The sequence below is a fragment of the Mustelus asterias genome, chromosome 12, assembly GCF_964213995.1.
Source record: "Mustelus asterias chromosome 12, sMusAst1.hap1.1, whole genome shotgun sequence".
Lineage (NCBI taxonomy): Eukaryota > Metazoa > Chordata > Chondrichthyes > Carcharhiniformes > Triakidae > Mustelus > Mustelus asterias.
Genome location: NC_135812.1, coordinates 96,222,179 through 96,294,267, shown reverse-complemented (window position 1 = coordinate 96,294,267; position 72,089 = coordinate 96,222,179).

Sequence of the window (72,089 nt, the reverse complement as noted above, 5' to 3'; positions counted from 1 at the left end):
CACATGAGAAAATGAAAATATACACAGTCCCCAAAATTTACACAGTCCCTTTATCTACCGTTTTTATGTATACTTTTTAATTTATATTGCGCTGGATCCATTTTGCCAGAGTTTTTGAACATTGGTAGTATAATTGGCGCATTCTTGATTGGGCGGCACGGTGGCACAGTGGTTCGCACTGCTGTCTCACAGCACCAGGGACCTGGGTTTGATTCCCGTCTTGGGTCACTGCCTGTGTGGAGTTTGTACGTTTTCTCTGTGTCTGTGTGGGTTTCCTCCAGGTGCTCTGGTTTCCTCCCACCGTCTGAAAGACATGCTGATGAGGTGCATTGACCCAAACAGGCGCCGGAGTGTGGTGACTAGAGGAATTTCACAGTAACTTCAGTGCAGTGTTAATGTAAGCCTTACTTGTGACTAATAAATAAACTTTATTTTACTGAATATAGGTAATTCATTTTACGTTGCATCTCAACAAGCATATTAGTGAAAAGGTGTTTATTAAAAGACTTCGATGATCGACAGTTTAATGAAATGGAAAAGGCAGCAAGTTCAAGCTCAGTCATAGCAATCTGCTTGATATGCAATTGTCTGACTCTGTTCCGAAAAGTTAACCGAATCCTGCGCTGCTTCAGATTTTCAGTCCACCTGTGGAAAAAAGATTGCAATCTCGAGACTGTTCCTTTGAGGTGAACTGGAGTGAACACGTGAAAAAAAATCTGAAGTGAAGAGAATCCAATAGTACAGAGTTTAAAGAGGAAATATAACCTGATGAATACCTGATCATTTTAACGGGAGGTTTCAGACCATTTATTGATGTCTCTTTGTTTTCCCTCATTGCTCTGTATCATTATTTCAATGCTCTCCCTTTGGTGAGTATTTGGAAAATATAAAACACAACTCGAGGGGAGTAAGACACCAGCAACTGCAGAGTTAGGGTTGCCAGCCACCCCCACCACCCGCCCCCCCCGTACCGCCCCCCCCCCCCCCCCCCCACCCGCTCCCCCCCCAACCCCCAAGGATTAACTTGCAGTCACCAGGAATTAAAGTGTAAAGTTTATTTATTAGTGTCACAAGTGGGTGTACAGTAACACTGCAATGAAGTTACTGTGAAAATCCCCTAGTCGCCACACTCCGGCACCTGTTCGGGTACACTAAGGGAGAATTTAGCATGGCCAATGCACTCTAACCAGCACATCTTTCAGACTGTGGGAGGGAACAGGAGCACCCGAAGGAAACGCATGCAGACACAGTGAGAATGTGCAGACTCCACACAGACAGTAATCTAAGCTGGGAATTGAACCCGGGTCCCCTCCGGAACAGTGTGTGTGCAATCTTAGAGATAATTCCATGCGACATTAAAAAAAAGTTCTGTTGTTAGGAATCAATCACTCATAAGCGATTGTGCCAACAGATTGTGGGTTCACCTATTTAGACTCGGCAGATGAGCACATATATACAAAACTTGAGGACATCAGCAGCAAAGTGAAACTATGACTGGATTACCTGACAAACTTCACTTTTAGTGCTGTCATGCTGCTATTCCTTAAAGGCACATTACAATATTCCCCTTTCTTTTTAAAGACAATCTAGCCCCTTCCAAAGAAGTATAACTATTTAGAACACATGTTCATGTTTAGGTAGCATTACATAAGTATATAGACCTGATGGATTTTCTAAAGTGTAAATGTAATCTTTGTACTGGTAGTCTTGTTTGGAGGTGCCTTCAATTGCCTTTAATTGCTCACATTTGTGAGAATGATCACAATTGACATCAAAAGTAGAAAAGTGCTTAGGAAAGTTGACGAAGGGTTGACAAACCAACTCTGGCAGAAAGCAATGAGGAATTATAGGCTCCGTGAGCTCTTGGTTAATTTATTAGGGGTGCAAGGCTTGAATGTATTCCTTTTTGCTGAGAATGGGTCTGTGTATGTTGCTTCTAGCCTGCATAAAAAAATGAGCCATATTATGAGCTTGATTGATCTGTGGGGTTGTCCTTTGTGGATGTTGTTCCTGGTTGCATTTGGGGTCTCGCCGGAGACGCAAGAATCTGGAAATGACCTGATTTGGCCTTTAGAGTCATAGAGTCATAGAGGTTTACAGCATGGAAACAGGCCCTTCAGCCCAACTTGTTCCTGCCGCCCTTCTTTTTTAAACCTGTAAGCTAATCCCAATTTCCCGCATTTGGCCCATATCCCTCTATACCCATCTTATCCATGTAACTATCTAAATGCTTTTTAAAAGACAACATTGTACCCACCTCGACTACTACTTCTGGCAGCTTGTTCCACTCACCACCCTCTGTGAGAAAAAATTGCCCCTCTGGTCACTTTTGTATCTCTCCCCTCTCACCTTAACCCTATGCCCTCTAGTTTTAGACTTCCCTACTTTTGGGAAAAGATATTGACTATCTAGCTGATCTATGCCCCTCATTATTTTATAATCCTCGATAAGATCACTCCTCAGCCTCCTACGCTCCAGAGAAAAAAGTCCCAGTCTATCTAGCCTCTCTTTATAACCCAAACCATCAAGTCCCGATAGCATCCTAGTAATTCTTTTCTGACCACGCGGCTGGAAAATCCTACCCAATGTTTCCCACCTGATGTTGGAATAGTTGGATTGCATTACAGACAGAGATTTTGGAGCAAATGTAATTGATTTCCCTTTTTGTAGTTTTGAAAAAATTTGTTCATGGAATGTGGGCATTGCTGACAGGGCTGGCATTTATTGCCTATCCTTAATTGCCATGCACTACGTGGCTTGCTAGGCCATTTCAGAGGGCATTTAAGAGAGTCAACTGCATTCCTGTGGATCTGGAGTCACATGTAGGCCAGTACAGGTAAGGATGGCAGATTTCCTTCCCTAAAGGACATTAGTGAACAAGTTGGGTTTTTAACAACAATTTAGGTTGATTTTGATGATCATCATTAGACTTTCAATCCCAGATTTTTTATTGAGTTCAAATTTCAACATCGAGTGAGATTTGACCATGCGTCCCTGGAGCATTACCCTGGATCTCAGAATTATTCACAATACCACTATGCCACAGCCTCCCCAGAGTATACATCCTCCCTGACCTTTCTGTGTAGCACCTATCTCCATGGTAATTGTCTTGCTAGGATTGTAAAATTAAAATGTAGATGTTTCTGACAATGACTGTTTCAGTGCTTCAAAGAAGAGTTGGTGGCCTTTGTGCCACATAAAAGGCACAGTTTTTCTTAATTCCTTTGGCGATGATGTTTCTTGAGTGAATTTGGGATTGTTTGGAGAAAAGAAATTAAAGAGACCTAGACATTTGCGAAGATTGTCTTTATCTTGATGAGTTGGCATGACTTTCATATCCTCTATTTTACTTGAATCAGGAGATATGCAAGTAAATAGAACCAAATAAATTCATCTGCGGCAAGTCGATGTCACATTTTAGACTGTTGAACAATCCTTCATTACGTGCTGCTTACATCAATAAGTGTAGATTATAGTCATGTTCTTGCTTTGTTCTTCTCACAGCAGTAGTGCCATTAGCAATACCGATGCAACTTGACACAATGAGCAGGGCTATACCAAAATATCTTATTTTGTATCTCACACGTGTCCCAGCTCTGCTGGCTCTCTCCGAGGTCCTTTCCATCCCTAGGGCATCAAGAGGAGGAAGAGATGTCCAAGGATGCAGCATCATATCATATTACCTCATAGTCTGCCAACTCAGGTACAGACCCCTCTGCTGTGTAATGTTGTGCAGCATGCAGCACGCAACAACTACTCCTGAAACTGTTGGTGGGGCATATTGCAGCCCTCCCCCTGAGTGATTGAGGCATCAAAATCTCATTTTTGAAGTGCCAATAGTCTGCTCAACGATGTTCCTGGTGAAGACAGGGCTGCAATTATACTTTTGCTCTACCTCCAACTGTGGCTGCCTTAGCCATGCTCTTAGGTGGTAGCCCCTGTTCCCTAAAAGCCATCCTGGATTTGTGTAGGTGGATGAAATAGATTGAGGAATAGCAAGTTCCTTAAGATGAATGAGTTATGGCAGCTGTCAGGGAGGACAATGGAGTTAAGTTCCTGGCACTCCTGGGGAACTAAATGAAAATTTCAATATAACTTAACATGGTGCCTCACCTCTCCAAGGACGTACCCCGGCTATCCAAAGCATATTTTCTTTTATTCATTTGTGAGACATGGGCATCGCTGGCTATGGCCAGTATTTATTGTAAGAAGTTTAACAACACCAGGTTAAAGTCCAACAGGTTTATTTGGTAGCAAAAGCCACACAAGCTTTCGGAGCTCTTAGCCCCTTCTTCAGGTGAATTCATGTTTTCATCGAATTCACCTGAAGAAGGGGCTTAGAGCTCCGAAAGCTTGTGTGGCTTTTGCTACCAAATAAACCTGTTGGACTTTAACCTGGTGTTGTTAAACTTCTTACTGTGTTTACTCCAGTCCAACGCCGGCATCTCCACATCAGTATTTATTGCCCATCCCTCGTTGCCCTTGTTCAGAGGACAGTTGAGAGTCAACCACATTGCTGAGGCTCTGGATTCACATGTAAAGTAAGGACCAGGTAAGGACCAGGTAAGGACAGCAGATTTCCCTCCCTAAAGGACATTAGTGAACCAGATGGGTTTTTCCGGCAATCAATAATGTGTTCATGGTCATCATTGGACTTTTAATTCCAGATATTTTTAATCAAATTCAAATTCCATCACCTGCCATGGCGGGGTTCGAACATGGATCCCCAGAACATTAGCTGAGTTTCTGGATTAATAGTCTAGCGATAATACCACTAGGCCATCGCACAGAAAACAGACTTCCTCTGGATTTCTCTGTGTGCTCCGAGGTTCACGCAGTAAGGGTTCAAAAACCAGACGTCGATGGTGGCCACTGGTGATTGAAATGAGCAGCTCATAGAATCCCTACAGTGCAGAAGGAGGCCATTTGGCCCATCGAATCTGCACCTACCACTATCCCACCCAGGCCCTACCCCTGTAAGCCCACGTACCTTTCTAATCCCCTGATGCTAATGGTCAATTTAGCATGGCCAATCCACCTAACCTGCACATCTTTGGACTGTGGGGGGAGACCCAAGCATCCAGGGGAAATCCGCACAGACACAGAGAGAATGTGCAAACTCCACACAAACAGTCGTCCGAGGCCAGAATTGAACCTGGGTCCCTGGCACTGTGAGGCAACAGTGCTAACCACTGTGCCACCATGCCGCCCACCAGCTTTCCTGTGATTCACTCATGCTTAAACCTCGGCCCAACTCCATCCCACCCCAGTGAAGATGGGCAATGCTGGGTTTGGGGGAGGGACATTTCAGTCTCTTCCGAGATTTTCACTATAATGGACAGCCTCTCCATCATGGCAACAATCTAGGTCTCAGTTCCTCTCTCCACAGATGCTGCCAGAACTTCTGAGGTTTTCCAGCACTTCCTGTCTTTAGCTCAGTTTTCCTATTATGATTGGCAAGACTACATTGCTCGACTCTGGAGCTCATCAGATAACTTCTCTCTCTGTGATGCTCATTTGATGAGGGCTACACTAAACTTTGGACTGTGGGAGGAAACCCGAGCACCCAGGGGAAACCCACACAGACATGGGGAGAACGTGCAAATTCCACACAGATAGTTGCCCGAGGCCGGAATTGAACCTGGGTCCCTGGTTCATGAAAATTGGTGGTGTGATTGCACTAGAGAGAGTGTAGAGGAGATTCACCAGGATGCTGCCTGGATTGGAGCTTTTCAGCTATGAAGAGAGGCTGGTTGGACTGGGGTTGTTTTCTTGAGGGCAGACAAGGCTGAGGGGGGATCTAATTGAGGTGCATAAAATTATGAGGGGCATAAATAGGGTACATAATAAGAAACTTTTCCCCTTGGTAGAGGGGTCAATAACCAGGGAGCATAGATTTAAAGTAAGGAGCGGGAGATTTAGAGGGAATTTGAGGAAAAGCATTTTTGCCTAGAGGGTGGTGGGAATCTGGAACTCACTGTCTGAAAGGGTGGTGGAGGCATTTAGATGAGCACTTGAAATACCATATGCAATACAATGCAACAGATCAAGCCCTGGAAAATGGGATTAGAATAGATAGGCGCTTGATGACCAATGCAGACATGATGGGCCGAATAGCCTCTTTCTGTGCTGTAAAACCCGATGACAACATTTATCATCTCTTGAGCGTAATTAAGCTGTGCATCTTCTTAATCCACTAGCTCATACAACACAATTAATATGTTCATTCATTTCTCATCCTGTTTATTGGGCCAAGACATTCTGACAACTGATGGCCTTACTTGCTTGTTGGTTCTGTGTTCATGTCCCTTAGCCCTGCAATAATGACCTATATTACCCAAATGTATTTACATCATCCATTCTTCTCATGATTTTAAAGACCTGAATTTATCTCCTTTCATTCTTTAATAGAATTATTTGGTTTGTCACTTTTAATTCATCATTTACAATTCCAAGCATTTGTGCCTTCTCTATGTTGGATGTCCAGATTACCAAAAAGAAAGACTTACATTCATATAGCAACCCCCACAACCTTCAGAATGTCCCAGAGTAATTTACAGCGAATGAAGTACTTCTGAAGTAAAATGCTGCACATACTCAGCAGGTCTGGCAGCATCTGTGGAGAGACAAACATATCAGGTTGATGACCTTTCATCAGAACTAGGAAAAGTTCAAGATGTAACAGGGTTAAAGCAAGTAAAGAGACAGGAAAAAATGGGAAGAGGTGAAAGAAAAAGAAGGGAAAATATATAATCGGAAGACAGGAAAAACTAAATGCCAAACAAGATGATGAGGCAAGGCAAAAGGAGATGAGTATTTGACAAGTAAAGCAACAGGAGGAGGTTTAAATGGGAAAATGCAGAATCATTACCAACTGCCATCCAAAAAAATCACAAAAAATACAGGGAGTGGCTATGATCTGACATTGTTGAACTCAGTGTTGAGTCCAGAGAATTGTAAAGTGCTTAATCAAAAGATGAGGTACGTTTTTCAATCTTAAATTGAGTCTGATTAGAGCAGTATGGGAGACTGAGGATAGAGATAGCAGAGTGGGAGTAGGATAGAAAATTCAAATAACAGGGGACTGGCAGCTTAGGGCCATGCCTACAAGTTGAATTGAAGTCTTTCGCAAAGTCAGACACTGTCTGCCTGATGTAGAAGAGACCTCAACATGACCCAGTAAACCTGTAGACCGAATTGGATGAAATACACGTAAATTACTGCAGGGGTTAAGAGGGGTGTTGCATCTCCTGCTCTTGAATGAGAAGGTGCTGTGAGAAGGGAGAGAGCATCGGTGTTGAAAGGGGAGGGGAGGGAAAACTGGTGGTGGCAAGACGATGGATGTGGTGGAGCTGGTGGAGAATGATTCATTGAATCCAGTGGAATTCCAACAGCATCCACTCATTGCCAAGCCAACGACGTCTGTGCTGGCTGAACATTGAAAGAGGTGAGGAGAAATGCAAAGCTCAGCTGGCTGAGAAGAGGGCTCAGAGACAACAGTGGTCAGTAAATGGTGCAGCTTCTCAGCCAATTATCTTCTTCAGTAAGTAGTCTCACAACACCAGGTTAAAGTCCAACAGGTTTATTTGGTAGCACAAGCTTTTGGAGCGCTACTCCTTAATCAGGTGAGTCCTGGCAGTGCTCCGAAAGCTCGTGCTACCAAATAAACCTGTTGGACTTTAACCTGGCATTGTGAGACTATTTACTATGCCTACCCCAGTCCAACACTGGCAACTGCACATCATAACTATCTTCCTCTGCAGTAAATGTGGCAGAAATTGCCGTAACAGAGTGGGGCTCCTGAGTCACGCCAGGTGATGCTGAACACAGAGGGCAATCACCACAGCGTCTTATGGGACAAAAGGCTGCCACAAGATGTTCCATCACCATTACCTTTGCCTTGCTCCATCATCTACTTTGTCACTTAATCTGCCTTATTTTCCACCCTATCTCAGGCCTTCCCTTTTCCCCCATCCCAGTCCCGCACTTGCTTTAAACGTGTTACAGCCCGAACCTTCTCCAGTTCTGAAGAAAAGTCCTCGGCCTGAAATGTTAACTCTGTTTTTCCCGTACAGATGCTGCCAAACTTACTGAATATTTCCATTATGCTCTTTTTTTAATTTCAGATCTCCAGCATTAATTTGTTTTTGAAGTGTAGTCACTGTGGTGGCGTAAGAAACGTGGCAATTGATTTGCACACAGCAAGCCCCCACAAGCAGCAATGCAATCCATCAATGATCAGATAATCTCTTCCTTTATGATGTTGATTGAGGAATGGTCAAGTCAGGGATAACTCCACTGTTCTTCTTCAATAAAGTGTCATGGGACCTTTTATATCCTCCTCAGAGGGCGGACCGGGTCCCTTTCAAAAGATAGCACTGCAACGTACTGTAGACCACCCTGGAGCACTTGCTTCAGGTTTTTGTGTTCAGATCCCAGAGTGGGACTTGAACCTATAACGTTCAGACTTGGAGTCAAAATGCAACAAACTAAGCCAGAATTGACACCCTGATAGTAAAGATATATTCATTACCAAAATCACATGCTTCAGCTTACAATCAATAGCCCTCAATCGTTTCACATTTACCAGATACATTCAGTGATTCATCAATAAACACCCAACCAAGTGGCTGTGATTGGATATCCATTAATCATGCAGCTCTTGTTTACTTGGCTCTTAAAAATGCAAGAATGAATTTGAAAAATCCAATTTAACACCATTTTACAATCCATAAATCATCTTGCACTGCCGTTTGGAAATCAGGAGAAATGTCTTTACCCAGGGATTGGTTAGGATGTATTCCCGCGAGGAAATAGTTGAAGCAAGTAGCATGATGCATGTGAAAGGAAGCTGGATAAACACATAAGGCATGAAAGGAATAGAAGGATGTGTTGATAGGATGAGATGAAGAGGGCTGGTTGAAGGTTTAAGTGCTGGCATTGACCAGTTGGGCTGAATGGCCTGTTACTGTGTTGCAGACCTTTTATAACAATGCTAAATTGTCATCATCAGCGGAATATTTGTTGGAAACCATAACTCGCTGATGTTGATTTTGCCTGTTCTACACATCCAATAACATTATAATATAAAGCACATTCTGAAAATCATTTATTAACTATTTTTGTGAGTCAGGTTTGCCAGGCACATGCACAGCCTGACAGTCACAAACCACATCTTACCAAACCAGACATGCGGAGTAAATTTGAATGGTTAAGTTACAGCCCAACCGAGCAGATCACGTTTCATAGACAGGAAAGATTTCAGTTTTAATTCTTACCTACTTTCCCCTTAATGACTCCAAGCTTTCAGACTGCAGATATGTAGCTGGCTCTATCTGACTGCTCTATCCCTTCAACTTTTCTCTTTATTAATAACATATTGGCCTTATATAGACAACCTGAACATGGAAAAAACGCGTAAGGTTATTGGGAACAATTACTCCTGTCCTGTCAGAGGCACAGCTTGCGTGCACAAACCCATGTCATTTTTAGCAGGTGAATTCCTAACACATCTGCAGAACATTTTCCTTCATGGCAAAACCACATGGCTAAGGGGGATTTGATCTTAACGAACATTCCCCCTCCCCCTCCCCTATGCTGGATGTGAACGATTGACTCTGTTTTTGTAGTTGCAAGATAGGGGATCACTTTCCATCAGTAGAATGAGAATCCCAGGACCACAGAGAGGAAATGGCTGACTATTTATAAACACGAGGAATGCAGGTTTAATTGTCTGCTCCTGTGATATGCACGTGCTATTCAGCATGAAGTTTCCTACACTTACCAGGGGTATAGCCAATGGATTGAAGATTTACATTAAATTCGAATTGCTTGTTTTAAACAGCAGTATTTCCTTCTGTATCATTGCCATAAAAGCTCACAGAGTTCTGAAAGTATTTAAATTAAAATCTAATTATGCGTTCTAAAAGGCTGCATTTTTTTAGCACACTTTGCCATGGAATCTTATATACTTGCTGGGAATATAAACTCAACCTCGGAGTGTGTATCAAAATCTAATTAGTTCACATATTCGCATACCAATATTCCTGATGGAAAACAGTGACAGTCTCAATGTTAACTCTTGAGGTGTTTGCTTTGGCTCAATGGTAGCATTTTCGTCTTTGGGTCAGAAGGTTGATAGTTCAAGTCCCAGTTCAGCCAGTTTACTGTATGACATCTTCAGCACAGTTCCAAGGGAATGCTGCACTGTTCGTGGCACTGTCTTTCAGATGTGAAGTTAAGTTGGTGCCCTGTCTATCCTTGAAGGTAAATGTCAAACATCCTATGCTGTCATTTGAAGATGAGCAGGAGACTTCTCCTGGTTAATGTTTATCTCCCAACCACCTCAAAAACATAAGATTTGGCTGTTCATTTGCTGTGTGCAAATTGGCTGCTGTTTTCTTTTACATCACAATAGCAACTGCAATTAAAAATGACATAGTTGGGTATCAAGCACCAAAGACTATGCTGAGGTCACAAAAGGGCTCTATAGAAATGCAAATTCTTTCTTTTGAGTGTACACTTTCCAAACCAAGATTCATCACTGCGTGAAGAGAATTGAGAGGATGTGATAACAAAATTCGCAGATGACACTAAGATGGGTGGCAGAGCAAAGTGTGCAGAGGACGCTGAAAGTCTGCAAAGGGATAAAGATAGTCTAAATGAGTGGGTGACGGTCTGGCAGATGGAGTACAATGTTGGTAAATGTGAGGTCATCCATTTTGGTAGGAATAACAGCAAAATTGACTATTATTTAAATGATAAAAAATTGCAGCATGCTGCTGTGCAGAGCGATCTGGATATCCTTGTACAGGAATCTCAAGGAGTTGGTTTGCAGGTACAGCAGGTAATTAAGAAGGCAAATGGAATTTTTTCCTTCATTGCTAGAGGGATGGAGTTTAAAAACAGCAGGATCATGTTGCAGCTGTATCAGGTGCTGGTGAGGCCACATCTGGAGTACTGTGTACAGTTTTGGTCTCCTTACTTGAGAAAGGATATACTGGCACTGGAGGGGTTGCAGAGGAGATTCAGTAGGTTGATTCGGGAGTTGAGAGGGTTGGCTCATGAGGACAGACTGAGTAGACTGGGGTTATACTGATTGGAATTCAGAAGAATGAGGGGAAATCTTGTAGAAATATATAAGATTATGAAGAGAATAAATAAGATAGAAGCAGGGAAGTTGTTTTCACTGGCGGGTGAAACTAGAACTAGGGGGCATAGCCTCAAAATAAGGGGAAGCAGATTTAGGACTGAGTTGAGGAGGAACTTCTTCACACAAAGGGTTGTGAATCTGTGGAACTCCCTGCCCAGTGAACATAGAACATAGAACATAGAACATTACAGCGCAGAACAGGCCCTTCGGCCCACGATGTTGCACCGACCAGTTAAAAAAAAAAAACTGTGACCCTCCAACCTAAACCAATTTCTTTTCGTCCATGAACCTATCTACGGATCTCTTAAACGCCCCCAAACTAGGCGCATTTACTACTGATGCTGGCAGGGCATTCCAATCCCTCACCACCCTCTGGGTAAAGAACCTACCCCTGACATCGGTTCTATAACTACCCCCCCTCAATTTAAAGCCATGCCCCCTCGTGCTGGATTTCTCCATCAGAGGAAAAAGGCTATCACTATCCACCCTATCTAAACCTCTAATCATCTTATATGTTTCAATAAGATCCCCTCTTAGCCGCCGCCTTTCCAGCGAAAACAATCCCAAATCCCTCAGCCTCTCCTCATAGGATCTCCCCTCCATACCAGGCAACATCCTGGTAAACCTCCTCTGCACCCTCTCCAAAGCCTCCACATCCTTCCTGTAATGTGGGGACCAGAACTGCACACAGTACTCCAAGTGCGGCCGCACCAGAGTTGTGTACAGTTGCAACATAACGCTACGACTCCTAAATTCAATCCCCCTACCAATAAACGCCAAGACACCATATGCCTTCTTAACAACCTTATCTACTTGATTCCCAACTTTCAGGGATCTATGCACACATACACCTAGATCCCTCTGCTCCTCCACACTATTCAAAGTCCTCCCGTTAGCCCTATACTCAACACATCTGTTATTCCTACCAAAGTGAATTACCTCACACTTCTCCGCATTAAACTCCATCCGCCACCTCTCGGCCCAACTTTGCAACCTGTCTAAGTCTTCCTGCAAACTACGACACCCTTCCTCACTGTCTACCACACCACCGACTTTGGTGTCATCAGCAAATTTGCTAATCCACCCAACTATACCCTCATCCAGATCATTAATAAATATTACAAACAGCAGTGGCCCCAAAACAGATCCCTGAGGTACACCACTTGTAACCGCACTCCATGATGAATATTTACTATCAACCACCACCCTCTGTTTCCTATCCGCTAGCCAATTCCTGATCCAATTTCCTAGATCACCCCCAATCCCATACATCTGCATTTTCTGCAGAAGCCTACCATGGTGAACCTTATCAAACGCCTTACTAAAATCCATATATACCACGTCCACTGCCTTGCCCCCATCCACCTCCTTGGTCACTTTCTCAAAAAACTCAATAAGGTTAGTAAGGCACGACCTACCTGCCACAAAACCATGCTGACTATCACCTATCAATTCATTACTCTCCAAATAACTATAAATCCTATCCCTTATAATTTTTTCCAACATCTTGCCGACAACAGAAGTGAGACTCACCGGTCTATAATTCCCGGGGAAGTCTCTGTTCCCCTTCTTAAACAATGGGACAACATTCGCTAACCTCCAATCTTCTGGTACTATACCAGAGGCCAACGACGACCTGAAGATCAGAGCCAGAGGCTCTGCAATCACTTCTCTTGCCTCCCAGAGAATCCTTGGATAAATCCCATCCGGACCAGGGGATTTATCTATTTTCAGACCCTCCAGAATATCCTGCACATCCTCCTTATCAACTGTAATACTGTCTATTCTACTCCCTTGCAACCCAGTGTCCTCCTCAGCTATATTCATGTCCCCTTGCGTGAACACCGAAGAGAAATATTGGTTCAATGCTTCACCAATCTCCTCCGGTTCCACACATAACTTCCCTCTGCCATCTATAACTGGCCCTAAACTTGCCCTAACCAACCTTCTGTTCTTGACATACCTATAGAACGCCTTAGGATTCTCTTTAACCCTATCCGCCAAAGTCTTCTCATGTCCCCTTTTAGCCCTTCTAAGCTCGCTCTTCAACTCCCTCTTAGCCAATCTAAAGCTTTCTAGTGCACTACCCGAGTGCTCACGTCTCATCCGAACATAAGCCTCCTTTTTCTTTTTAACCAACAAAGAAACTTTTTTGGTGCACCACGGTTCCCTAGCCCTACCAATTCCTCCTTGCCTGACAGGGACATACCTATCACAGACTCGCAGTAGCTGCTCCTTGAAAAAACTCCACATGTCGGACGTTCCCAGTCCCTGTAATCTCCTAGTCCAACCTATGTTTCCTAATTCTCTCCTAATAGCCTCATAATTACCCTTCCCCCAGCTAAAACCACTGGCCCGAGGTTCATGCCTATCCCTTTCCATCACTAAGGTGAACGTAACCGAATTGTGGTCACTATCACCAAAATGCACACCAACTTCCAAGTCTAGCACCTGGTCTGGCTCATTTCCCAGCACCAGATCCAATATAGCCTCACCTCTAGTTGGCCTGTCTACATACTGAGTCAAAAAACCTTCCTGCACACTTTGAACAAAAACTGACCCCTCTAACGAGCTAGAGCTATAACAATTCCAGTCAATATTAGTCAAGTTAAAATCCCCCATAACAATTGCCCTATTACTTTCACTCCTAAGCAGGATTGACTCCGCAATCCTTTCCTCAACCTCTCTAGAACTTTTAGGAGGTCTATAAAAGACTCCCAACTGGGTGACCTCTCCTCTCCTATTTCTAATCTCCGCCCATACTACCTCAACAGATAAGTCCTCATCAAACCTCCTCTCTGACACTGTGATACAATCTCTGACCAATAATGCTACCCCTCCCCCTCTTCTACCTCCTTCCCTACTTCGACTAAAACATTTGAACCCCGGGACCTGCAGCATCCATTCCTGCCCCTGCTCTATCCATGTCTCTGAAATAGCCACAACATCGAAGTCCCAGGTACTGATCCACGCTGCAAGTTCACCCACTTTATTGCGAATACTCCTGGCATTGAAGTATACACATTTCAAACCCTGCTCCACCCCACCTCTGCAATGCCGTGCATTGCAGTCCCCATCCATGCATCCCTCACTTTCAGCCCCACTACTCAGGATCCCTCCCCCCCCCCGAATCAGTTTAAACCTCCCTGCATGGCCTTAGCAAATTTACCCCCCAGGATATTGGTCCCCTTCTGATTAAGGTGTAGACCATCCTTCTCATAGAGGTCACACCTTCCCCAGTACGAGCCCCAATTGCTTAAGTACCTGAACCCCTCCCTCCTGCACCATCCCCTCAGCCATGAATTCAAACCTTCCCTCTCCCTATTCCTCTCTAAACTATCCCGTGGTACAGGCAAGAGTCCAGAGATAACCACTCTGTCAGTCTTGGCCTTTAGTTTCCACCCCAACTCCATAAATCCCTGCCTAATATCCCCTTCCCCTATCCTCCCTATGTCGTGTGTCCCCACATGTACAATAACTTGTGGTTTATCTCCCTCCCCCCTAAGAGTCCTGAATACCCTGTCAGACACATCCCGGACCCCAGCCCCTGGTAGGCAACACACCAACCCTGAGTCCCTACCTTTAGTTCCGACCCTCCTATCTGTCCCCTTAATTGTGGAGTCCCCAATCACAAGGCCCAGTCTTTTACAGCCCCTAACCACCTGAGCTTTCTCACTCGGCTCACCCCCAGAGATCTGCTCTCTATGCTCAGTTGATTCCTCCTCAACTGTAGCCTCCAGCACCGAAAACCTATTATGGAGGGGAACCGCCCCAGGGGTGAAGCAGTTGAAGATTTTAAGGCAAGGATAGGTAAATTTTTGAACAGTAAAGGAATTAAGGGTTATATTGAGCGGGCGGGTAAGTGGAGCTGAGTCCACGAAAAGATCAACCATGATCTTATTGAATGACGGAGCAGTCTCGCGGGGCCAGATGGCTACTCCTGCTCCTAGTTCTTATGTTCCTATGTTCTTATAACATTTGGCCTTGGAAACTCAAAAACAGCTTCTTCCCTGCTACCATCAGACTTTTGGATGGTCCTATCTTGCGTTAAGTTGATCTTTCTCTACACTCTGGCTATGACTGCAACACTACATTCTGCATGCTCTCATTTCCTTCTCTATGAACGGTATGCTTTGTCTGTATAGTGCGCAAGAAACAATACTTTTCACTGCATACTAATACACGTGACAATGATAAGTCAAGTCAAAATCAAATCTTTCAGCTTCTTTGGACTGAGCTGCCAGCGTTTTGGAGTGCCTCCATAGGCAATCTCTCCCATGAGAAAATTATGTTTCAGACCTCTGGGAACAGCCCTCAGATAATTTCCAGGAGGGAATGTGGATTTAGGGTGGTGGGGAGTGGGATCGGGGGAGTGGGGGGGCGGGGAGTGGCTAGGAGGTGGGGAGGACAGGGGGCAGGGTGAGGTGATCATGAGAACAGATTGGAATTTCTTTTTGCAATGTTTACTTTATTATTGTCACATGTATTAGCATACAGTGCAAAGTATTGTTTCTTGCGGGCAATACAGACAAAGCGTACCCTACAAAGGGAAGGAGAGGAGAGAGTGCAGAATGTAGTGTTACAGTTGTAGGTCAGGTGTAGAGAAAGATCAATTTAATGTGAGGTAGGTCCATTCAAAAGTCTGATGGCAGCAGGGAAGAAGCTGTTCTTGAACTTTTGAGGCCATGGGGGGCTACTGACACATTTTGTCGAGGGGTCCTTCAATTTATCTCACGGGTCTCAAGGCATCCCAAAAAATGTTCCAAATTCCACTAATTTCTTTCTTTCGAAAATTGGAGTAGCTTTCCTGCACCAAGTCAAAACACAGATCTTTCAGTCAGTTCTAAGAATTCTACAAATTAAATCATCTACTGTGGTGCTGCATATTCTCAAATACCAGTTGGAAAAAAACCCAAGGAAAATTTAGTAAATCATTTTGCCTGTATTGCACACACATATCCTGGAAACTGAGTCTAAACTGATCCGATGAAAAGTTTGAAAGGAAGATTTCTTCTTTAAGCCTTATTATTTATTCATTGTCAGTTTATTCCAAGACTTAAAGAAGAATAATAAGGCTTAAAGAAGAAATCTTCCTTTCAAACTTTTCATCGGGTCAGTTTAGACTCAGTTGCCAGGACATGTGCGTGCAATTGTATTGTTCTTTGTTCTTTCAAATGAATGGTCTAGTTGGGCACATGAGCGGCGCAGGCTTGGATGGCCGAAGGGCCTGTTCCTGTGCTGTATTGTTCTTTGTTCTTTGTTCTTTCAATACGGCAAAATGATTTACTAAATTTTCCTTGGGTTTTTTCCTTGGAATAAACTGACAATGAATAAATAATAAGGCTTTCTAATTAATATCTTCATTACGAGCCATGTAGATATGTTTATTTGTTGCAGTACAATACTTTATCTTCTATTCCTCCCTTTGGTGAACTGCTCAGTGAGGAGGCAGAAGGGCAAGTGTAAGATTTGAGGACATTTGCATAAACCTGGCTTATATTTCCTTGAGCTTAGAAGGTTCAGAGGTGATCTGATCAAAATGTTAAAAGGGAAATACAGACCAACTATTTCCGCTGGTGGAGGACTGCAGAGCGAAGGACACAAGCTTAACATTAAAAACTAAATCATTTGAGGAACACTTTTCCACACAAAGGGTGATGGAAAATGTAAAACTCACATCCCCATAGGGTTGGGGATGCCGGATGGTAAACTCGAGCTTTCAATACTAATACCGATAGATTGTTGGTAAGCAAGGGTATTGAGGGATCTGGAGCTAAGGTATGAAAATGAGCTGGGGTACAGGTCAGCCACATTCTAATTGAATTGGGGCTACAGGGGTAAAAAATCCTTTGCCTGTTCCCATGTACTTGGTGGGAAGCTCTGCCCGACAATGTCTAAAACCCCTATTCAATTTTGTGGGTAAACTAATCGCTAAAAAAACATGTTACAGCTTTTAGTTACAAACTAGAATAGGAATGGGCCGTACAGAATGATTCTGTGCAAACTCTTGCTAAATACATCGACTGGTTGAGGGTGCAGGGGGAGGAAAATAATGGGCACCACCCTAAAGAACCTGAAGATGGTAATGATGAAACTGATTGGTGTCACACGGCAGACAGTACTGCCACCTTTGACTTACAACCCGAGATACACTGAGCTCTCATTTATCAGTACAGGATTACTTTCCTTTATTAAAGGCAGTAACCAAATGCAAGGCAATAACAACATATGGCTAAAATCAGGCTATAACAGTGGCATTTCACTTGGCCGGATGTTACATTGCTGGATATTGGTTGACAAAACTTTAGTCGGGTGGACACTGCTAGAACAGGACATCTCGTGATGTGGATCACGAGTAGGACTTTTTCTTCAGTTCATATTTATTTGCAAAGTATGTTGCTGCAAGTGTGAGCTGATAATGCCAGGCTGAGGGCAACGGGACATTTGGAACCCCAATGAACAATGGAACCCACAGCACATCTCCATCAAACTTTGTAGATTGTGGAAGAAACAAAGGAATAATGGGGATGAAGAGTGAATTAGAATCAAATCAGGTGCAGCGAGATACATTTTTACAGATGCACTATAGAAAGCATCCTTTCCAGACGTAACACAGCTTGTAGGCTCCTGCTTTGACCAAGACCGCAAGAAACTACAAAGGATTGTAAATGTAGCCCAGTCCATCACGCAAACCAGTCTCCCATCCATTAACTCCGTCTACACTTCCCGCTGCCTTGGAAAAGCAGCCAGGAACTCACGCATCCTGGATATTTCCTCTTCCACCTTCTTCCATCAGGAAAATGATACAAGAGCCTGAGATCACATACCAACCGACTCAAGAACAGCTACTTCCCTGCTGCCATCAGACTTTTGAATGGACCTACCTTATATAATAGTTGATCTTTCTCTACACCCTAGCTATGACTGTAACACTACATTCTGCACTCTCTCCTTTCCTTCTCCCCTATGTACTCTATGAACAGTATGTTTTGTCTGTATAGCGTGCAAAAACCAATACTTTTCATCGTATCCCAATACATGGGGCGGCATGGTGGCACAGTGGTTATAGAAAGAAATCATAGAAACCCTAAAGCACAGAAAGAGGTCATTCGGCCCATCGAGTCTGCACCAACCACAATCCCACCCAGGCCCTACCCCCATATCCCTATATATTTACCTACTAATCCCTCTAACCTATGCATCTCAGACACTAAGGGCAATTTTAGCATGGCCAATCAACCTAAGCCACACACCTTTGGACTGTGGGAGGAAACTGGAGCACCCAGAGAAAACCCACGCAGACACGAGGAGAATGTGCAAACTCCAAACAGACAGTGACCCAAGCCGGGAATCGAACCCAGGTCGCTGGAGCTGTAAAGCAGCAATGCTAACCACTGTGCTACCGTGCCACTATACAGTGCCACTATAGCAGTGGTTAGCACTGCTGCCTCACAGTGCCAGGGACGTGGGTTCAATTCCGGCCTCGGAATGTGTGTCTGTGTGGATGCACATTCTCCCCGTGTCTGCATGGGTTTCCTTCGGGTGCTCCAGTTTCCTTCCACAGTCCAAAGATGTGCAGGGTAAGTTGATTGGCCATGCTAAATTGACCCTAGTGTCAGGGAGATTAGCAGGGTAAATACGTGGGGTTGCGGAAATAGGGCCTGGATGGGATTATGGTCGCTGCAGACTCAATGGGCCGAATGGACTCTTTTTGCACTGTAGGGATTCTATGATTCTCGATGATGTGACAATAATGAATCAAACCAAATCAAAAAAATAAAGAAAGAGTAAGAAAGATTGGATCAAGGGAAAATAAAAAAAATAGACAAATGAAAATAGAAAAAGGTATATTTTATATTTTTGAAAACATCAAAAAATAATGCAAGGATTAGATTGAACACTTCAAATAGTTTTCTTTCTGGGTCAGAGATGTTGATGGGTTTGGTGTCAACAATGATCATGGTGTTAAAAGGGTACTTACATTCTTGATTACCGGACTTAACTTTCTGGCTTGAGCTTAATGTGCAAATCTGGAAAAGGCCGTAAAAATAACGGAGACGCGAAGCGCAAGTTGCTGCTTGTCCAAACCAAACAGCGGAGTGAAATAAGTGGACTAGCGGACTCTGGGCATTTGCAACTCACATTGTAGCCCTGAACTCTGTGACCTTGCAGGCCGATTCACAGCAAATAATGGTGTGTGCCATTATGTTTCCAGCAAAATCCAGCTTAACACATTTGCCCAAAATTCTTCTCTCTACTGCAGTGGAAACCTGAACCCATTTAATATAAATGAGTTGCTGTCTCTGAGAGAATAGAGAATGTCAGATGAATCTATTAAGTGCTATATCATGCTACAATCCCATGATGTAATTTGAGATCCAGTGTTTCAAAGTAATTCCATAAATCAATCTTGATGATAGCACCCATGCCAATTTCATCGCAGTTATCAGGCATAATACATACAAATTCTTGTGTTGCTTGAACCAGATTAGCTCATATTGTGAAAACAAGATATGACAAGTGAATACACTGGCAAGATGCTAATGAAAACTGGACATGTATTGAGGAGGTAAGTATATGAATCAGTGATCAGCGGTCAGCAACGTTCTATTCCAGATAGCCAGCTGGTGAAGGGAGAACTGGAACCTAATTTTTTACACACCTATTACCTTTTATTACAAACATGCACCTTGAAACCCAACAACAACTGTTTCAGTCTGCTCTTGGGAGAAAACAGAAATCAATAAATCAAAAATAAGAGGGGTGACAGCCCCTGGTGGGGCACTGTAACAAAAAAATCAGAACTCCAAAGGAAACTTAACCAAACCACCCTGGATGGGATGCTCTGTCAGAGGAACAGTGCAGTCTCAATTTTGGGCACCCTTCCCAGATGACGCTGCATCTTGGTCATTTAGGCAGTTGCTTCATATGATTACTTAAAGATTGTTAAATTACGTACAAGGTTGCCCAAATTTTCGACAGGTAAGGGTGCTTGCCAGGAGTGCGACACCAAAACAAAACCAACCATTTTATACTCATTTTTATTTTCAATTTCATCCAAAAGCAAAATCATAGGGAATCCATGATCAAACAATATGTCCATCATACAAAAGAAAATCTTGATTTGTCCCTAGTAAATGTAAACTAAGCAAAAACAGTTATTTCACTGCTGAAAAACACATCTCTTAAAACCTCCTTCACAAATCGTTGGGCTGACCGTGTGCCACTCCATTCCACGCTCATTCCCTAGTGCCTTCTTGCAACAGCACACCTTTGACTCACAATGATCACTATAACCGAGAGTTGCACTGATATTATTAGATTTTACCAGTCCCTGTGTGAAGTAACAGAAGGTTGCTGTAATATTGATTAAACTTTGTGTAGCTCTGCTTTTCATTCTGTTGTTGAATGGCGATCGCAGTTCTTTTGTTTCTTCTTACTGTGCCCTGTTCTGTCAGGACAATGTACGATCTCAGATCTGGTGATTTCCCTACTATTTCTCCAAATATTGATTGATCTCTGATCTCCCTATCAAAGTCAAATTAGTTTTCTTGCTCCGTGACTTATACATGTGATACCCATCTTACCCATGTAACTGTCTAAATGCTTTTTAAAAGACAAAATTGTACCCGCCTCTACTACTGCCTCTGGCAGCTCATTCTAGACACTCACCATCCTCTGAGTGAAACAATTGTCCTTCTGGACCCTTTTGTATCTCTCCCCTCTCACCTTATGCCCTCTAGTTTTAGACTCCCCGACCTTTGGGAAAAGATGTTGACTATTTACCTAATCTATGCCCCTTATTATTTTATAGACCTCTTTAAGATCATCCCTAAGCCTCCTACGCTCCAGAGAAAAAAGTCTCAGTCTATCCAGCCTCTCCTTATAACTCAAACCATCAAGACCCGGTAGCATCCTAGTAAATTTTTTCTGCACTCTTTCTAGTTTAATAATATCCTTTCTATAATAGGGTGACCAGAACTGTGCATAGTATTCCAAGTGTGGCCTTATGAATGCCTTGTACAACTTCAACAAGACGTTCCAACTCCTTAATCAATGCTTTGGCTAATGAAACCAAGCATGCCAAATGCCTTCTTCGCCACCCTGTCCACCTGTGACTCCACTTTCAAGGAGCTATGAACGTGTACTCCTAGATCTCTTTGTTCTATAACTCTCCCCAACGCTCTACCATTAACTGAGTAGGTCCTGCCTCAATTCGATCTCCAAAATGCATCATCTCATATTTATCTAAATTAAACTCCATCTGCCATTCATTGGCCCACTGGTCCAATTGATCAAGATCCCGTTGCAATCCGAGATAACCTACTTCACTGTCCATTGTGCCACCAATCTTGGTGTCATCTGCAAACTGACTAACCATGCCTCCTAAATAGAGGGATTTTAACACAGTAACTGCGAAGGAACAGCGATATATATCAAAGTCAGGATGGTGAATGACTTGGAGGGGAACTTGCAGGTGGTGGTGCTCCCATGTATCTCTTGGGCTTGTCCTTCTAGATGGAAGTGGTAGTGGGTTTGTAAGGTGCTGTCTAAGGATATTTGGTGAATTTCTGCAGTGCATCTTATAGATAGTATGCACTACTGCTCCTGAGTCTACTCTCTTTAAGCTTTATACTGTTCAATCCAATAAATAACAACACCTCAAGACACTTAACAAGATGTTATCAAGCAAACTGTGAGCCACTTAAGGAGAAATTAGGGAAGGTGACCATTAGCTTTTCAGCGGCTTTGTAAAGGAGGTAAGTGAGGTGGGGAGGTGGAGGGGTTTATGGAGGCAATTCCAGCACTTAGGGCCTTGGTCGCTTAAGGTATGACCACCATTTATGGAGCCAGTAAAATTGGGATGTACTTGAAGCCAGAATTAGAGGAGTTCAGAATCTTTGAGGATTGCAGGACTGCAGAAGATTGCAGATGCAGAGACGGTTGAGGCCACAGAGCGATTTGAAAACAGGGACTAGAATTTTAAAATGGTGGTGATGAAGAAGCAGGAGCCAATACAGGTCAGTGAGCACATGAGTGATAGTGACTGGGATTTGTTGTGATTTGGGACATGGGTAGCAGAATGTAGGATGAAATTTATAATGGGTAGAATGTTGGAAGCCAGCCAGGCGAGCATTGGAATAGTCAAATGTAGTGGCAACAAAAGCATGGATGAAAGGTTCAGCAGCAGATAAATTGAGACAGGGACGCAATTAAAAATGTATGCCTAATTGCCAGAAGTTATTTTTCTTGGATTAGGCTTATTGTGAACTCAAACTAAAAATAGCTTAATTTTAATCTTTTTAATTTAAATCTTTTTATGCTTTGGACCATTTAGTCCTTTGTGTATTAATTTAATCTAGACAGAGCAAAAAAGTTTAAAATGAATCCTACACTTTATATAAAAGGGATTAGACTTCACAAGTATAGCACTGCCTCCACAGAAAAGTGGTTTGTCTATATTTGATGTGCTATGCACAAATACTCGCATGTTATGCTGGAATGAAGATTTCAGCTTGAAATGTTATGTTTGGAACAGGAAATTTATACAATGGGAATGAATGGGAAGTGTTTTTTTATATGTTTGAAATTGACACTTGGATCAGAACGGCAATTGGATGGGCTGTGCATTTATTTGGAATCCGCTGCAACACATTTGCTTTGATGAAATGTAACTGTGTCCCGAGATCATATTTTCCTGGCATATGCTGAGATATTTTAGCAGCTGCTATATAGTGGAATGCAAGGGTGTGTTTGTGTTGTAGCCATCACAATATGAAAGAAATGGAATTCTACTGTGGCAACATCTGCAATCAAACAAAACGACTGCAGATACTGCAGCTTCGTATTTAGAGAAATGGGGGCGGAACCTTCTCCGCAACCCGCCACGTGTTTCGCGGTGGCAGAGACGGCCTGCCATTGGCTGGTGGTAGAATCTTCCCATGGGGTTTCCCATTGAATGCACGGTGGCACGGTGGTTAGCACTGCTGCCTCATAGTACCAGGGACCCGGGTTCGATTCCTGGCTTGGGTTATTGTCTGTGTGGAGTTTGCACGTTCTCCCGTGTCTGCATGGGTTTCCTCTGGGTTCTTCAGTTTCCTCCCACACTCCAAAGATGTGCAGGTTAGGAGGTTGATTGGCCATGCTAAAATTGACCCTTAATGTCAGGGGGATTAGCAGGGTAAAAATGTGGGGTTGTTGTCAGTGCAGGCTTGATGGGCCGAATGGCCTCCTTCTGCACTGTAGGGATTCTGTGATTCTATGAATCTTTGCCGCTGGGAAATCCACGGGATTGGTGCACCAACAGTGGGACTAAAAGATCCCACCGGTGTGAATGGCCGGAAAGTTCCAGCCATGGTTTTTAAAGAAACCTTCTGTTTAAAGACAAGAAATCAAGTCATTTCTCACACTGCCACATAAAATAACTGTGCAAAACAACGATAACCATAATGAAAATATCTATCTTGTTCTGAAATTATGGACAGAATTTTACCGCCACTCCCACTGGCGGGTTTTTCCGTTCACGCAAAAGTCATTAGAGTTTTGAACAGGTCAACGCATTTCATGGTTCGACACCTGCTTTGACGAGGTTGTAAGATCCTGCCAGAGACTAAAGGAGTTCTTTGCTTTCCTGAGAAACATAAAGTTCTCTTATCGCTCAGTCTTGCAGCAAATTTAAAGATTTCACTGTCACCTACGCATTGACAAAATACAAACAGTTTAGTTACAATTTTACTTTTCTCCAGCAGAGACAACTCTGAATATATTTTATAATGTCAGCGTTCTGTGTATACTGAATTTATTATTGACTAAGCAATAGAAAGGTATTGCCCCAGAATGCTGCTGACCATCTAAAGAGGTCCGGGTAGCCTTACTGAGATCAATCAATCAACCCAGGAGAAAAATGTTAAAGCAAAATCTGAAATAAAAACAGAAAGTGCTGGAAAACTTCAGCAGGTGTGGCAACATCTGTAGAGAGAGAAACAGAGGATGGAATTCTCCCATCCCACCCGCCACTGGAATTTTAGCAGGCGGGGTGCGGGGAATGTGAAACGCCGTTGGCGGTCAGGTGGGAATTTCCGGCTTTTAGATCAGCGTGGCCGGAGAATTCCGCCCAGAGTTAACATTTCAAGTCCAATATGACTCCTTTGGACCTCAAAATATCCTGTTTTTTCCCTCTTGGTGCCCTGTTTGCAGACAGTTGGTGGGTAGCTATGTTTGGTGGCAACAAGCCATGGTTTAAAAAGTTGACTTCAGAAAAAGAATGCTAAAGCCCAGCCTGGGAACCTCTGCCTGGTTTCAGAAGGTCGTAGCTACAACAGAATGTACTTCTTAAATATGGTAATCCAGCAACTGTGACTGGATCACTGAAGGGCCCATTAAGAGGCAGTACAATTGATGCCTCCATTCACACCAGACCGGAAGTCCCAACGTGAATGTAATGCTTTCCATTATAATGTTGAGGACAACACATGAAGAAGAACCGTGGAGTGAAGCCCATGAAAGGAAGTTCTTGGGCTACCACGTAATAGATACACTGTGTGCATATTTAAACAAGGCAGCGACTGGATTTATTTAATCATCTTTGGTCTTGCCACTGCTATGACCTGTGTTGTACTGTTCAGGTCAAATTAAATTTATTTATTGGTGTCACAGGTAGGCTTACATTAACACTGCAATGAAGTTATTGTGGAAGTGGACACTGTAGTAACAACAGGAGAAAGGCTAACTGCTCAATAAGGCAAGTTACTACATTCTGGAATTTCATAGAATCATAGAATTCCTACAGTGCAGAAGGAGGCCATTCGGCCCATCAAGCCAGCAGTGACAACAATCTCACCCAGGCCCTATCCCCTGCTAATCCCCTGACACTAATTTAGCATGGCCAACCAACATAACTTGCGCATCTTTGGACTGTGGGAGAAACCAGAGCACCCAGTGGAAACCCACGCAGACATGGGGAGAAAGTGTAAACTCCACAGACAGTGAACCGAGGCCGGGATTGAACCCAGGTCTCTGGCACTGTGAGGCAGCAGTGCTACCCACTGTGCCACTGTGCTGCCCGAGTTGGGAGGTAAATCTGTGCAAACTTCGAGAGGATGCAAGGCACAAGCTATGGTAGATGAACAATAATCATGTGATACCAGCTAGATCAGTGAGTGACATATCTTGCTTTGACTCAGAGGTTCCTTCAACGGCAATAGGAGGCCTGAAAATGTTCTCTACCGACTCATTCCTTCTCAGAATTGAAGATGGTAACCCATAATGGGCAAAAAAAGCTATGTTACAGTCCTCTTGTTGGAGTTTGCTCACTTCCATCGCTGTCATTTAGCCTTATTTTTAGACAACACAAGAATGATATCAAACTGCTGAAGTACATTATTGATGAGAAAGAAGTCTTAGTTTCCTTTTTCTTTTTTTAGGTATTTCATGCACATGTAGAGATTAACATCCCTTTAATTGTTAAATTAAATTTCAAACAATTAGAAATTAGGAATCGAGTATCTTTACATCTGTCCTTTAAATTAAGGGGTGATAGATATAGGACAGATGTCAGAGGTAGGTTCTTTACTCAGAGAGTAGTAAGGGCGTGGAATGCCCTGCCTGCAACAGTAGTGGACTCGCCAATATTAAGGGCACTTAAATGGTCATTGGCTAAACATATGGATGGTATTGGAATAGTGTAGGTTAGATGAGCTTTAGATTGGTTTCACAGGTCGGCGCAACATCGAGGGCTGAAGGGCCTGTATTGCGCTGTAATGTTCTATGTTCTATGTTTTAGAAATTTGGCTGATGTGGATATTTAATTATAATTTTACTTTTCATGTTTTTATTAGTAATTTTTCTATTGTTTGACCTATAGAAAATTGTGCTATAAATGTATGAACTGTGGATTTGCAGAAAATAAATTTCAATCATCCTTTTTTCTATCCATCACTATTTTTGCATCATTTTCCAATGTATTAAGCTGAGCCATGACTGAACTCTCCAAGGTGACGCTCCAGGCTAGCTGGTGCAGATATTACTGTACAGATTATATTTACCCCAGTTGCATGACCAAGTGAAGCACTGGCGTTGTCCCACCCTGGCTCCCAACTGTGTCACAGGTCAATTTGTCTAACCACAGAGTTTGCAACCTGATCTCTCTTTGTTTTGAAGATCCTTGGTGTGATTTTGGGCCTCAAAATCATAAAATCCCGCCCAATATCAACAGACCTTTCCATGGTCTGGCCCTCGCCCACTAGGATTCCCGTGGTAGGCGGGACGGTAAAATTCTGGCCCCTATCTCCATTCTGCTTTCACACATGCCTGCAGAACAATATTGATTAAATCATTGGTTATCGGGACCCATAAGGACTTGATAGACACTAGATAAATCCGAGCAAGGTATTGATCACTAGTGGCATCCTTCCAGATGGGGAGTCTGGAGTACTGATCAGCAACATGCATATATTTTGTATAAATGCCATTCATCCCTACTAGTCTTTACTGGTGTTAATGCTCCACAGGAGCCTTCACCCATCCTATTTCACCTAACCTGATGTACATATCTTATAATAGGGGAGGTGATGGCCTAGTGGTATTGTCACTAGACTATTAATCTAGAAACTCAGTTAATGATCTGTGGACCCTGGTCCAAATCCCGCCACGGCAGATGGTGAAATTTGAATTCAATAAAAAAAATTCTGGAATTAAGAATCTACTGATGCCCATGAAACCACTGTCGATTGTCGGAAAAATCTAGCTGATTCACTAATGTCCTTCAGGGAAGGAAATCTGCAGCCCTTACCTGGTCTGGCTTACATGTAACTCCAGAGTCACAGCAATACGGTTGACCCTCAATCTCTCAGAAATGGCCTAGCAAGCCATTCAGTTCAAGGGCAACTAGGGATGTGCAATAAATGCTGACCCAGCAGCATCGCCCACGTCCCATGAACGAATAAAAAAAAATCTTGTAATCGCTTTATTCCTATAAAGCTATCAATACTATTTACCTCAACTGCTCGTATATGAATGATAAATATTACAGTCAACGGGTAGTAGGGAAATACATTCAAATGCCAAGAATTAGCAGTAATGTCGAAAATCTCTGCCATCCATTGTGTTTATTCACAGGTGAAATGGTCCATTAGTCCAGTTGTTCCACACACTCCTCATTCACAGGATAGACAAACTTTATTTGATGAAGGACGTACAGCACAGGATACCTCATCAAAATTCAGAAATTGCTGAGCAGAGATCTAGACCTTCTACAACCCCCATTGGAGGTAGAAGAATCCTAAAGAGATGTTAGCCTGAAAGTGACTGCATTCATGTGACACTCTTATTTTAATGCTGATGTCAACCTGTGCATGTGAAATGTGTGGATGCTGGTAATAAATTATGTATAGAAGAATGTTATTATCCACTAATATCGTAAAGAAGAATTCATTTGTTCTGGTCTCCTTTTAAATGTCCCCCAAATTCTTGAAGTCTGTCTGTACAAAATAAAGATAAAAGGCTAGAACACAGATTCGCTTCTTCTGATGTCACCCATCTCGTGACTCTTAAAAAAAAGCACCAAATTGCCACTCTGGTCTAAAAAGATAAAGAAAAACATGAATTTCTCTCTGGAGTTAAAGAAATAATAAAAATATTTTATTTTAATTCTGAGTCACTTACAGAAAAAAAAATCCCTTTTGTCTGCTGTTTCCTAGAAGTTATACAATCTGGGTCAAACATCTGCTCACTTTTCATCCTCCGTGCCAGCACTAGTAAGACGAGATGGAGTAAATGTCCTGTGTTGGAAAAACTGACTCACTACAGAAACCTGTTGCAAGACAAAGACTGATGGGGAGCAGTGTCATTACTGTAGTGACATTTTGAAAAATATTTCCTTGTGGCAATTTAATGTAGCAGTGTTATTTTCTTACAGAATCCGATGCAAGGTTAACCAAAGGTGAAAGAAATGGGGAATTCGCTGCTAGATTAAAACCACATTCTGTTGGCAAGGCCGCTGTCAGGGAAGAAACAAAACAGTATTAGCCTCACTTTATTCTGAACAAATTACAAGTTACCGTTCAAGCCCTGTTTATTAATCTTAATTTTCAAAGATATTCATTTTGAAAACAATTGACCAGATGTCCTTGGAAATAAACCAAATGAACAGTTAAGTTGAGGGGAGAGGGAAACTTATTAAAAGGGATCACTAAATTTGCCTTTTGCAGTCGCTTTTAGCCTTTTCAAAGTTTATGTAAGTACAGTACCGTTATTCCACAAAGATAGCTACGTCCGCTATATTTTTAAGAATTGTAACTGTAACGTATTTTTAGTTGAAGCCTGTGCATATCACCAGGATTTGTTTGGGAGTTTTATTCCCCCCCTAAAAATTGTCCCTACTGCCAACGCGACTGGGATCAGCTGACTGATTACTGACCAAGGATTGAATCTGGGATCTCCCGGATCCCTTTGGTTCAGCTCACCACAATTATCATCCTTCTTCAGGCTATGCCAAATTACTTGTTTCCTCCCTCTTGTACTCTTGCATCCACTTGCCCCACCGCAGAACGTCAGGTTGCACATGATACCCAAGTAGGTAGAACATTTGGACAAATCTTTTTAGGTGACTTACAACCCAAACTCTGAGAATGTTTGGCAGCAACTTTCATTGTCATGAGCAGTGGGAAATTAACTTGGGCGGAGTAGTAGGCGGAGATTTACAGGTCCCCAAGGAAAACATCAAAAGCATAATTTAGATTAATCTCCTTATAGCAGAAACCCAGCTAATCTTAATGTAATGTGTATTTTGTGCAGCCCCATGGTATTACTTCTGAAGAAGACCAGGGATGGGATTTTCCGGCCCGGTGGGATCTTCTGGTCCCATTGAAGGCGACCCCCTGCGGCAGATTCCTCGATGGTGTGGCTGCTGAAAGTGGTTGGGCCTAGAACATAACCCTGAGGAATTCTGGAGCTGGATGTCCTGGAGCTGAGAAAGTAACTGGAGAAATTAGATCAAACATGTTCCCTTCCTGACTCTGGGGTCAATCTTAACCGATCTGTTGGGAATCTGATGGGATCATAGAATCATAGAATCCCTACAGTGCAGAAGGAGGCCATTCGGCCCACCGAGTCTGCACTGCCAATAATTCCACCCAGGCCCTATCCCTGTATCTCCACACATTTACCCTGCTAATCCCACTGACACTAAGGGATAATTTAACATGGCCAATCCACCTAGCCTGCACATCTTTTGATTAGGGATCAGTTGAATCACTGCTTTTCACATTCTGTGATTTTGTTCTCTGTTGAAGTCAGTGGAGGGAAAGTTTAGATGTGGCGTAGAAGCAGCTTTCCACTGCGTGTGGCTTTCCCACCCAGTCGGATAGTTTCAAACAAAAACTCTTCATTGCTTCTCGGCCTTTTGGCGAAGATCAAGCATCAGATCAAGCCCAAGATCAGGTGCAATGCATTTTCTTATCAGCTTGGATCTTGTATGTCTCTCTTGTGGGGACCATGAATTGGATTCAATTTGAATTGGAATTGGTTTTTGGAGCAAGCAAGAAGATGGCACATTGGCTTTGTAATTTTAAGAAAGGAATATAATTTTTTAAAAAGGACTCCTTCGTAAAATTTGCTGAAAATCTAATAAAGTGCTTTGGTTAGGAACAGTTAAGATGAATCTTAACATCAAGATTGGATACAATCCAGCCTAATTGAAGTCCACATTTCCACTTACTGGGTTGTTGGGCACGTGCAGATGGAAGTTACGGCCCGGGGTAGTTACGGCTCAGACCTGGGTCTGAAGAGAACAGGGATAGTGGGCTGTATTTTAGCACACACAAAAGCAGTGTGGGTTCAGAACAGATGTTACAAATGTCAAAAGTTGCCTCCAACTTGCCCATTTCAGGATTTATGGAATTGGGATAAAGGCAGATAGCAAACTTGCTCCCAGGATATAGGTTGCCAATTTAAATATGTTGATAAGGCTGGAAGCCTGTTTTGGAGGCTTAATTGGCCTTGGGAAATCTGGCAGCTGAAGTGAGGCAAGTACCGCTTTGGAGAGAAGGTAAGTCCTTTCATAACTCTGCTTGTGGGCCTGTAGGAGCAGGAGTGATCCTCCCCTCCCCCTTTCAAGCCCTTAAAGCTCCCAGACAAAGATCCCTACTATTGTTGATCAGATCCCTCTCCAAGGTTGGATATTGCCTCACGAGCAACTCTCATCCCATGTCAGAGATTGTGGACAATGGTAGGTTCTGCTGTTGCATAGCAGTACCACTCTATATTCAGCCATAGACCATGAGGTCATCTCAGTGGAGACTATGGCTAGTTCCTCTCTGCAGGAGTTCGCTACGCTGGTGGCAGTAACATCTTTCAGACATGGTTATACTGGACCAGGTTTTGGGCTCCTCGAGCTAAGTAGCAAAAACCACCAGTTATTGCAAACAAAATAATTCCCAAAGAATTTCAGCATTTTAAATGAGCATACATTACAATGCTGCTGAAAATGGCTGCATCCCAACTTATATCTCCCAGTGTTTTGTGAGCAGATATTTAAACTCACAGGAGCAATGCAAATGAATGATTTGACCCCAATTTACCTACCTGAGAACACACCTGGGGTTTTGTGTGCAGTTTTGGTGTTCTTATCTGAAGAAGGATGTCCTTGCTATAAAGGGAGTGAAGCGAAGGTTTACCAGGCTGATTCCTGGGATGGCAAGACTGTCATATGAGGAGAGATTAAGTCGGTTAGGATTATATTCACTGGAGTTTAGAAGATTGAGATGGGACTTCATAAAAACTTATAAAATTCTAACAGGATTCAAAAAGAATGTTCCCAATGATGGGAGAGTCCAGAACTAGGGGTCATAGTTTGAGGATAAAGGGTAAACCTTTTAGGATTGAGGTGAAGAGACATTTCTTCACCCAGAGGGTGGTGAATGTGTGGAATTCACTACCACGGAAAATAGTTGAGGTGAAAATGTTGTGCGAATTCAAGAAGAAATTGGATATAGCTCTTGGGGCTAAAGGGGTCAAGGGATATGAGGGTAGGCAGGATCAGGGTATCAGCAATAATCATAATGAATAGCGTAGCAGGCTCAAAGGGCCAAATGGCCTACTTCTGTTTCTATTTTCTATGTATGTATAAATTAGGCCACTGTCTTTTTATCAGTGGCAACTCTCATTGCCAAAGTGAGGCCCACCGGAAAATTGGAAGAGGCTGAATTCGCACAGTATGTTGGCAGGTTACGCTTTTTTTCAGTTGTGGTAGTTGTGGGCCCATTACTGTGGGAAACGTATGGAAAGAATGGAGTTCTAAAGCTTCGGGGTAAAATTATATTAATACAAGTCATTGGTTACATGACAGTGAGAATATTGTGAAGAGTTCTGGCATCCTACTTTGTGAAGGGTGTCAAAGCCATGGAAAAATTTAGAAGGAAGCCCACCGAATGGACATCAGAGATAAGTGGTCTCCGTATAAGAAGAGATGAGAGAAATTGAGCCTCTTGTCATGAACCTTTTGCCATTGTTAAAAAGCAAACCAATAAATCCAATAGAGGTGTTTCAAATTGTATCTTTTCTTCATTCATTCTGAGAACATAGACACCACCAGCTAGGCCAACAACAAAAACAGAAAATGCCGGAAAATCTCAGCAGGTCTGGCAGCACCTGTGGAGAGAGAATAGAGCCAAAGTCATGTGTCTGGATGACCCTTTGTCAGAGCTGAAGGGAAGGAAAATCGGACAAGATTTATACTATGAGTGTGTGAGAGGGTTGCTGTAATTGGACCAAGAGAATATAAATGGTGATGATAAAGGCTCTATTCTCTCTCCACAGGTGCTGTCAGACCTGTTGAGTTTTGCCAGAATTTTCTGTTTCTGTTTTTGTTTCAGATTCCAGCATTCGCAGTATTGTGCCTTTATCAGCTGGGCCAGTTTTGATTGCGTATGAAGACATAATGGTTAAGCTTCTTAAACTACACCTGTATGTGTTGAAGACAGTTCCACAGTGCTGCTATATAGGGAGTTCCAGGATTTTAATGCAGCAACAATGAAGCAATAGCAATGTTTTTCTAAGTCAGAATGCTGTGTAAAAACATATCAATTAAAAAAGGGGTCAATTTTGACCGTGGGCATTCTGATTAATCACTCGTATCCAATCTAAATGCCTGGGGACCTGGGGTACGAGAGAAAGCGTGATTGTTGCGGGTGAGGGTACAGATTTGTTGGGCCTGAAGTAGCACTTTTCTGCCTGGGCCTCATCCGCTCCATCGTTCAGGGAGCTGGTGGAATGTAAATGGCGCATCCTCTGACTAGCTTAAATCTGGGACTATATTTACAGACTAAAAGGTCTCTCCCAGCTGTGAGAAGCAGAAGCTTTTGGCATCAAGCGACATTCCCTCTAAACTGTCCAGCCGCGCAGTAACCCCAAAGATCTGGCACAGGCCACATGCAAGTCGGCCCATTTAAGTTACTGCGAGTTTGTGGCCACGCAAAAGAAAACTAAATTGCTTGCACACTTAAACAAATCGCCTGCACACCACAGCATAAAAATAGAGGGTATGTTGTTGTCAATCCTTAGACAATGTCATACCCAGCAGACATGGAGACAGTAGAATCTTTAAAAAACGTGTATGCCCTCTTTAAAAAGGACTCTATTGACCTTTAAGTCGGCTGCCACAGGTCACCTCCTTGAAAGCCTGTTTCCGAAAGATCCTGAGTTTACTTAGAAAAGGGAAACTGGTCGCGTGGCTACAAATATTAACAAGACTGTCTGCTCTATTTGCTGCACATCTCTTATTCTGTAGAAACTCCACAAATGCCTGCCTTCAGCTATCTGGACTTGTCTGAACTTCAGCTCCTGAGTGGAAAAGCTCCTCTTGCTGGACTCTTACAAATGCCTTCTGGATTTCCAGAAGGCATTTGACAAGGTGCCACACCAAAGACTGCTACATAAGACAAAGGTGCACGGTGTTACGGGTAATGTATTAGCATGGATAGAGGATTGGTTAATTAACAGAAAGCAAAGAGTGGGGGTAAATGGGTGTTTTTTTGGTTGGCGATCAGTGACTAGTGGTGTGCCTCAGGGTTCAGTGTTGGGATTGCAATTGTTTATGATTTACATAGATGATTTGGAGTTGGAGACCAAGTGTAGTGTGTCAAAATTCACAGATGGCACTAAGATGGGTGGAAGAGCAAAGTGTGCAGAGGACGCTGAAAGTCTGCAAAGGAATATAGATAATCTAAGTGAGTGGGCGAGGGTCTGGCAGATGGAGTACAATGTTGGTAAATGTGAGGTCATCCATTTTGGTAGGAATAACAGCAAAATGGAACATTATTTAAATGGTAAAAAATTGCAGCTTACTGCTGTGCAGAGGGACCTGGGTGTCCTTGTGCAGGAATCTCAAGGAGTTGGTTTGCAGGTGCAGCAGGTAATTAAGAAGGCAAATGGAATTTTGTCCTTCATTGCCAGAGGGATGGAGTTTAAAAACAGTGAGACTATGTTGCGGCTGTATAAGGTACTGGTGAGGCCACATCTGGAGTACTGTGTACAGTTTTGGTCTCCTTACTTGAGAAAGGATATATTGGCACTGGAGGGGGTGCAGAGGAGATTCACTAGGTTGATTCCAGAGTTGAGAGGGTTGGCTTATGAGGAGAGACTGAATAGACTGGGGCTATACTCATTGGAATTCAGAAGAATGAGGGGAGATCTTATAGAAACATATAAGATTATGAAGGGAATAGATAAGATAGAAGCAGGAAAGCTGTTTCCACTGGCGGGTGAAACTAGAACAAGGAGGCATAGCCTCAAAATAAGGGGAAGCAGATTTAGGAGTGAGTTGAGGAGGAACTTCTTCACACAAAGGGTTGTGAATCTGTGGAATTCCCTGCCCAGTGAAGCAGTTGAGGCTACCTCATTGAATGCTTTTAAGGCAAGGATAGATACATTTTTGAACAGTAAAGGAATTAAGGGTGAGCGGGTGAGTTAGTGGAGCTAAGTCCACAAAAAGATCAGCGATGATCTTATTGAATGGCGGAGCAGGCTCGAGGGGCCAGATGGCCTACTCCTGCTCCTAGTTCTTATGTTCTTACTAACACGCAAAATGGTACCTTACACACAAAGCAAAGAAACAAATGATCAGACCTTCTGGTTGAAGGAGACATGTTGGTCAGGCCAGCAGGGCAGTTCATGCTGGTGGTTCATGCTGAGATAGTTCTAGGGCTGGCACGTTGATGCGTGTAGCAAATAACTGATATGCGTATCTTTTCCACACTAGCATCTTCAGTTTGTACTGTTTGGGAGATTGGGCCAGTTTGAGCCAATACAGTTTCAGGAACCCACTTCTCACCGGTGGAGTAGCTGTGTGCCAAAATGTGCTCTCCTTATCCAAACAAGCATCTTTTGGAATTACCTTCCCTTCTCAAAATTTGCGACTGCTGATTGCGTTCAACAATCTTGGACATCTCCTGTGATAGAAGTAGATCAAAGGAAGTTCTCAGCTACATCTTCAGTGGTCATCAAGCTGGGGAACTCTGAGTAGTCACGTGTGGTGTTGCAAAATATTGCCAAGAAACTGTTTAGGTGGCAATTTGATGAACCTTGATCCTTGGAGGCTTCAAGTACATGTTTCAAGGACTGGACGAACCTTTAAGCTAAACCATTCATCAAAGGATGTTACGGTGCTGATTTTACATGTTGGATACCACTCTTAGTTAGACAGTCTTGGAAAATCTGAACAAATTGAAAGTGATAATGGACCCTAATTCACAGCTCAAGAGTTCAAAATCTGGTGAAAATCTCATTGAGCTTTTCGATGGATTGTTCGACAGTTGTTGACTTCATTATGACCACGTTTGGTCATTTCGAGTGTATATCTATGTTAGCGATGAACATTGGGCCTTTCGTGTGGACACACAATGTCTGTGTTGACATTGCCAAGGTATTTTAGGCCACTTCCATGGATCTAAACAGCTGGTGTAGGAGGGAGGGTTTCAGATATCTGGACCATTGGGGTCTCTTCCGGGGGCAGGCAGGACCTGTACAAGAGGACGGGTTGCATCTAAACTGGAAGGGCATAAATATTCTGGCTGGGAGGTTTGCTAGTGTCACACGGGAGGATTTAAACTAGTTTGGCAGTGGGGCGGGAACCAAAGCAAAGGTGAATTGGCTGAAGGGGAACCAGACTGTAGGGCCAGTAAAACTCAGAGAAACAGCAGGCAGGGTGAGGTTGCTAATCAAAGAGGGTCTGGTGGACTGAAGTGCATTTGTTTCAACGCAAGAAGTGTAACAAGGCAGATGAACTTAGAGCTTGGATTCGTAGATGGAACTATGGTGTTGTTGCTATGACAGAGACTTGGCTAAGGGAAGGACAGGATTGGCAGCTCAACATGCCAGGATACAGATGTTTCAGGCAGGACAGAGAGGGATGTAAAAGGGGTGGGGGAGTTGCACTACAGGTTAAGGAGAATATCACAGCTGTACTGCGGGAGGACAACTCGGAGGGCTCATACAGTGAGGCAAGATGGGTAGAGCTCAGGAATAGGAAGGGTGTAGTCACAATGTTGGGGGTTTACTGTAGGCCACCCAACTGCCAGCGGAAGATAGGGGAACAGATATGTAGGCAGATTGTGGCAAGGTGTAAAAGTAACAGGGTTGTTGTGGTGGGAGATTTTAACTTCCCCTATATTGACTGGAACTCACTTAGTGCTAGGGGCATGGATGCGGCAGACTTTGTAAGGAGCATACAGGAGGGCTTCTTGAAACAGTATGTAGATAGTCCAACTAGGGAAGGGTCCATACTGGACCTGGTATTGGGGAATGAGCCCAGCCAGGTGGTCGATGTTTCAGTAGGGGAACAGTTTGGGAACAGTGACCACAATTCAGTAAGCTTTAAGGTACTGATGGATAAAGATAAGTGAAGCCCTCAAGTTAAGGTGCTAAATTGGGGGAAGGCTAATTACAACAATATTAGGCAGGAACTGAAGAATGTAGATTGGGGGCAGATGTTTGAGGGCAAATCAACATCTGGCATGTGGGAGGCTTTCAAGTGTAAGTTGATAAGGATTCAGGACCAGCATATTCCTGTAAGGATGAAGGATAAGTATGGCAAGTTTTGGATAACGAGAGATATTGTGAGCCTAATCAAAGAGAAAAAGGAAGAATTTGTCAAAGCTAGGAGGCTGGGACCACACGAAGCAAGTGTGGAATACAAGGAAAGTAGAAAGAAACTTAAGCAAGGAGTAAGGAGGGCTAAAAGGGGTCATGAAAACGCATTGGCCAGCGGGTTTAAGGAAAATCCTAAGGCTTTCTATCCATATGTAAAGAGCAAGAGGGTAGCCAGGGAGAGAGTTGGCCCACTCAAGGACCAGGGAGGGAATCTATGTGTGGAGCCAGAGGAAATGGGCGAGGTATTACATGAGTACTTTGCGTCAGTATTCACCAAAGAAAAGGACTTGGTGGATGATGAGTCTGGGAAAGGGTGTGTAGATTGTTTGAGTCATGTTGAGATCAAAAAGGAGGAGGTATTGGGATTCTTGAGAAACATTAAGGTAGACAAGTCCTCTGGGCCTGATGGGATATACCCCAGAATACTGAGAGAGGCAAGGGAGGAAATTGCTGGGGCCTTGAGAGAAATCTTTGTATCCTCACTAGCTACAGGGGAGGTCCCTGAGGATTGGAGAATAGCCAATGTTTTTCCTTTCTTTAAGAAGGTAGCAAGAATAATCCAGGTAATTACAGCCGGTGAGCCTTACATCAGTGGTTGGGAAATTATTGGAGAGGATTCTTTGAAACAGGCTTTATTCTCACTTGGAAATAAGTGGATATATTAGTGAGAGGCAACATGGTTTTGTGAAGGGGAGGTCATGTCTCACGAACTTGATCGAGTTTTTCGAGGAAGTGACGAAGATGATTGATGAGGGTAAAGCAGTGGATGTTGTCTACATGGATTTCAGTAAGGCCTTTGACAGGCTGGTGCAGAAGGTGAAGTCGCATGTGATCAGAGGTGAGCTGGCTCGGTCAAAGAAGACGGAGGGTAGCAGTGGAAGAGTGAGTTTCTGAATGGAGGGCTGTGACAAGTGGCGTTCCTCAGGGATCAGTGCTGGGACCTTTGCTGTTTGTAATATACATAAATGATTTGGAGGAAAATGTAACTGGTTTGATTAGCAAGTTTGTAGACGACACAAAGGTTGGTGAATTTGCGGATAGCGATGAGGACCATCAGAGGATACAGCAGGATATAGATCGGTTGGAGACTTGGGTGGAGAGATGGCAGATGGAGTTTAGTCCAGACAAATGTGAGGTAATGCATTTTGGAAGGTCTAATACAGATAGGAAATATACAGTAAATGGCAGAACCCTTAACAGTATTGATAGGCAAAGGGATCTGGATGTACAGGTACACAGGTCACTGAAAATGGCAACATAGGTGGAGAAGGTAGTCAAGAAGGCATACGGCATGCTTGCCTTCATCGGCCGGGGCATTGAGTTTAAAAATTGGCAAGTCATGTTGCAGCTTTATAGAACCTTAGTTAGACCGCACTTGGAATATAGTGTTCAATTCTGGTCGCCACATTGCCAGAAGGATGTGAAGGCTTTGGAGAGGGTACAGAAAAGATTTACCAGGATGTTGCCTGGTATGGAGGGCATTAGCTATGAGGAGAGGTTGGAGAAACTTGGTTTGTTCTCACTGGAATGACGGAAGTTGAGCGGTGACCTGATAGAAGTCTACAAGATTATGAGAGGCATGGACAGAGTGGATAGTCAGAAGCTTTTTCCCAGGGTGGAAGAGTAATTACTAGGGGGCACAGGTTTAAGGTGCGAGGGGCAAGGTTTAAAGGAGATGTACGAGGCAGATATTTTACACAGAGGGTGGTGGGTGCCTGGAATTCGTTGCCGGGGGAGGTAGTGGAAGTGGATACGATAGTGACTTTTAAGGGGCCTCTTGACAAATACATGAATAGGATGGGAATAGAGGGATATGGTCTCGGGAAGGGTAGGGGGTTTAGTTCAGTCGGGCAGCATGGAGGGCCAAAGGGCCTGTTCCTGTGCTGTAATTTTCTTTGTTCTTTGTTCTAATTTGGACAACAGCATTGCATTCTTTACCTGTGCACATGACTGGCACAGTCCTGTTTTTTCCTCGATCTGGGCATTTAGTCCAGGCCACCAGAAGTAGCTCCTTGCAAGTTCGTTCATTTGAACTATACCTGGGTGTCCTTCATGCAATTGTTCTAATATTCTTTGTTGTAAATTTGGAGGAATTATTACCCTCACTCCCCACAGCAGGCATCCACCCTGTACTGTCAACTCGAGTTTTCTGGAAACATATGGCTTTAATTTGGGATGAGTTCCCGTGATCCTTCCTTTTAATACCATTTCCAGTACCTTCCCCATCACAGGATCATTTACGGTCTGCCATTGGACCAGAGCTACAGTCACTGAGATGTTACATATCTGTGAAAAATTGAGGATATTGAAAACACTATTTGATTAGCAGGCAAAGGAAAACATGACAATGTATCGGCATTGGCTTGGCTCTCTGACTGACGGTATTTGATCTTGTAGGAATGTGCTAATAGTATTAAAGACCATTGTTGCATCCTGCACTCTGCAAGCGAAGGAATACCCTTATGTGGTCCAAGAATATCTGTCAAAGGATGGTGCTCATCAGGAATGTGAAGTGATGACCATAAAGTTGGTGGTGAAACTCTCTCATTCCAAAAATAATACTCAGTGCCTCCTTCACCATCTTAGCATAATTTGATTCTGCACTTGTTAAGGTGCACGACGCAAAAGGCTGTTAGTCTTTCTTCCCTTGAAGTGTGACACCACCGCTCCAACTCCATATGGCAAGTTATTGTGGTGACCTTGTGTTGAAATATATCAGCACTTTTGACTTCTTCAGGGCTTCTTTGACTGACTTACATACTTTTTCACATTCTGGTGTCCATTGCCATACTTGTCTGGTGCTCAACAAAGTAGGCACTGGTTTGAATAGGGTTGCTCAATTCGAAACAAATTTTCCATAGCAGTTAATTAACCCTAGGCATTGCCTTAACTGTGTTACGTATGTTGGTCATGGATAGCCCCCATTTTGTTAGGTGCTTTGTATAAACCCTTGCTGTTGATCACATAGCCTATATATTGCATTTACATTTGAAATAAATCACATTCATTTTGCCTGACACAAAGACGACAGGCGGAATTTTTCCATCCCACCCGCCATGGGAATCATTGCGGTTGGGACAGGACCATGCAAAGCCGTTGACCTCGGGTGGGATTTTCCGGTCTTGGGATGAGCACGGCTGGAAAATCCCAACACATGCATCTGAAAGCATTTCAATGCGGCTTCGAGGTTACTTAAGTGTTCTTGTTCATTTGTACCAGTGATTGATATGTTGTCAAGATAACATTGTAACCCCTCCAGACTGCTCAAGATCTGGTCCATGGAGCTTTGAAATAAAGCGGGTGCTGAAGTTATCCCTAAAAGTAATCTCTCATAGCAAAATAGGCCTTTATATGCTGGTGAGCAGGTGTTGAGATTCAGCTGCAACATTCATTTGCAGGTAGGCCTACGGTAGGTTTATTTTGCTGAATTTCTGTTCTCCTGCTAGACTGGCAAACAAATCCACAATCAATGGTGGTGGGTATTGATCCACACACAAAACTGGACTGATCGTTGTTTTGAAATCTCCCCAAATTCACATAGTCCAATCCTGCTTCATTACAGGCACAATCAGGGTTGCCCAGTCACTGGTCGTGATGGATTCTAAGACTCCTGCACCCACAAGTCTCATTAATTCAGATTCTACCTTTGGCATTACATACTGTTCTAGCCTTGAGACTATTCGGCTGGCTGTTTTGCTTGATCTTGAGTGTCACCTGAACTCCTTTCTTGGAACTAAGTGTGTCCTCAAGTACAGTGCAGTATTTTTCCAAGATGCTCTGTAGATCTGTTTGAGAATCAACTAACCTGTTCACAGCACTCCAATTCAACTTTATCTTCTCCAATCAAGAATGTCCAAAAGTTTGAGCTGAAAAGCTTCCTGGGAAACCATAGAATGCCTGTTCTACAGTTTGCCCACTTATCTCTACTTTGACTGTGATGTATCCTCTTCCAAGCACTATTTCTTCAGTTTAGGTCCTCAAGATAATATCTGCTTGCGTTAATGGTAGGTGATCCAATTTTTCCTTATAGGTGGTCTTGGGATTTAGGGAGACAGCAGCCCCCATATTAGTCGCCATTCTCATAGACTTTCCTTTTAAATACTACCCAGAACCAATGTGGTTCTCCTTGAATTGAATGTACATTTAACTTCAGCTCCTCATCAGATTCATGTGCCATGTCTTCATTGTCCAGATTATTTTTCTCTCCCACATTGTAAATTCTTTTGGTGGAATTCATTTTGTTTTTCCTTTTAGATATATTCTGATTTTTTTACTTGAACATTTTTTTCCTGGAAAAGCTGATTTCTTCCAGAAAGCTCATGCTTGGTGATTAGTTTTTCCACAATTTTTGCAGCGACTTTCTCAGCAATCAACCTGTGGAGAGCCCTTTTTTTGAATAATGATGACACATCCGTTGCTGGGTAGACTTTCTCTGGGTGGCACCCATGTTATGAATCCTTGTGGCTGCTCCGAGATGAGAAGCCCCTTAGCAGCAAGTTTCATTGAAACGGCTATTTTTAAGGCTGTTTTAAGACAGTTCACAGTTCATTCAGTTAGCAATCTCTACTGTATAACCTCATTGCTTAGCCCACAAACCAAACAATCTCTAACAATCATCCAGAGAGTCACCAAAGGCACAATGTTCCATGAGGCACTTTATGGTTGCCACAAATTGTGCTATCTTCTCTCCTTCTAGTTGATTTCATTCATGGAACCTAAAATGCTCTGCTATAATTAAGGATTTGGGTGAATATTGTCAAATAATGACAATGATTGTCATCGACTTCAGGAAGCATCGTGGAGAACATACCCCTGTCTACATCAATGGGGACGAAGTAGAAATGATCGAAGGCTTCAAGTTTTTAGATGTCCAGATCACCAACAACCTGTCCTGGCCCCCCATGCCGACACTATAGTTAATAAAGCCCACCAACGCCTCTACTTTCTCAGAAGACTAACGAAATTTAGCATGTCAGCTACGACTCTCACCAACTCTTACAGATGCACCATAGAAAGCATTCTTTCTGGTTGTATCACTGCTTGGTATGACTCCTGTTCTGCCCAAAACCACAAGAAACTACAAAAGGTTGTGAATGTAGCCCAATCCATCACGCAAATCAGCCTCCCATCCATTGACTCCGTCTACACTTCTCACTGCCTCGGCAAAGCAGCCAGCATAAGTAAGGACCCCATGCACCTTGGACATTCTCTCTTCCACCTTCTTCCATCGGGAAAAAGATACAAAAGTCTGAGGTCACGTACCAGCCGACTCAAGAACAGCTTCTTCCCTGCTACTGCCAGACTTTGAATGGACCTACCGCGCATTAAGTTGATCTTTCTCTACACCCTAGCTATGACTGTAATACTACATTCTGCATTCTTTCCTTTCCTTTTCTATGAACGGTGTGCTTTGTATAGTGCGCAAGAAACAATACTTTTCACTGTATACTAATACATGTGACAATAATAAATCAAATCAAATCAAATCAAATCAAATCAAATCAAATAATGGTCCTCCAGTATTTTAGTTAATTCTTGGTATGCTTTGCTATCAGGATTCTCAGGTTGAACCAGGCTTTGAACTAAATTAAAAGTTTTACTGCCAGTGATATTACAAAAAGCAGATTCTAGAATGTCCTCTGGAATCTTATTTGCCAGTAAATATAATGAAATTATTCTTCATAAGACTTCTAGTTCTTGCAATCTTCCTCAAATGAGCCAATGGCACCAAACCTTCCTGCCATTTTTACTGGGTTATTGGGGTGGCACGGTGGTTAGCACTGCTGCCTCACAGTGCCAGGGACTCAGGTTTGATTCCGGCCTTGGGTGACTGTGCAGAGTTTGCACATTCTCTCCGTGTCTGCGTGGGTTTCCTGTAGGTGCTGCGGTTTTTTCCCACCGTTCAAAGATGTGCTGGTTTACTGGATTGGCCATGCTAAATTTCCTCTTAGTGTCCCAAGATGTGTAGGTTAGGGGGATTAGCGGGGCAAGTATGTGGGATTTTGAGGATAGGGCCTGGGTGGGATGCTCTATCAAAGAGTTAGTGCAGACTCGATGGGCAGAATGACCTCCTTCTGCATTTTAGGGATTCTATGATCTGTACAGTAATTTTTTTGAGGAGCTTCTCTTGATAACCAATGGTTTAATTTTATTTTTCAATGTGAGCCAATGTAACAGCTAGCACTAGATTTCAACGCAATGCAACAAAGATCCATTTTTCACTTTACCTCCAAGCCTTACTTAAGCTACACATGTGGTGAGCTCCACATCCGGAACTCTTCAGATTGCCCTGATTTTACTTTTTGGTAGGGACCTTTCTTTCTGTCCCACTACCTTGACAGTCCAATGCCAGTCCGATCGTTGACCTGCTGCTAATTGTGTTCCAATCATCAGAAACATCAAAAGCAGATTGCCCCTTCCACAAATAAGTGCAACTCTGATTTTTCTTTGCTTCTTTTTGATAGAACAGAATGCCCAATCCACTCTTTGTCGCCAGTTATTTTTATCCTGTTGTATACGTGGCACTTGTGAGGATAAAAGAAAGTGGAATCACAGCACATGGATTGGATTGCACTCAACAAGGCAGGTTTATTGAGAAGTTGTTTACTGTACAAAGGCTGGGGCTAGGCTGACTAAAAGGTCATGAAGCAACCAATTATGTCACGAACTAAACACATGTCTAGACTCCTAAAGTGGCAGCACAACAACATAACATCTACCCAAATATATAACACTTACAACATTAAAGAAGCATTTAGATGAGCACTTGAAATGCCATAGCATACTAGGCTGTGGACAAAATTCTGAAAAATGGGATTAGAATAGGTGGGTGCTCAATGGCCGGCGCAGCCACAATGGGTGGGACTTTACGGCCTCGCTTGAGCGAGACTGGAGATTTCCGCCGGAGGTCAACAGACATTTCCATTGTCTGCCCCTTGCCCCCTCCAATTCCTTGGCAGGCAGGGCGGTAGAATTTGGACCTCTTTCTGTGTTGTAAAACTCTATGGACGGGATTTCCTGTTCACGCTCGCCCCGAAACCAGAAAATCCTGCCCGAGGTCAATGGTCCTTTCCATGGTCCACCCCTCGCCCACTCTGATTTCCCTGGTGGGCGGAAAGGGAAAATTCACCCCAATGACTCTATGACTTCTTGAGACAGATCTCATAGTCTCGAAAAGCAGCAGAAATGCTTCATTTATCTGACAATTTAGTTCGGGACAAAATCAGGACAATGACTGATGACAGTGAATTTTCGTAAGTTCAATCAACATTGGGTCAGCACAACCTAAGGCTGTGTTAAGATAACCCCGTGGTTGATCTAAACTAAATACAATACGTCTGGTGCACTGAGTCAGTCCATTTCGAGAACCCTTTCCCAATGCACATACAAAAGAATCACTCATTATATAATGAAAATAATCTATTATTTCTAACAATACCAGAATCAAAGCACCAGCAATGGACAGACATTTACACATGAGATAAAGAGTACTGAAGAAGTTAAGAGGACAGATCCCAACATAAGAAATAGCCGGCTTTGTATAAACAGGGCTAACTGCTGATTCCCAACCATTCCTTTGATCTCTTGAGACCCACGTGGTGGGCTGATGCCCTTGCTTTGGTACACAGGCCTGCAACTACATTTGATTGAGTACAGGAAGCAAAGGGAAGTACCCATTTCCTTGGACTTTAGGTTCAGTAACACTCCCAGCTGCTCTTTCATTGTAAGAGTAACTAACTACAGCCAGACTGTTCAGTAAACATCGTGTATACAAAGTATTATGGTAAACAACTTAAACTTGTACCAGGAAACACTCCATGCATTCGAACAACATACTGTGCATAATCAAACTTCTGGCAAGCTAAATGCCATTCATCACATGTTACAACATTTAATGATTCTGCTTTCTACCCCTGCACTTGTGAAATCTAACTCTCAGCAAGCCCCATTCACCACGCTCACGCTTTCCAATCTACATAGGCTCCCAGACCAGCAATGCATTGAATTTTACATTTTCATCTTCCTGGGCGGCATGGTGGCACAGTGGTTACCACTGCTGCCTCACAATGCCAGGGACCCGGGTTCGATTCCTGGCTTGTGTCACTGTCTGTGCAGAGTCTGCATGTTATCTCTGTGTCTGCGCGGGTTTCCTCCGGGCACTCCGGTTTCCTCCCACAGTCTGAAAGATGTGCTGGTTACGTGCATTGGCCACACTAAATTCTCCCTCAGGTGCCAGTGTGTGACGACTGGGAGATTTTCACAGTAACTTCATTGCAGTGTTAATGTAAGTCTATCTATGACACTAATAAATTAACTAACTAACTGTTCCAATGCCTCCGTTGTTTCACCCATCTGTTATATGGAGATTCCATTTCCAATCGATTTCTGATTTTGATGCTGTTGATTTGTGAATAAATTGTCTTTAAAAGTTCATTCAATGAATGTGGCTTTCACAGATGAGATCTGCATTTATTGCCCATCTCTAACTGCCCTTGAGAAGGTGGTGGTGAGTTGCCTTCTTGAACTGCTGCAGGCCATTTGGTGTTGATACACCCACAGTGCTGTTAGAGAATGAGTTCCAGGAATTTGACTCAGCAACAGTGAAGGAACAGCAAAATATTTCCAAGTCAGGATGGTGACAGGGCGTCACGGTGGCACAGTGGTTAGCACTGCTGCCTCACAGCGCCAGAGACCCGGGTTCAACTCCAGTCTTGGGCCACTGTTTGTGTGGAGTTTGCACATTCTCCGTGCGTGGGTTTCCTCCGGGTGCTCCGGTTTCCTCCCAGACTCCAAAGATGCGCGGGTCAGGTGGATTGGCCATGCTAAATTGTCTCTTAGTGTCAGCAGGATTAGCAGGGTAATATGTGGGGTTAAGGGGATAAGACCTGGATGGTATTATAGTCGGTGCAGGCTCGATGGGCTGAATGGCCTCCTTCTGCTCTGTAGGGACTCTGTGATTCTGTGTGTGGCTTGAACGGGAGCTGGTGGTGTTTCCATGTACCCTGCTTTTCTTGTCCTTCTGCATGGTAGTGGTTGTGGGTTTGGACGGTGCTGTTGAAGGAGCCTTGGTGAGTTTCTGCAGCGAATTGTGTAGATGGTACACACTGCTGCTACAGTGTGTTGGCTGTAGAGGGAGTGAATGTTTGTGGATGGGGTGTCAATCAAGCAGATTGATTTGTCTTGGATGCTGTCAAGCTTCTTGGGTGTTGGTGGAGCTGCACGCAACCAGGCAAGGGGAGAATATTTGATCACACTCCTGACTTATACCGTGTAGATAGTGGATAGTCTTTGGGAAGTCAGGAGGTGAGTACTTAGACCATAAAACCATAAGATATAGGAATAGAATTAGGCCATCTGGCCCATCGAGTATGCTCTGCCATTTGATCATGGCTGATATGTTTCTCAACCCTGTTGTCCCGCCTTTTCCCCGTAACCTTTGATCCTCTTAACAATCAAGAACCTATCTATCTCTGCCTTACATATACTCAATGACTTGGCCTCCACAGCCTTCTGTGGCGATGAATTCCACAGATTCACCACCCCGGCTAAAAGAATTCCTCCTCATCTCGGTTCTAAAGGGTCGTCCCTTTACTCTGAGGCTGTGACCTCGGATTCTGATCCCTCTATCCCGGCCTTTCAGTATTTTGTAAGTTTCAATGAGATTCCCCCCTCATCGTTCAAAACTCCATTGAGTACAGACCCAGAGTCCTCAAATGTTCCCTATACGTCAAATCTTTCATTCAAGGGATCATTCTTGTGAACGTCCTGTGGACCCTCTCTAGGGTCAGCTCATCCTTCCTTAGATATGGGGCCCAAAGTTGCTTACAATATTCCAAATATGGTCTGACCAGAGCCTCATAAAGCCTCAGCAATACATACCTGCTTTTGTATTCTCGTCCTCTCAAAATGAATGTTAACATTGTATTTGCCTTTCTAACTACCAACACAACTTGCAAGCTCACCTTAAGAGAATCCTGAACTAGCACTCCCAAGTCCCTTTAAGTTCCAATTTCTGAATTCTATCCCCATTTAGATGGAGATTCCTAGCCTTTGACTTGTTCTTGTAGCCTCAGTATTTATATAGCTAGTCTAGTTGAGTTTCGGGTCAATGGTAACTCGCAGCATGTTGATAGTGAGAGATTCAGCAATGGTAATGCAATTGAATATCAAAGGGCAACAGTTAGATCCTCTCTTGCTGGAGATGGTGATTCCCTGGCACTTGTATAGCACGAATGTTACTTGCCATTTGTCAGCCCAAGCCTGGATATTGTCCAGGTCTTGCTGCATTTGGACATGGATTGCTTAAGTATCTGAGGAGCCATAAATGGTGCTGAACATTGTGCAGTCATCAGCAAACATCCCCACTTCTGACCTTATGATGGAAGGAAGGTAATTGATGAAGCAGCTGGAGATGGTTGGGTCTCGGACACAATCCTGAAGAACTCCTGCAGTGATGTCCTGGAACTGAACTGATTGACCTCCCCAACATCACAACAATCTTTATTTGTGCTAGGTATGGCTCCAAGCATTGCAGAGCTTTCCCTGTTTCCAATTGACTCCAGTTTTGCTCGAGTTCCTTAATGACATACTTGGGCAAATGTGGCCTTGATGTCAAGGGCAGCTACTCTCACCTCACTCTGGCATTCAGCTGTTTTGTCCATGTTTGAACCAAGGCTGTAGTGAGGTAAGGAGCTGAGTGGTCCAGGCAGAACCCAAACTGAGCATCCGTGAGCCAAGTTATTGTTGAGCAAATGCCACTCGATAGAACTGTTGGTGACCCCTTCCATCATCTTACTGATGATTAAGAGTAGACTGATGGGGCGCTAATTGGCTGGGTTGGATTTGTCCTGTTTCTTGTGTACAGGATATACTTGGGCAAATTTCCACATTGTTGGGTAGATGCCAATGCTGTAGTTATATGGGGACAGCTTGATGAGGGGTGTGGCAAGGTCTGGAGTCTTCAGTACAATTCCCGGAATATTGTCAGGGCTCATAGCCTTAATTATATCCGGTCTGCAATGGCCTTCAGCGATTCCTTGTGGAGTGAATCGATTTGGTTGACATCTGGGATGTTCGGGACCTCCAGAGGAGGCCTAAATGGATTGTCTGCCTGAAGATTGCAGCAAATGTTTCAGTCTCATCTTTTGCACTGATGTGCTGGGCTTCCCCATCCCTCAAGATGGGGATGTTTGTGGAGCCTTCAACTCCAGTGAGTTGCTTAATTATCCACCACTGGATGTGGCAGGAGCTCAGAGCTTAGATCTCATCTGTTGGTTGAGGAATCACCAAGCTCTGTGCATTACTTGCTGCTTAGGCTGTTTAGCATGAAAGTAATCATAGAAATCCTGCAGTGCAGAAACAGGCCATTCGGCCCATCAAGTCTGCACCGACCACAATCCCAACCAGGCCCTACTCCCATATCCCTACACATATTACCCGCTAATCTCTCTAATTTACGCATCTCCGGACACTAAGGGGCAATTTTAGCATGGCCAATCAACCTAACCCGCACATCCTTGGAGTGTGGGAGGAAACCGGAGCACCCAGAGAAACCCACGCAGACACGAGGAGAATGTGCAAACAGTGACCCAAGCCGGGAATCGAACCCAGGACCCTGGAGCTGTGAAGCAGCAGTGCTAACCACTGTGCTACCGTGCCACCCTGTAGTCCTGTTTTTAGCTTTACAAGATTCGCATCTCATTCTTAGGTACCTTGGTGCTGCTCCGGCCCCTGCATTCTTCATTGAACAGGGGTCGATCCCCTGGTTTGGAGTAAACCACTCACCAAAACCCTCTTTCGCTGCCACTTATAAGGAAGCTGCTGGGTGGCCAAGGACTATGTGGTTTGCATCTATTTGCCTCTACTTAGCACTCATTTCAAACCTGTTGTATGCAGCAAGTGGGGTATTGGAGTTGACATACCTCAGGCCTGAAATTTAGCCCAGTCGATCTCACCCTTCCCCCAACTCATCTGAACTTCATTCCGGATTTAAATCCTCTCCCAAAGTTTTTGCAGTTGTTCTCAATCACTGACAGATGTAAAAGAGTCTCCTGAATCTTCTCAGGACTTTCCGAATGTTTCTCCTGCATTTTGTTGATGCGAAGTGAACTCAGTGCTCGAAGCTGTGATCCGACCAGTTTGATCTTGGCTTCCACTGATTTTTATTCCACTGGTTTGGCTAAATAATTGACCCTTTATTGGCTTTAACTGATTGCGGCTCTGCATCAGTTAGATATTTTAGCTTGCTGAGTCTGCCTATTTCAACATCATTCATGGAGTAGCTGTGTTGCTCATCTTTTGCTCCTGTGTGGTTCATTACATTTGCATTAAATTTGGGCCGCCATTCTTTTGTTCCCTTACATACTTTGACTAGCTAATTCTGCAATTTGTGGACTGACATCTCTGATGCTGTTGCCTTTTCTAGTTTGGTACCATCGGAAAATTTGACCAATTGATACTCAGACCAAGTCATTGACAATAAGGAGAAACTGTAGTAGTTCCACCAATGGCACGGCACGGTGGCACAGCGGGTTAGCACTGCTGCCTCACAGTGCCAGGGACCCAGGTTCAATTCCCAGCTTGGGTCACTGCCTGTGTGGAGTTTGCACATTCTCCCCGTGTCTGTGTGGGTTCCCTCCAAGTGCTCCGGTTTCCTCCCACAGTCTGAAAGACGTGCTGGTTAGGTGCATTGATCCGAACAGGCACCAGAGTGTGGCGACTAGGGGAATTTCACAGTAACTTCATTGCAGTGTTAATGTAAGCCTTACTTGTGACTAATAAATAAACTTTATAAACTTTAAATGATTCCTGGGCAGCTCGCTTGGGACTTTCTCATGCTGCTCCGTACATTCTCTGTAGAGTAGATATTTACTCTGAATCTGCAACGCCTGTGTATGTAATAACAAATAGTCTTTTGCATGTGTTGCAACCGGGTGAGCAGGGATGAACTGGCTTCCCTTCCTCAGTGGCCGATATGCATTTATTTAAATTTTAAATTTATTTTCCATGTGTCTGCCTTTTCCAATCCAAACAGATTTAGTGTCTAATAAAGAGCTAGTCAAACCAGGTTTTCTTGATTCAAAGAAAGCGTAACTTTAGTAGCGACGAAACCCGAGGAAAAATAGTAAAAGATGCAATGACACACTCAGATCTCAGAAGTAAGAAAAGATCAAATAAACTATAAAAGAATATATGATAAATTCCTTTTTATATCCTTGTTGAACAGTATGCATGTATGAGAGATTCTTTATTGCTTCTTTCAGGAGGTTTTCCAGATCATAGAATCCTACAGTGCAGAAGGAGGCCATTCGGCCCATTGAGTCCACACTGACCACAATCCCACCCAGGCCTTATCTCCATAACCGCTGCATTTACCCGAGCTAGTCCCCCTGACACTAAGGGGCAATTTAGCATGGCCAATCCACCTAACCTGCTGTGGGAGGAAACCGGAGCACCCGGAGGAAACCCACGCAGACACGGGGAGAATGTGCAAACTCCACAGAGACAGTGAACCCGGGTCCCTGGTGCTGTGAGGCAGCAGTGCTAACCACTGTGCCACTGTGCCGCCCCACGAAGATGACTTTGATGACTTCTGTCTGTGATTGGCTTGGCAAAAAAAAATTCTTAAGAACCTCATGTTTGTATCATCCCAAAAGGAATTTGATGAACATGTTTTGCAGTCATTATTGTAGAACAAATGACGGCATGGTGGCACAGTGGTTAGCGCCAAGAGCCTGTGTTCCATTCTAGCCCTGGGTGACCGTGTGGAGTTTGCATGTTCTCCCTGTGTCTGCATGGGTTTCCTCCGGGTGCTCTGGTTTCCTCCCACAGTCCAAAGATGTCCAGGTTAGGTGGATTAACCATGGTAAATGCGTGGGGTTACAGGGATGGGGGGGAGTGTTGGGCCTGGGGTAAGATGCTCTGTCGGAGAGTTGGTGCAGACTTGATGGGCCGAATGTCCTCCTTCTGCACTGTAAGGATTCTATGGTTCTACATTTTGATCATTCATCTCAGAAACATGTGACACGTCATAATAATAAAAAACAACAGGAGATGGGGTTATTTCATCCTCCACGGGGGGACAGTTTGAGTGTCGGGTGTATGTGGATAGTTAATAGTTCTGATTGCCTTTCCTGTTGATTAAGATTCAGCACTTTGCATTTTTCATTTCTTCCTTAATCGTCAGAGTGCTGGGTTTTGAAGTCTGTAGGCTTCCTTTGAAATGTCTCTCTCTTCACACTTACCTTTCTTCATTGACAGGCTCTTGTTTGACTTTCCCACCTTTGGAAAGTGGCCTTGCATCTTGCACCAGTTTGTTGACTCATTGTTTAAAGTCGTGAATTTCCAGGCAGTTGGAAGATTTTAAAAAATGATTTATCAGAAATAAAGAGGTATTTTTGTGATGCATGATCTTTGTCAATGACTTTTGTAAGTCTGAATATGTCTGATTCAATATTACCAGAGTCCACTTGGGTTGCCAGTATACAAAGAAGTCAAGGGGTTTGGCAAGGTGGGATATTCACCCTCTGTATCCATATTCGGTTATTAGTTATTATCATACGGAATAATCTCAAATTTACACCTGATAATAGATGCCAGCATTTGAAATACTATTGATGGGTCTATAGTTGCATGTTTGCTTTCCTTTTAAATATACGCACTATGTTGGTCTCTTTCCATCCTACTGCTACTTCCCTACTGTTCAGTGACGCAGACACAATGGTTGTTAATGCTCAGCAAATGATGGCTTTGATCTCCTCTGTATCAGAACACAATAAAATGCAGGAGAGAGTGCTAGCTTGCAATTAATAACCATTCCAGTATTCCTCTGACTCTGCGGATGCCAGCATCGCAGAGGTCTTGATGCTGAGTGCATGCAGTGAGGAATCTTTAATGGGTCCTTTGGCTTGCAATGATTGATGGACAGAACAAGACAGATGGCCACTGCTTCTTTTTAATTCATGCTTCACATATGTTACAACGATTTATCTTAACAATGGAAAATTCAGAGAAGTCAGACCATTATACTACACTAATAAGCTTTGCTTTAAGCCCTGAAGACTTGTTTCATGTGTTGTTGATTTATAGAACCTTGAATACTTTGTTGTGCATGTGAAAGCACAGTTATAGAATCATAGAATTCCTTTAGTGCAGAAGGAGGCCATTCGGCCCATCAAGTTTGCACCGACTTGCTGACAGAGTATCTTACTCAGACCCATCCCTGTCCGATCCCCATAACCCCACATATTTACCCCGCCAATTCCCCTAACCTACACATCTTTACGACTCTAATGGACAATTTAGCACGGCCAATCCGCCTAACCTGCACATCTTTGGAGTGTGGGAGGAAACCAGAGCACCTGGAGGAAACCCATGCAGACACGGGGAAAACGTGCAAACTCCACATGGCCAGTCACCCAAGGCCGGAATTGAACCCGACTCCCTGGTGCTGTGAGGCAGCAGTGCTAACCACTGTGCCAGCGTGTTACTAAGTCTCAATTTATTTATGAGATATTTGTGCAGGCCTACTTACCATTGGCTTCAGTATTGTTCATCACCTGTAATTTTACAAAACCTTTTGTTCTTTATATATAAGCACAGGTGAATATGCTGTATGTTTAAACTCTAATAGTTATCTTCCCTTCATCCATTGTTATGACTGTTTGAAATATTATGGTTATGTTTTAAACTGTCTCCTTTAATGAAGAAAAATTTGAGTGGCTTGGAGTCTGTGGGCAGGTAGGAAGGCATGAGGGCTCCATCTTGGAGAGGTCACCCCACACCCCCTCCCATCCATTGACTCTGTCTATACTTCCCGCTGCCTCGGCAAAGCAGCCAGCCCCAGGCATCCCAGACATCCTCTCTTCCACTTTCTTCCATCGGGAAAAAGATACAAAAGTCTGACGTCATGTACCAACTGACTCAAGAACAGCTTCTTCCCTGCTGCCATCAGACTTTTGAATGGACTTACCTTGCATTAAGTTGATCTTTCTCTACAGCCTAGCTATGACTGTACACTACATTCTACACTCTCTCGTTTCCTTCTCTGTGAACGCTATGTTTTGTCTCTATAGCGCGCAAGAAACAATACTTTTCACTGTATGTTAATATATGTGACAATAATAAATCAAATCAAATCAAATCAAATGAAATCATTGGCAAAGTGCAACCCCCAACGATAGAACACACTTACAATCCCTCCCCCACCGCCCCCCTTCCCCCACAACCCCCACCCCACCCCTTCCTTCCCACTTCCTTCCCACCCTTTGACAGGATTATGCAAAAATTCTGGCTGTCCACTCCTGCCCCGACTGCTCAGGCTGAAGGGTTTTATGGTGTTAGCAGTGTTAATTGGCTTGATAACAAGCCTCACTGAGTCTGGATTGGCTATTTAAATAAAGTAGGTGGGCTACCAATTTCGAAAATCGTCAATTACCAATGTGGAATGTGCACATTCTCCCCATGTCTGCGTGAATTTCCTTCGGGAGCTCCGGTTTCCTCCCACAATCCAAAGATGCGCGGGTTAGATGGATTGGCCATGTTAAATTGCCCCTTAGTGTCAAGGGGGGACTAGCTAGGGTAAAAAATGCATGGGGTTATGGGGATAGGGCCTGGGTTGCACTGTGGTCGGTGCAGACGCAAAGGACCCAATTTTACCATCAGGTTTTGCTCATTTTCGGACGTGGAAACTTGGTAAAGTCGGGCGTGAGGCGAGTAGCGCGATCCGCGCCCGCCTCTGCCTCGTTCCCCCTTTACCAAGGGCCAAAGGTTGTTGCTGTTGGGACCCCGCTGGAAACAGGCACGATGTCAATTTAAATGCATTTGCATTTAAATGCACTTCCCCCTTTACCACGGCATTCGCCCATCCAGATTCGGCGCGAAACAGACATAGTTCACAAAGGTCCGATTCGGGCGCTCCAGCTTCTGAGGAGGTAAGTTCAGAGCTTCTGGCGGCTCTCTGACTCAGATCGGTGGTGGGGGCAGGGAGGGAGGTGGGTCAGATGGCTCTCTGGTGTGGGGGAAGGAGGTGGGTCAGATGGCTCTCTGGTTAGGGGAGGAGGGAGGCGGATCAGATGGCTCTCTGGTGGGGGGGGAGGGAGGGGGGTCAGATGGCTCTCTGATAGGGGGGAGGGAGGTGGGTCAGATGGCTCTCTGGTGGGAGGGAGGGAGGTGGGTCAGATGGATCTTTGGTGGGGCCGGGCAGGGGGGTCCACTGCCACTCTGTGTGTGATCGGTGTGGGGGGAAGGGGGGTCCACTGTCATTCTGCGTGTGATCGGTTGGGGGGAAGGGGGATCTGCTGCCATTCTGCGTGTGATCGGTGGGGGGAAGGGGGGTCCGCTGCCACTCTACGTGGGGGGGAAGTGGGGTCTGCTGTCACTCTGCATGTGATCGGTGGGGGGAAGGGGGGTCCACTGCCACTCTGCGTGTGATTGGTGGGGGGAAGGGTGGCACGGGGCCATGATCAGTCTGGGTAGTTGGGGTATGGGGTGATAAGGGGCTCAGTAATGTTGTGGGGCAATGTCTGTGGGGGTCAGGGGGAGGCATTATCCGGTCTGGGAGCGATGTGACAGGGAGCGCTTTTCTATTTTTTTTCTGCGCATGCGCAGTTGAAGGCTCCGATCGGAGCTGCAGGATTTCGGGTGTGTTAAGCCCTGCACACAGGCCTCTGCAGCACAATTCAGAATCGCTGCTATTTTTTCAGGCAGATGGGGGTGCCTGAGAACTGGTCTAAAATTCGGATTTGAAACACTCCCAGTTTCAAGTCCGCCCAGCACTTAGAATTAAAATGGTAAAACAGGGCCCAATGGGTCGAATGGCCTCCTCCTGCACTGTAGGATTCTATGGATTCTATGAATCTCCCTGTATTATGGGGTTGAGCTTGGGGATGGACGGGGAGATGATCGGGTGGGCATCCGCTATAACTTACGTGTCCCTTCCTGCGACAAACAAAATGCGGATCTATTTTACTGTGGCGAGTGTGGTGTAAGGTATATATGTGGTGCAGGGATTCCAGTTGAGTTAAGAAGTTAATAAAGAATACCTTTACTGTAGTTTAGAGTACAACTTGTCGACTTGGTGACATTTAGTTTTTTATTGTATAAGTCTTAAATGATGAAATCTTGTGCAATTCCTTTTCATGGGTCACTGTGAAATTCATATCTCTTTTTAAAAGTCATCGGTCTCTATCGGAATCAGAACACCATAGACTTGCTAAAAAGCAGATATTCTATTCGGAACTACGCAGCCATTAACGAAGAGGAAAACTTAACAAACCATTAGTGCAGTCATGACCATGGCAACAATGGTAGACCCAGTCAGATGTTAGAGGTAGGTTCTTAACTCAGAGGGTAGTAAGGGCGTGGAATGCCCTGCCGGCAGCAGTAGTGGACTCGTCAACATTAAGAGCATTCAAATGGTTATTGGATAAACATATGGATGATATTGGAAGAGTGTAGATTAGAGGGGCTTTAGATTGGTTCCACTGGTCAGCGCAACATCGAGGGCCGAAGAGCCTGTACTGCGCTGTAATGTTCTATGTTCTATGTTCTATGTTCTATATATGTGACTCCAGAGCCACAGCAATGTGGTTGACTCTCAACTTCCCTCTGAAATAGCCAAGGGCAACTAGGGATGGGCAATAAATGCTGGCCAGCCAGTGTTGCCCATGTCCCACGAATGAATAAAACATTCATTCATTCTTTCTTGTGCGTGTTACTGGCAAAGCCAATATTTCTTGCCCATCCCTCATTGCCCACATGGGCAGTTAAGAGTTAATAACATTGCTGTGGATCTAGAATCACCATGTAGGCCAGATGAGGTAAGGATGGAAGATTTCCTTCCCTAAAGGTCAACAGTGAACCAGATGGGTTTTTATGGCAACCGATGATAGTTTCACGGTCACCATTACTGGAACTCACTTTCAATTCCAGAACTTTATTAACTGAATTCAAATTTCACCAGCTGACGTGGTGGGATTTGACCACGTATCCCCAGAGCAATGGATTGGGCCTCTAGGTTGTAAGTCCAGTAATTTACCACAAAGCACAGTCACTGCTCTCTATAGCCAAGTTATTTGATTCGTCAAGACACAGGTCCCAGTATGGTTCAAATGAAGCTACCTCTTTCCCCAGTTGTATTGCTGGTATCCTATTAAACGAAACCTATTTCTCCCACACCAACCTTAGCATTGAGCATTGAATGCCCTAGTCTTGTTTACCCTATGTTACTGGGTTCCACGGGACCCTGGTGTAGCACTCATCCGTGGTAGCTCTGGCCATTTTAAATTTGAAGAAAGCTGTCCTTCCAGCTTGTCCAATCGAAGGCGGTTTTCACACTGCATTGGCTACTGACAGATGCACTAGTCCGCCAATGCACTCAGAAGCGTGCAGTGAGACCTCTGATTGGATGAGCTGGAAAGAGCGGCAAAGCCAGCATTGAGGACATGGATTCTGAGATGGAAGCGGAAGAGACAGGCACCCCATCTGAAGTAAGTCCTCAGGAAGAACCAGTGGCTTTGGAACGCTCCCTTCAGAAGTGAAGGTCTCCAATTCATTTCACACCCTCTGATCTGGTCCTGCCTCCAATCAACCCCAGAATGATCGCTAAGCAGTGGAAAAGGCCCTCCCTTGGCGGAGGTGTTGGGGAAGAAATGGACTTGAGTGGGTAGGGATGTTATGATGGGCATGGGGGATCATCGATAGATCTCCCCATGGATCTTGTAGAAGATGAGCTCCCATATTAAGTGAATGGAGGCTTGCCCAGTTGGAAAAGAACAGCAGGGGGTTTAAAACCTGCTGACTCCACTCAGGCCGGCAGTCGAAAGACTTTAGGGCTGACCTGAACACTGCAGTTGCTGGGCAGTACTATGAACATGCTGTAAACAAAGAGTGATGGTGATGGAAGACTGGCCTCAGTAAGATTATTACAGACAGGAGGAGTCCAAGTGTCTCCAGTGAGAGATAAAAATTAAGGTTGGATTGCAGTGGGGAAGCTACAAGTGCTCTTCCCATTGGTTGCGAGTTGTTAGTTATGCTGATCCAGGTGCACAGGTGTGTGTCCTGGAATGACCGGTGGCGTAGAGGTTCTGGGCTGCTGTCACCTTCACTGCCACCTGGAATGGTTGTCCTCCCCCCCAGAACAGTGCAACTGTTATCTCTGTGTCTGCGTGGGTTTCCTTCGGGTACTCCGGTTTCCTCCCACAGTCCAAAGATGTGCAGGTTAGTTGATTAGTCATATTAAATTGCTGCTTAGTGTCCAAAGGTACATATATATAGGTTAGGGGGATGAGCGGGCTAAAATACGTGTGTTTATGGGGATAGGGCATACGTAAGACTCAGTATAGACTCGGTGGGTGGAATGGCCTCCTTCTGCACTGTAGGGGTTCTATGGGTGGGAAAATCCCGCCCCAGGTCAATGGACATTTCCATTGTCTGCCCCTCGCCTGCTCCGATTCTGTGACGAGCGGAGCGGTAGAATTCCGACGTATGATTCTATGATTCTATGACTGTTCAATTGCTTGGGCAGGATTTACCATGAATTTAAGGACCCTGTTGTCAGGCTCATGTGATGGTTGGAAGAGCACACTGTGTGCGGGGAAGTTACTCACCTGTGATTTTCCTCAAATTGGACAATAAGTAGCCAAAGAGCAGGCTCGCTGTCCATTCGAGGATGGTGGGTGGGTTTGCGAAACTGAAGAGCCAGTCGAAGAGGAGGGGGAAGGTTCTATATAAGTCATACGTTCATTCATTGTTTTGGATCAAATGAATGTGGAAACAATGTGTTGTCTGCAGTGCGTACATTGATTTAGTTTTAAATAAAAAAATGTTCAAAAATAAAAAGCAAGTGGAATATTAGCCTTGTTAACTGCTGTTACATGCAACGAATACAACTTAATGATTGAGACATTGACAGAATACCATTTTGAATGATGATTGAGATTCAGAGGCCAACTTCTCTGCTTTTGCAGTTAGTTCTCCTAACTTCACAATGCATATCTGAAAGCTTGTTGCCTTAAAGGTTGAGGCTGAAACTGAAGTGAATCACAGGTCGTTAAATGTCTGATTCACAATTTTTAAATGCAATTCCTGGCATGCAGCATTGAAACGTTTCCAGAGTCTGAGTGTGGAAAGTAAAGTTTGACTGTGGTCGGGGAGACTACTAATAACTATGCATGCATGATTAGGGGAAATAGCCCATCATACTGATGCTAGGGCATTTTCTAACGGTATCGAATGAACTCCTATGGGACAAGCCTACATTTGTTTCTTGCTTTCCCAGGATATTTGATTGTTGCAAATTATGTTCTCTCGCTTTATCTCTCTTTCTGCCCTTATATTCCCACAGCCCTGTTTTCTTTCTCCTCTAGTCCTATTGGCAGCAGACTTTTGGTTTTCACACGCAGGCACATACACATGCACAAATCTGTTATCCACTCTGCCTAGCTGCGTCTTCTCTTTTCAAACGTTTTTCCACTTGTACGTGTGGTGGCACGGTGGCACAGTGGTTTAGCACTGCTGCCTCACAGCGCCAGGTTCGATTCCCAGCCGGGGTCACTATCTGTGCAGAGTTTGTACGTTCTCCTCTGTGTCTGAGTGGGTTTCATCCGGGTGCTTCAGTTTCCCCCCACAGTCCAAAAGACGAGCTGGTTAAGTGTATTGGCCGTGCTAAATTCTCCCTCAGTGTACCTGAACAGGCGTCTGAGTGTAGCGACTAGGGGATTTTCATAGTGACTTCATTGCAGTGTTAACGTGAGCCTACTTGTGACTAATAAATAAGCTTTACTCATGCCCCAGCCCTCCAACTTTGCTTGTCACCTGTTCCATTTATCTCATTCTGTATCTTTCGCTTTTCCCCCATGATTGACTTCTCCCCGAAGCCCAATGCCTTTTTAAGCAAGTTTCCTGTCTTTCTACACCAGCTCTGTAGAACCATCTGCAAGAATGAAAATTGATAATGACCTATTTGTGAGTACATAGCCAATAGTTCTTTAAAAAATCATTCATGGGATGTGGGCATTGCTGGCTAAGCCAACATTTATTGCCCATCTCTAATTGCCCTTGAGAAACTTGAGGTCGAGTTTACCTCACTAATATAGCTACACTGGGCAGAGGTGAGTTCTGGTAAGGTTTGAATGTATATTCATAGAGGATATGGGGCTGATTTAGAAAGGATTAAGGCAATGGCCTTGTTTCATTTAGCTAACTGATCTTTAGCCTCTTCACACTTCTCCTGCTCCTCTATTCCTCTATGGCCACACATCTTTGGAAGGCAACATGTGCAGTGTGGAGAATACAAAATCATTGCCAGCATTTTCTGTTTTTAATTTCAGATGAACTGCTATAAGGGATCATGGAGCAAGGCAAAAAGAGCTGGTATTGGGGCGAGTTTAAAAAAAGATTGGTCTGGAGGAGCGGTCAATGGCAACCAGAAAAACCTTTGGCAGAAACTGCTGCTGGGCAATTGTATCAAGGAACATAGAACAATGGAGATGAGATAGAGATCAGCTAGATCGAATCAAATGCTTGAAGGGCTGAATGGCCTGCTCCTATTCCTATGTTCCTAATAGGCTAATGGATCTTCTGAAGTGCCAGAGCATGAAATTTGAAAGGAACGCATTGATAACTGTCCAATTACATTGTTCTCAGTAATTTCCTGGTTGTATTTTTTAAGACAGATCTGGCTTGTTAGTAATTCTCATGCACTGAACTCATAGTTTAGTCATGGTTCTGAGCGATGGAATATTATTCCAACCTCCAATTGTGCTCAAAACACATTATCCCAATTAACAACCACATCATATTTTTAGAATTCTAGGTTAGAGCACATCAAAACTAAACTGAGACCTTTAATGGCCACCCCCTATGTCCCTCTTCCTCTGCCCACTTAATATTCCTACATTGTAAAAAGCACCTGATAAGTAGCTGTACTTAAAATGTAGCAATGATTAGATTTTAAAAAGGTTTATGAGCAGCATGAGCTGGATATAATCTCTCTTTGGTTAGGAGTTGTGTAAAATTCAACAATTTCTAGACATAATGACCGGAACTCTACCACCTCGCGTGCCACAGAATTGGCGCGGGTGAGGGTCCGGCAACAGAAATCTCCGTTGACCTCGGGCAGGAGTTTCCGGACTCACCCGAGCAAGGCTGTAAAATCCCGCCCAACATGTTGAACCCAATTTCCCTTTGCTGTGCATAGGTGTGAAGGAAGAAGGCGTGCACATTGTTACCCTAGGAAGTTGCCCAATTGCATTGCTTTGAGATTTCCTGAGAATTCCTTGAGATGAAGAGTATTTTTGTCCATTCCAAGTTGCTCTGGAGAAAGTGTTGGCCTTCATGAACCCCACTGCAGTCCGCATGTTTAAAATACAGGTCCACAATGCCACTAGGAAATTTTAGGATCTTGACCCAGTGACAATGAAGGGACAATGATATATGGCACAGCAATGCAAATGAGCTGGGGACCCTTTGGTACTTCTGCCTGAATGAGTGGACATACTTTCAGAGGGAAAGCCAGAAGGAGGGGCAGTTTTGACTTAGTGTGCTACCAACTCAGATTGCACAATCTGAGAATGGCATGCAATCAAGTCAAAGAGATTGAAAAGGTTAAGTGGATCCTGGCAAGTCTCCATTGGGCTTAAATTATCACCCTGAGGGTTCAGTTACAGATGGTTTCATGTCAGGTCAGGTACCCACCTTGTCGTCTACACTGAGGCAGGGGAAAGTCATTGACTCTGTCTACACTTCCCACTGCCTCGGAAAAGCAGCCAGCATAATCAAGGACCCCACACACCCCAGACATACTCTCTTCCACCTTCCTCCGTCGGGAAAAATACATCAAAATTTGAGATCATGTACCAACTGACTCAAGAAGAGCTTCTTCCCTGATGACATCAGACATTTGAATGGACCTACCTTATATTAAGTTGGTCTTTCTCTACACCCTAGCTATGACTTTAACACTACATTCTGCACCCTCTCCTTTCCTCCTCCTCTGTCTACTCTATAAATGGTATGCTTTGTCTGTATAGTGCTCAAGAAACATTACTTTTCACTGTATACGATACATGTGACAATAATAAATCAAATCAAATGAGGACTTACATGACCATCACTAAATTACAATGCAAAGTTAAAATGTCACAACTGTAAAAAAAAGCTCTTCTACCTGGATGAAAATTCCCTTCTAATTTAATCTATTTTTCATTTTAACTTAACTTGCATTCAACATTACTGATCAGGCCATGAATTTGTGCTTAGCCATATTGATAACGAACATGATAACACCTTGGTATCCGCAACTGTATTAAATCCTTTTAAATATATGCAGGTTAATGCTTTTGCTAAAATAGTGGACAAAAGAATTTAATACAGACATGATTGTTATGAAAATGGCACAGTGGGCGTTCAAGACATAGTGTGGAAAGCAACTTTAATAAGCTCAGTCAATAGATTTGGAATTGGTAGAGGAAAATTTGTCATGAGGTCTGGTACAGCTGTTACACATGCAATTAATGTCTCAACTGAAGATATCTGGCATGATTTGAACTTTTACCACTAGTTTCTGCTGTTTGGTGGAAAATATAGGTGGTCATTAACTAAAGTAGTCACAGCAATAGTGTTGAATGGAAAATACATTATTGCCAATGCTAATAGCACCCAAGCATTAACAAGTGGAAAATCTAATCTGAGGTGACTCGTGGTGTATAGCACAAATGGGTGTCCAAACCAATCCAATTGCACATTGTACTGACGCATGTGATTCAGCCAAAAGTCTAATGTCTGGTCTGAACTACCAACTGTAAAAAAAGAAATGCTGGTGATGTGTGAACTGAAACCTGAGATGTACAATTAAAGTTTCTTTTTTTATGACAAAAGTGCCTGCTGTTTTAGCAATGAAATCTGAACAGCAGCTGATTCTCACTATGTTGCATACTGAAGCAATACATCACATCAACCAGAGTTCGTTGTTTCATTAATGGACCAAAGGTGTGCCATATAAAGATGGTGCCACACACCTACATCGTTACTTATGCCATGTGCCAACACTGGCACTAAACACTGAATGCCGATCCTGACTTATCCCTCCCCAATCAGAACAACGGTCCACCTGAGTCATGCTGAAGGATCTCTTCATGCTGCAGCCACCTTGCGTTTACAAAATTGATTCTAGATAGTTTTTGAGTCCAATTTACCTTTGAATTTTAGTATTCAGATATATGATGAGCATCTTACAATGTTGTGGCTGCAAGTTTCCTTTACTCACAGTCACACTGCAGGTGATCAGTGCGACATTGAAGGCAGTCAGTCAGTTGATCAAGCCACCGCTTCTGTCTTCTCTTTTCCCTTCTGACTGTTGACCGTAAGTTTAGCGTCGATTGTTCTCGTGCTTTAACATTTGGCCATGAAGTATGAAGTTAGATGCATTTAAATTAGTGATCTTGTATTGGCAGCTCAGTATTTACCAATGGGAAATGGGTTGGGGATGTGGATTAGAAGATTTAGTTTGATCTTTTTAGATATATCCCACCTAGTTCAAGGCAAGTACAGTTCAGTGTCCAACACTACAGGAGTAACCGCACTTCAAAAGTACTTCATTATTGCAAAGCACTGTGGAATTTCCTGAGGTCATGAAAGGTGCTGTAGTGGTGCTATCCTATCTTTTGTTTGTGTAAAACTTAACATTCAGTCTCCCGATAACAGATTCACCCATCAGTATTTGAATTACAGAAGAGGGCGGCACGATGGCAGAGTGGTTAGCACTGCTACCTCACAGCAGCAGGGACCCAGGTTCAATTCCGGCCTTGGGAACTGTCTGTCTGGAGTTTGCACGTTCTCCCCGTGTCTGTGTGGGTTTCCTCCGGGTGCTCTGATTTCTTCCCACAGTCCAAAGAAGTGCAGGTTAGGCTGATTGGCCATGATAACTTGACCCTCAGTCTCAGGGGGATTAGCTGGGTAAATACGTGGGGTTACGGGGATAGGGGCTGGGTGGGATTGTTGTTGGTGCAGGCTCGATGGGCCAAATGGGGTCTTTCTGCACTGTAGGGATTCTATGAGGTTCACCCAGTCAGCATTTGAATTATCAAACAGATTCACCACCAGTGAGGTGCGCTAGAATGTTTCTTTCAGGTGAGTTGGATGCATGTCAGTGAAATACACATCATTTAAACACCACTCACTTTCTCCTCCAATGGTATTCATGCAAAGTCCAACATCGGCAACCCACCTCACCCATGCATCCATCAACCTGCCCCTCCCCCTGAGTCCTAACCTCCAGTATCTGAGATATTGGTAGAGAAACCATTTTGCCACCTCTCTGAAAAAGGAATCAGAAAACCAGTGTACATATCTTCAATTGGATTATGTATTTCTTTGAATTTAACTCCTGTGCTGTACCTGGCTTATAAACACTAAGGGACATATGAATTAGGAGCAAGAATAGGCCATGTTTAAAGTTTATTTATTAATGTCACAAGTAGGCTTGCATTAACACTGCAATGAAGTTACTGTGAAAATACCCTGGTCGCCACACTCTGGTGCGGGAGAATTTAGCACGTCCAAATACCTAACCAGCACATCTTTTGGGCTGTGGGTGGAAACTGGAGCACCCGGAGGAAATCCACGTAGGCATGGGGAGAATGTGCAGACTCCGCACAGACAGTGACCCAAGCCAGGAATCGAACCTGGGTCCCTGGTGCCGTGAGGCAGCAGTGCTAACCACTATGCCTCCATGTTTTGTACTTGATCACGTTTATAATGAAAACTGAAAGCCTCCCTCTGTTCATCACAAAATACTGGCCTACATAATTGTTTGTGCCTTGTGTTTAATGCTGGTGAAGATGATGAAGACACATGATAGGTCAGGCAGCATTGGTAAAGGTAGATTATTATAAGGTGCTTCCATCCAAGACAAAACCCTGTCTTTTCTCTTTCCAGGTGCTACCAGACCTCCAATGGATCATTTTCTGCGCTTAATTCAGATTTCCAGTATATGCAGGTTTTTTTTTGAATTTGTGCCTCAACAATGAAAATTCCATGGGGGAACCAGAGCGTTTCGTTAGCCCTGTTGTGACTGGAGTTAGTGCATCACTTTCAAAATGCCACACATCTTCTGTCATCAGGCTCAAGTAAAGTTCCAATGCAGGATACTTCCTCATTGAATCGTGGAAGCAAAGAAAGAATGAGCAAAATTTTAATATTCAGAAGTGCCTTTAAGAAATGTATTTAATCATGTTCATTTGCAGGATGCTTCTAGCAGACCCTGGACGCTGTCGGCACCGAGATGTCTGTAACCGGTGTCCTGCAATTGTTACTGAAGCAATATAATGGACATCATGCTGATTTTAATCTGAACTAATGCAGTGTTCTGGGGTTTTATGGTCCTTCGGGGATTGTTGAGCTTGATTTGGGGATGATTGACAGGTCAGGTGATGCCTGGAGACAGTCTCTTTCCACAGAAAAGTCCAAATCTTTAGTTTTGGTTTAGTTGCTGTTAGAAGCTGGTGGAAGAAGGCACTATCTTTGTCGCTCTCTCTCTCCAGAGGTTTGCTGAGAGTTCCAGGACTGGGGAGCCTCAGAGATTTGATCCAACATTCAAACGACCAATTCACATCAGGTGTTAAAAAGCTGAAAACCCAGCATCACGTGAGCACACTTGTTACTGGGCCAAGTCAGAAGAGGGGTGTATGTCTATGGGATGGTGTTTGACTTGGAACAACAGAGATAGCTAGCCATTGAGGTTTATACTGTATCATGTTTGAATCTTATAATTGGTAAAAGTTATGCTTTTTTATTATATTTTAACTGTGTTCCTAAATAAACTTTGTTTGATACAAATTTCCTAGTGGGTCACTTGAATCATACCTGGAGTAAAACATCTTATATGTGGATAAGGAGCAGCTATTCCCCTTAGATGAAGGGCCAGTCATGAGGGGGCATAGGTTCAAGGTAAGAGGCAGGAGGTTTAGGGCGGATGTGAGGACAAACCTCTTTCCCCAGAAGGTGGTGACGGTCTGAAATGCACTGCCTGGGAGGATGGCGGAAGTGGGCTGACTCACATTCTTTAAAAGGTATCTGGGTGAGCAGTTGGTACATCATAATATTCAGGGCTATGGGCCAAGAGCTGGCAGTGGGATTAGGTGGGAGTTCAGGTGTTTCTAATGTGTCGGTGCAGACTCGATGGGCCGAAGGGCCTTTTCTGCGCTGCATGATTCTATGATTCCAGTGACTGGAAGCTAGTATTCAGTGGCGTACCATGGCGATCTGTGCTAGGTCCCTTGTTATTCATCATTTATATAAGCAATATAAGAACATAACATAAGAACATAATAATTAGGAGCAGGAGTAGGCCATCTAGCCCCTCGAGCCTGCCCCGCCATTCAATAAGATCATGGCTGATCTGAAGTGAATCAGTTCCACTTACCCGCCTGCTCCCCATAACCCTTAATTCCCCTACCGATCAGAAATCCATCTATCCGTGACTGAAACATATTCAACGAGGTAGCCTCCACCACTTCAGTGGGCAGAGAATTCCAGAGATTCACCACCCTCTGAGAGAAGAAGTTCCTCCTCAACTCTGTCCTAAACTGACCCCCCTTTATTTTGAGGCTGTGCCCTCTAGTTCTGGTTTCCTTTCTAAGTGGAAAGAATCTCTCCACTTCTACCCTATCCAGCCCTTTCATTATCTTATATGCCTCTATAAGATCACCCCTCAGCCTTCTAAACTCCAACGAGTACAAACCTAATCTGCTCAATCTCTCCTCGTAATCTACACCCCTCATCTCCGGTATCAACCTGGTGAACCTTCTCTGCACTCCCTCCAAAGCCAAGATATCCTTTCGCAAATAAGGGGACCAAAACTGCACACAGTATTCCAGCTGCAGCCTCACCAATGCCTTGTACAGATGCAGCAAGACTTCTCTGCTTTTATATTCTATCCCCCTCGCGATAAATGCCAACATCCCATTTGCCTTCTTGATCACCTGTTGTACCTGCAGACTGAGTTTTTGCGACTCCTGCACAAGGACTCCCAGGTCCCTTTGCACAGTAGCATGTTGTAATTTTTTTCCATTTAAATAATATTCCAATTTGCTATTATTTCTTCCAAAGTGAATAACCTCGCATTTGCCAACGTTATACTCCATCTGCCAGATCCTCGCCCACTCTCTCAGCCTATCCAAACCTCTCTGCAGACCTTCCGCTTCCTCCACGCAATTCACTTTCCCACTTGCCTTCGTGTCGTCAGCAAACTTTGTTACCCTACACTCAGTCCCCTCTTCCAGATCATCTATGTAAATAGTAAACAGTTGAGGCCCCAGTACCGATCCCTGCGGCACGCCACTAGTCACCACCTGCCAACCAGAAAAGCACCCATTTATTCCAACTCTCTGCTTCCTGTTGGATAGCCAATCCCCAATCCACGCTAACACCCTACCCCCAACTCCGTGTACCCCAATCTTCCGCAGCAACCTTTTGTGAGGCATAAATGACTATGTGGGGGGGAGGGGGGGGTGGGTAGGATTAGTAAGTTTGTGAATGACACAAAGATTGGACAATTGATTAACAGTGAGGCGGAGAATCTTGGGCTACAGGAATAGAAAGACGGAATTGTCAAATGGGCGGAGAAGTGGCAGGTGGAATTTAACCCTGAAAAGTGAGGTGATACACTTCAGAAGGAATAATTTGACAAGGAAGTATTCAATGAACGGCATGACACTAGGAAGTTCTGAGGAACAAAGGGATCTTGGCGTGTTTGTCCATATCAAAATCAAATGTAAAACCTAGGGTCTAGGCTAACTTCATAAAAAACCTTGGAGGTTCCGGCCTGGGTCTTAACAGAGGGAAAAATGGTACAAAATCAATCCACATGGATGCTTCTTCGAGTTGCAGCTTGTCAGTGTAACTTCTGGAATGTAGCTGTGGGAAATGTTTGAGTAGTTAAATTGTTAATTGGAGCCTGAATGAATCATCTGTGTTTATATTGCTACTATATCCTGTTGATCATGAACCTGGAAAAATCGAATGCCAAGCTGTGGGTGGCATAGGGAATAGTGAAAATAATATTGTTCAAGTAACCTTTCCATTCGTAGATGTGGTTTTGCTTTCAATTTGAATTAGCCTAAAGGAAGGATGAATGTAGGATCTCTCTGATTTCTGCAATTCCTCAAATAATTGTGTTTTGTGGCTTTAAGAGCAGCAATGGAAACTTCTGTTTTAACGGCTGCTACAAATGCACAAATGGCTTTGAGATTAAAGTAAACATTTACATGGTGGCAGGAGGAGCTCGTCAACTTCTGGGCTTGCCACTTAGTGTAACGAGTCATCTTGATTCTCTTCAGCCCTGAGTTTAGTCAATAGAAAACATCAGGAATTCAGATGTTTGCCTGATTCACGGGACTGCAATTTTCCATCATTAAAGTAAATTAACTTCCACTGATAGATAGGCCCAAAAGTTAAGTCTCCGCCTGACTGACTGGTGTGCCCTGATGGCCCATGAATTCCCTGTCCTGTGAGCCCCGGGTGAATATTTAACTCTAAGAATGCTCTCAGAGGATTATAGGGTTGCAGGAGATTACAGAGATTTTGAGGGGAGGGCGGGGTTATGGATGGATATAATGAGAATTTAGGAATTGAAGTGTTGTAGGACTGGGAGCCAATGTCGGTCAGCGGTCGCAGGAATGATGGTCGACTGAGACTTGTTGAGAGTTTGTGGGCGGCACGGTGGCACAATGGTTAGCACTGCTGCCTCGCAGCACCAGGGGCCCAGGTTCAATTCCGGCCTCGGGTCACTGTCTGTGTGGAGTTTGCACATTCTCCTCGCATCTGCATGGGTTTCCTCTGGGTGCTCCGGTTTCCTCCCACAGTCCAAAGATGTGTGCAAGTTAGGTAGATTGGCCGTGTTAAATTGCCCCTTAGTGTCAAGGGGACGAGCAACATAAATTCATGAGGTTACGGGGATAGGGCCTGGGTGCAATTGTTGTCGGTGCAGGCTCGATGGGCTGAATGGCCTCCTTCTGCACTGTAGGGATTCTATGATTCTATAAATAGGGACAGTTTTGAATGAGTTCAGACTTATGGAGGTTGGAAGATGGGAGGCCAGCCAGGAATTAATTGAAATAGTCGAGTCTAGAGGTAAAAAAGTATGAATGAATGCTGCAACAGCAATTAAGCTGAGGCAGAACGGATATGCGTGGTGTTACAGAAGTTTGCTGATGATTGCACAGTGTTCAGTACTGTTCACAATGCCTCAGATACTGAATCAGTCCAACAAGTTTTGGATGTCATTCAGGCTTAGGCTGACAAGTGGCATATAACATTCACAACAGGTGAGTGTCAAGCAAAGACCGCCTCCAAAAAGAGAGAATCTCATCATCTTCCCTCGCAATTCAACAGCATTACCAATGCTGAATCCACCAGCAATAAGGTCCTTGAGTAGGGTGGGAGAAAGGGGGGTTGAGGCGGTGGTTACAAATAACTAAATATTTCATGGGACTGGCCATATAAATACTGTGGCTACAAGAGCAGGTCAGAGGCTAGGGATCCTGTGGCGAATAATTCCTGACTCCCCAAAACCTTTTGCACCATCTACATGGAACAAGTCAGCAGTGTGATGGGAAATGCTCCACTTTCCTGAATGAGTGCTGCTTCTACACCACTGCTGAATGTGTAAATAGTTTGGTATAAGTCATCACAGAAAATGAAACAAGTTATCGTACGACATAGTATTGGAGCAGTGTTGATCAGCATGTATGGAGAGGACTTCTGGATTCCTATTATTCTCTGATAAAGAACCCTTTGTTTGGATTTTCAATCATTGCCGCAGTGTTTGGTACATTTGCGTTAGGAGCCAATAACACCCCAAGTATCACATTCTCAAGGATAATTAGAGGTTGGTGATAAATGCTGACCTTGCCATTGAACCCACAACCTGTGAATGAATATAAACCGGAATCCAGTGTGTAAATTAAAGTGAAGACCCTACTGCAGTTTGTGGTGTTAATGAGAAAGCATTTCACTCACAATGGGCAAGTTTGTGTCCACATCACACAGGTACCTCTTGTGTTTCAACAAAAAAAGGCAGTCTTAACATGGCCCCTTCTTTAAAAATTGCCAATTTTAATTTTGTTTTTCATTACCTCTTCCTCAGCTATTGCTCGAATCGGGACCTTTCTCTGTACACCCCATACCCCAGCATCACTCCACACTTGGGCCTACTTGGTGTCAGCTGCAGCTCAGTCATTGCCCCTCTCATACAAAAACAGGAAATGCTGGAAAATCTCAACAAGTCTGACAGCATCTGTGGAGAGAGAATAGAGCCAATGTTTTGAGTCTGGATGACCCGTCATCAGAGTTGTACACAGAAGCATAGATAGCAAATATAAAAACATGCACTGTCACATTCACATATAGTAAGAAGTTTAACAACACCAGGTTAAAGTCCAACAGGTTTATTTGGTAGCAAAAGCCACACAAGCTTTCGAAGCTCTAAGCCCCTTCTTCAGGTGAGTGGGAATTCTGTTCACAAACAGAACTTATAAAGACACAGACTCAATTTACATGAATAATGGTTGGAATGCGAATACTTACAACTAATCCAGTCTTTAAGAAACAAAACAATGGGAGTGGAGAGAGCATCAAGACAGGCTAAAAAGATGTGTATTGTCTCCAGACAAGACAGCCAGTGAAACTCTGCAGGTCCACGCAACTGTGGGAGTTACAAATAGTGTGACATGAACCCAATATCCCGGTTGAGGCCGTCCTTGTGTGTGCGGAACTTGGCTATCAGTTTCTGCTCAGCGACTCTGCGCTGTCGTGTGTCGCGAAGGCCGCCTTGGAGAACGCTTACCCGAATATCAGAGGCCGAATGCCCGTAACCGCTGAAGTGCTCCCCAACAGGAAGAGAACAGTCTTGCCTGGTGATTGTCGAGCGGTGTTCATTCGTCCGTTGTCGCAGCGTCTGCATAGTTTCCCCAATGTACCATGCCTCGGGACATCCTTTCTTGCAGCGTATCAGGTAGACAACGTTGGCCGAGTTGCAAGAGTATGTACCGTGTACCTGGTGGATGGTGTTCTCACGTGAGATGATGGCATCTGTGTCGATGATCCGGCACGTCTTGCACATTCACATATACACAGGCATGTGCACACACATGCACACACACACATAAACAGACTGACACATGCATGTTCATAGGTAGACACAGGGACACGTATTCATACACATACACAAATATGCACACATGTGCAAGCAGTCATATTCATATATACAGACATGTGCACGCGCGTGCACACACATACACACACAAATAGACTGACAAACAGGCACACATATATGCATATAATGTACACACACATACAGACAACCACAGACACATTCACACACACATAGAAATGCAAATAGACCCACACATACACACACACACACACACACATGAATACAGATGCATGCACACACACAAAACACAATAGACTAACAATCACAGGCACACACACATTATAGACAGGAAGACATATAGATACATGCAGGCCATCAGACAGACACACATGCACCCATGGGAAGGGCAGATGGCAACACCACCACCTGCAAGTTTCCTTCCAATCATCATCGTGACTTGGGAACATATTGGCATTCTTTCACTGTCGCTGGGGCAAAATCCAGAAAGTCTTTCCCTAACAGCACTACGGTTGTACACGCAATACAGCGACTGCAGTGATTGAAGAGGCCAGTTTCCCATCACCTTCTCAAGGGCAATTAGGGATGGGCAATAAATGCTGGCCTAGCCAGCGATGCCCACATCCCATGAAAGAATTTTTAAAAATTCACCCACACGCACATACACATGCATCCACACATAAAGAACCCACAGCTGTAACAGTGTAACTTCATGGCATCTTGTTGAATAATTAAATAACAATTCAGTTCCCATTTTGCCCTTTATAGCCCACACATTATAAAAGTTATGCATTCCAGGTTGCTGCTTGATGCTGTGAGATGAAATTGGATCCATGGTAATCTTTTCCGACTTTGTCACATTTGCTGGCTCTTGCTTCTATTGCGTTTAGCTGCCAGTGTCCATTTGTCGACATGAACTTTATTTACCAGCAGTGGAAATTGGCACAGTAAATGCTTTATATACACACTGTTCCTGTGCTTAGAAAAGACACTGTGCCATGCTTTGTTTTCAAGTAAGTCCAAGTGGATTGGTGATGAATGTTTTGATATTTATTCTGAAATTAGGGTGATCTAGAAGGTTTGATTAAAGTGTCCGTTGACTCATTATTAGTTTAAAATGTACATCACTTTTTATATTTTTGACACTTTACTATTTTTTATTAGTGTCACAAGTAGGCTTACATTAACACCGCAATGAAGTTACCGTGAAAATCCCCTACTCGCCACACTCTGCTGCCTTTTTGGGTACACTGAAGGAGAACTTAGCATGGCCAATGCACCTAACCAGCGCGTCTTTCAGGCTGTGGGAGGAAACCGGAGGAAACCCACATGGGGAGAATGTGCAGACTCCACACAGACAGTGACCCAAGCCAGGAATTGAACCCGGGTCCCAGGCACCGTGAGGCAGCAGTGCTAACCACTGTGCCATTGTGTCACCCCACTTAACTCTTGAATGAATATGTTCATACAAATGTAATGGTGTATGTAACAAACATTCAGTTCTTGTATGTTTATGTTCATACAAATGTAAAGGTGTATGTAACAAACATCTGTACCTTAATATTAGGCCACAGACATGTCTGCTTCCTCAGGTGGCTGCAAAAGATCCAATTGTACTATTATGAAGAAGTGCAGTACTCTGGGCAATACTTATGGTTTAGCTCAGACAGCGGGTTAGTGATGCAGAGTGACGGCAATGGCATGGATTCAATTCACATACTGGCTGAGATTATTCATGTAGTCCCCACCTTCGCAACATTGCCCCTTGCCTAAAGCGTGGTGATCCTCAGGTTAAATCACCCCCAGTCACTGTCTATGGTCAACTGGAACTATGGTGACTTTATCTTTTACTTATTTCTTAACCAACATCACTAGAAAACAGAAGATCTTGTCATTATCACATTTGGGAGTTTGCTGCGTACAAATTGGTTGCTGTTTCTTGACATTTCCATAGCACTTCATTGTTTCCAAAGTGCTTTGGAACATCCTGAGGCTGCTATATAAATGCAAGGAGAAGTCTAGGGTTAGAGCTTTTCGAAAATCTGGACTGCTCCTGAATCTGTGCTTTCATCAGTTTGGGGCGCGTGTGTTTTGCGTTTCATGAAATGTATCTCAGAATACATTCTGCACACTTGTCAGTTTTGGTGTGAATCTAAACATATTATTGTATGATTTACAGTATATTTTCCTCTTAAATTAGGTCAAACCATGCTGCCCTACAGCTAATGCATAACCCTGAGATAAATGGTACAGGTAAGCAAATAATCTCATCTTTATAAAATGAACTCATGACTTTTCTGTAAAATGAAACTTGTGAAATTATTCTTAACGCAATGTTGCTGTGCATTTGTTGTTGTTAAAGTCTAATTTTAGCAGTGAGCATTTCTTTCCTCATACATTTGACATATTGCATAATTTAATTACTTTTCTTGTTAAGGACCATCTCCAACAAGAGGCAATCCAATGAGATCATTTGAGCATCCAGTAGTATCGTCAAACCCTGCACTAGCAATGTCCTGGGAGTCACCATTGACCTGACACTTAACTGGACTGACCACATTAATACTGTGGCAACAAGAATAGGTTAACGGATGTGAATTATATAGTAAGTAACTTATCTGCTGA